The sequence below is a fragment of the Solanum dulcamara genome, chromosome 4, assembly GCF_947179165.1.
Source record: "Solanum dulcamara chromosome 4, daSolDulc1.2, whole genome shotgun sequence".
Classification (NCBI taxonomy): domain Eukaryota; kingdom Viridiplantae; phylum Streptophyta; class Magnoliopsida; order Solanales; family Solanaceae; genus Solanum; species Solanum dulcamara.
Window position 1 is genome coordinate 61,542,206 of NC_077240.1, and position 72,089 is coordinate 61,614,294.

The 72,089-nt window shown below is 34.4% G+C and overlaps 1 protein-coding gene across 4 annotated transcripts; it reads left to right on the plus strand.

Moving 5' to 3' along the window:
• The first annotated feature begins 11,029 nt into the window (after positions 1 to 11,029).
• Positions 11,030 to 48,116, plus strand: LOC129887475 (uncharacterized). Of its 4 annotated transcripts, none has more exons than XR_008766405.1 (10): positions 11,030 to 11,189; positions 24,426 to 24,575; positions 31,945 to 32,121; positions 33,332 to 33,420; positions 33,519 to 33,583; positions 33,927 to 34,029; positions 38,760 to 38,870; positions 38,954 to 39,109; positions 41,953 to 42,017; positions 48,040 to 48,116. XR_008766405.1 is itself a non-coding variant. In XM_055962585.1 (8 exons), the coding sequence occupies exons 1-8, from the start codon at positions 11,096 to 11,098 to the stop codon at positions 39,077 to 39,079; spliced, it is 915 nt and encodes a 304-aa protein (XP_055818560.1). In that variant the 5' UTR covers positions 11,031 to 11,095; the 3' UTR covers positions 39,080 to 39,272. The 4 variants fall into 4 exon arrangements, 2 of the variants coding, with proteins under 2 accessions (XP_055818560.1, XP_055818561.1); XR_008766404.1 differs by lacking the exon at positions 48,040 to 48,116 and adding an exon at positions 44,491 to 44,838; XM_055962585.1 differs by lacking the exons at positions 41,953 to 42,017; positions 48,040 to 48,116 and having other exon boundaries at positions 11,031 to 11,189; positions 38,954 to 39,272.
• The last annotated feature ends 23,973 nt before the right edge of the window (positions 48,117 to 72,089 follow it).

The following is a 72,089-nucleotide window of genomic DNA, read 5'->3' on the forward strand; positions in this document are numbered from 1 at the left end:
AGTAAGTGCAACCAATCATGTAATCACATCAATAATCTCAACTGATAAAATACCAAGAGAATTCACAATTATAACTCATAGTTAAGTCTCAATATCCTCCAAGAGTATCATGAATCACCCGGAATAACCCTCGAGCTCATCAAATAATGGGGCGCCCAAAATCATACTCGAACTCATCAACATCAAAATAATAACCCATAATATGTATCAACGGCCCCCAAAAATTCACACATCGAACTTATCAAATGAAATAAAGTGTAGCCCAAAGTCAATAAAAGGGTCTCCTGGAATCATACCTCGAGCTCATCAACTATGAATCTCCATAAATAAGATATCACTAGTTTTCCTTAAATTCCTCCTATTTATTCATCAATCAAAGTCCTATTATCATCTTTTACTCTTTCTTTTAAACAAGGCTTTTAACGCCGGCGAGGTGAATAAGGCAATTAGTGTGTCAAAAATCATATGATGCTCACTTGAGACTCTGGTGTATTGAAAGCGCGGCCTCGGTCCCAACATCTCAATATCATAAGCAACCAAGGCATAAACATAAGCCAAAAATCATATCAAGTGACCAATCGAAACCATACGAGTCAACCAAGCGGCATCCTAAGTTCAAACCACCTAGAAGCAAGTTCTAAGGACTCTAAACGATGTAAACAAGTCAAGATATCACCTAGACTAAGGATCCAACAACTAAAACCCCAACTAGTCACTAACGATGATCATCGACTCCAAATTTCTCAATAGGATATCAACACGTAAATCACCACCCTAATCATGCATTACTACTCAAAATATACTGATTCTAACCAAGCCAAGTCTAATAAGAATAAACCATAACTTACCTCAAAGCCGGAGCCGCACCCGAAATGCTAAACTTTACTATTTCCTTTCCGAGCCACCTCCAAACGATGCCACTCTATCAAATTATCGAAGAAAACCTCAAAACAAGGCCAACGATACCCATATTGCTATAATTAAAAATGAAACTAAAATTGGGTCAAAATTCGACATTGGGACCTGTGCACAAAATCAAAAAAACAAACTCCATCACAAGGTCCCAAATAACTCAAGGAACTTGTGCTAAAAAAATGGGCACATTCCGAGCACCGGAAGAGCTTAAACAACCCCACCAAATTCAAGCCCTAGAATAGTTCAAAAATGCAAGAATCAACGAAATTTACGCAAAACTTACAAAGTTTTTAAGATTAGAAAGGGTTCCGGAATGTTCCCACAAAAATCCCTAATGCACCGGAATGAGAATGATCAAAAATGGTCAAGATTTACTCCCAAAATATGTTTTGATATGTTGGAAATGAGAAGAAAAGGGCTAGCAACAGGTCTTAAATGACCTCACTGCCAAGCCCTCCATTGGCCTTCGTGAACACGTAGGCAAGCTCCACGAAAATGGAGGTCAGCAAGCTGACTCTCCACGAATGCGGAGAACAACCAATTAAACCTTCATGAACGCAGTCTGAGGCCCGCGAACGCGGAGAACAAAGAGCTTGACCTTCGCGAACGTGGCCAGGAGCCCTCGAATACGGAGAGTAAATTTCATGTGCACCACCAACTGTGCTAATGCATTTTCACTAAGGGAAAACAAGTCCCTCAACGAGGCTCGGAATCCCATTGACACGAACGAACTATGCTACCCAACTGAAAATGACATTTCAAACTCAACGGAATTGATGGATTTCCTAATGGAGGTCGTTTTGAAGGAATGTTGACCCAAGTCAAAGATTTCAAAGAAAACACTTAAAATGCACAAACAGCCAAACACTCATTTCGATCACGTTGACCCAAACCAAAGGTCATTCTAGACCAAATTTGGCATTTTGGAGCTAACCGCGCTGACAAAATTTTCATCCGAGTGTGTTTACTCAAAATGTTTACTGAAGTCAACCATTGGCCAAAAATTAAAGTTAAAATGGTAAAACTACCTAAACTCAAAACAAAGACTCCAAAACCCAAACCAACCTTCTTTCTAGACTAAAACGGACCTTTCGGAGCTGATGGAGCTGTCAGAATTCTCATTCGATTCCCGAATCTTCGGATGTTGACTAAAGTCAACTTCTTCAAACCTTAAGCCTCAAAAATGGCCAAAACACATTAAAAATGAACCAGATATTTTGGGAAGCGTGTCACCCATCTTAACATTACATATGAGTTGTAAAGAAGCTACGGGAAGGAGTAAAATGATAAAAACACGCAAAAGCACAAAAATGACCTCGGAGGTCATTACTTCAAGCCTGTAACTCCACAGTTAATAATGTTAGTCAGAATAATGGTAGTAACAAAAATAAAAGCCTGAAAGTTTTCGAGAAGTCTCTTAACAAAAAGAGAAAGAATATAAATTGTTATCATTGTGGAAAGAAATGCCATAAGATTCAAGATTGTATGTTTAAGAAAGCAGGAATGTCACGACCCAAAATCAGGAGAGATGGCACTTGTCCTTTCCCACATGACAAGTCAGCCTAAACCCACTAAATGTAGAAGATAAAAGTGGAAGACAATTTAGATAAATAAATATAGTTAAAGCAGTAACTTAGTCAACTACAAAATCTCTCACGGACTGGTTGTCACATGTATAAGGCTTCTAATTACAATATATGAGATAAATACAAGTATCAATTTTTGTCTCTCAAATAGAACAAAGTAATAAGTAAATAAGAGTAGGAAGGATGGTTGGCATCAACATCTACCTCTCGAATCACCTCAGAAAGCCTCAGATGAAAATAAGAAAAGCTGGGTCACTGTCCGGTCCCAGAACATACACAAGTGTAGTTAGCTAAGAGTGATTACCAACAACGCGGTACCCAGTAAATAAATAACTAAGACTAAGCAAAGCTAGTAAAATAAATATACTTCTGTCACACCAACCAACCCCATACTACAACCTACACAGAAATCAGTCCAATCTAACAGTTCTAGTAGCAAAGTATTCATATACCTCAACAATAGTACAATTCAATTTGCAAGCAAATTAGCACAATCAATAATACAGATCAAGAAAATATCAGGGTAAAACAGTTCACAATGGCCAAAGATGTATGATAAATGAAATGCAATGCAATGTCATATATCATGATGCATGTCTGCCCTAATAATACACATCCACTGATCACCTCAGACCAGAACCCATGGGGGCCTCACATAGACCATGTATCTACCGGAAGAGACCTCGGTTATAACATCTGCCGGAAATAACCTCGGCCATCGAAAAAATACCTCGGCCACCTAAGAAGAACTCGGCCATAATATCCTCCAAAAAAAACCTCGGCCTCCATAAAAGACCTCGACAAATCACCTCGATCGATAGAAATCTCAGTTCCAATATCCATTATCTCACTCATATCACTTCGTCAGCCATCACAAATAAGTGTATGCACAAGTAATAAGTAAAAATAGAATGGATATTCACATATAATTCCATATAGACCAAAATCACCTAGTTAATGAATATCATATCAACAACATATAAATATATCCAAATATTCACAACAAGCCCAAGGTTCTATCACATCGAACACCACAAGTCATCTCATCTCAATTTTTCTAGTTATTACCCCACTATTTATCATCAATTTCATTTGAATATCAATAGTTATTAAGACCACTTTCTATCAATCCTCAACACATAAGACACGAATACATGATCCTACAATCTTTAAAATAGGTTTAGAAATTCACTTGCCTCGAATCCGATCCCACTAGTCCAAAACATGAGCCTTGCCCTTACATTGTCACTCTGATTTAATATAATCTATTTAAATATGCAATCCCAATAAGAATAGGAGTCTAACGATACCCAAATCAATATTTTTGAAAACCGGGCCGAATCTGACCCGAAATACTCGATTTCGTAAACAAATAGAAAATCCAAAAAAATTACATGAAAATTATCCTGGAAATATTTAAAAACTAATGTTGAAAATCAATTTGAATTTGGAGTTGAAATCAGACCTCAAACACCAATTTTACTAAAATTCATGTTCTTGAGAAAACCCCAATATTCAGATCTGAAACCCCGACTCAACTATGAAATATTTCTTGAAAGGTATCTTACCCAATTTTAGAAAAGTTCAAATACAAAATTTCATAAAAAATGGAGTTAAAATCGACCTTGAAATCCACAATTTAGCAAACTTTACCTTTACCGAGAAAATCCAAATTATACACAGTTAATATGATGAAATTAATTGATGAATCAACAAGTTTATGACAAAATCAATTTACCCATAACACAAGGATCCTAAATATACCTTTTTCATCAAAAACGGAGTCCAAATCAATAAAATCTCAATTTTCCCCATGAAATTTAAAGATAAAGAAAGAAAACCAGATGAAGAAATCATGAGAAAATATCAAATTGAGGATTGGATACTAACTCCCTATATTATATCAAGAAGAAATCCACAAGAATCACTCCATTTCGAGATCTAGAACTCCTGATATACGTAAAATATCAAATGAACACAATCTGAAATTTATATACCTGTACAACTCTATTTGCACCAGAAAATCTGTAGCTTATATTTTTACTAAAAGAGCCGCAAATCCCTCATACGATAGAAAAATGGCCTGATTCATTTTCCTAAATGTCATAAATAATGATACGGACCTGCTCCTTCAATCGAAACTCAATTTTGAATTCATTTGCCTAGTCAAATATCATTTCTATTCGGTAAATAATTATTTCTTAATTTGCGATAAAAGTCTAATCTCGGCTAAGCGAAAATGCACCAAACTTTGGAGATAAGACCCATAATTCATGCTCAAAATTTTAAATTTTTGGAATAATTTTTCAATCTTTAAAACTAATAATGAACTCTTTAATTGCCACAATTTGCTGAAACAACGTCAAACCACCCAAGAAGCTTAAAAACTCACTCAAACTCATCCTGAACTTCCCGAACACAAACCAAATATGCCACTATCTTGGAAATGATCGTTTGGATTCAATGGAACCGGCGGAATTTAAATTCGAGATCTCCTTGACTCGAAACTTGAAAAATCACAACTAAACTAACTTAGGCTTTCAAAATACCAAAACGAGCTCGGGACTTTCAAAAATTACAACGAAGCCCTTTCTAGCATTAGAATCACCTCTAGAAACCATTGGAATCATCATAAGTTCAATCCGAGCACCCAGACCCCAAATGTTGACCAAAGTCAAATTTGGATCAAACTTTAACTCAATTTCCAACTTCGGACCTAAATTCCACATTTCAACTCCAAATCTAATTCCGACAACTTTTCCAAACCAATTTCCACATTTTAGAATTGATGGAATCGATTAAATTTTATTTCGAAACTCCAAATGACTCCTAAACTCAAAATTTGACAACTTAAGCCTTTAAATACATTTTTCTAGCAAAATCTCAACTTTTCGCAAGATTTGTTTTCCAAAAACCAACATTCAAACCCAATTTAAAATGACTCAGGGCAACTGATGTGAGGGGTAAAACAATAATTTTGTTGAAAATGACCTTCAGGGTCATTATAAGGAATAAGTTTTCATTCAAAGGACACTGGAAAATTTGAAAAATCGGAGAAGGTAAATATTGTGGAAAGTTCTTCACAAGGGTTGGTTGCTATGATTTCTGTTAAAGAGTTGAATATGGTTGTTACAACCACAAAGAATCAGGACTGATGGTTGGATTTTGGTGCAACAATTCACGTCTGTCATGAAGGGAATATGTTCAAGACTTATTCAGAAGTGAAAGATTTTGAAAAGGTATTAATAGGCAACCATGTTGCAGCAGAATTTTCAGGAAAAGGAAGAATTGTAATCAATTTCACATCTGGATAGAAGCTGACTCTTTTGAATGTGTTCCATGTTCCAAAAATAATGAAGAACTTAGTTTCTACTAGTTTACTTTCTAAAAGAGGTTTTAAGATTGTAATTAAGTGTGATCATGTAATTGTGTCAAAGAGTGGTCTGTTTGTAGGAAACAGATATCACTATGATGTCATGTTTAAGTTAAGTATTAATGCAATAAATGATGCTTCTGCTTATATCATTGTGTCTGATTCTTGTTTATGGCATGTTAGATTAGGACATTTAATTTTTGGTTCTTTAAATTATATGTCCAAGAAATGTTATATTAATTGTAAATATGAACATGGAGGAAAGTGTGAAATATGTATACAAGCAAAATGACAAAAAATCATTTTCGTAAAGTTGAAAGATTTACAAAAATGTTACGTTTAGTGCATTTGACTTATGTGAATTAAATGGAGAATTAACTAGAGGAGACAAGAATACTTCATTACTTTTATAAATGATTACTCTAGATTTATACATGTTTATCTCCTTAGAACAAAAGATGAAGCCTTTCAAAAGTTTAAGGAATACAAGTCAGTTGTGGAAAATCAAAATAATAAGAAAATAAAAGCTTTTCGAAGTGATAGAAGAGGAGAATACTTTTTTAGTGAGTCTAATAAGTTCTGTGAATATCAATGTATTATACATCAAACTAATGCTCCTTATACACCTCAACAAAATGAGTTGGCTGAAAGGAAAAATAGATCTTTAGTAGATATAGTTAATTCTATGTTATTGAATTCTCATTCACCACATAATTCGTGGGGTGAAGCTCTACAAGTTGTTGTCATATATTAAATAGAGTACGTTCAAAAAGTATGCATGTTTCACCTTATGAACTTTGGAATGGTAGAAAACCAAATGTAAGTTATTTTAAAGTGTGAGGGTATATATCTTTTTATAAGTTCCTGATCATCAGAGGACAAAATTAGATCCTAGAGGGATAAAAAGTATTTTTGTAGGATATGCACAACACTCAAAAGCATATAGATTACTTGATCTAGAATCTAATGTTATTGTAGAATCTGTTCATGTTTAGAAAATAAATTTCTAAATGAAATTGTTGATGAGAAGTTAACTAAAGCAAATCAAAATAGTCTTGATGAACAAACGATGTCACATTTTGAAACTATTTCTAGTAAACGAAAAAATGACAATACTTAGCTAGAGCCAAGAGGAAGTCAAAGAGTTAGGAAAGAAAAAATTCTTGACCATAATTTTATCTCTCCAGAATCTTTAACTTTTCTGGTGGAGGGAGATAAAACTAAAGCCTGTAATTAAATGCCTATTTTGCATAACATAGAAGAAGATCCTAGAACATTTCAAGAAGCTATGTCTTTAAGAGATATTGCTTTTTGAAAAGAGGCGATTAATGATGAAATGAATTCATTAATATTAAAAAATACTTGGACTTTAGTTGATTTGCCTCGTGGATCTAAACCTATAGGTAGTAAGTAGGTATTTAAGAGAAAATATAATACAGACAGTACTATACAAACCTTCAAAGCAAGATTAGTTGCAAAAGGTTTTACTCAAAAAGGAAGGGATGGATACATATACTCCGATAGCAAGAATGACATCCATTCGTGTACTTTTATCCTTGGCGTCTATTTATGATTTGTATGTACAACAAATGAATGTTAAAACTGCTTTCCTAAATGGAGATTTAAGTGAAGAAATCAATATAAACAACCTAAAAGTTTTGTTCTTCCTGCTAATGAACATAAAGTTTGTAAGCTAATAAAGTCTCTCTATGGCTTGAAACAAGCACCAAAATAATGGCATGAAAAGTTTGATGATGTGATATTGTCAAATGGGTTCGTACATAATAATGCTAATAAATGTATCTGCTCTAAATTCTCAAAAGATTATGGAGTTGTCATTTGTCTTTATGTAGATGACATGTCGATTTTTGGTACGCACATGCTTGGCATTTCTCATACTAAGAGGTATCTAACTTTAGTCTTTAAAATGAAAGATTTAAATGAAGTAAATATTATCTTAGGTATCAAAGTCAAAAGAAATAATAAGAGAGTAACTTTATCACAAGCCCACTATATTAATTAGATACTCAACCAGTTCAATCATCTGGGCATAGAGGAGCCTAAAACTCCATATGATTCAAGTATAAAGCTTACTGAAAATACTGAAAGAACATTGGCTCAATTAGAGTATGCAGGTGTAATTGACATCATAATGTATGCAATGCACTGTACTAGGCCTGATATAACATTTGTTGTTGATGAACTTTCAAGGTTTACAAGTAGTCCAAGTAATTTTCATTGCAAAGCTATAATTAGAGTACTTGGATGGTTAAAGAAAGCAAAATTTTTGGGCATTTGTTATAATTGTTTTTCTACCGTATTGGAAGAATATTCTGATGCGAGTTGGATCACAAGTATAAGTGATAATAAGGCTACTTCATGTTGGATATTCACTTTGGGGGATGGTTCCATTAGTTGGACATCCAAGAAACAAACTTATATTTTTCATCACACAATGAAATCTGAATTCATTGCATTATGAGTTGTTGGAAAGAAAGTGGAATGACTAAGAAACATGTTACTGGATATAAAGTTGTAGCCACAATCTATGCCAGCCATTTGGATATTCTGTGATAGTGAAACTACTATGTGCGTACATACGAAGGCGTTGGTCCATAGGTGCTCACTATAAAATATATAATGAAAAATCAAGACATATAAGCTTAAGGCATGCTTATATAAATGAGTTAGTTACCAGCGGGACTATAACTGTAATGTATGTGAGATCAAATAAGAATTTAGCTGGTCCACTTACAAAAGCATTAAATAGAGATATAGTACAACAAACTAGCGAAGGAATGGGGATGAAACTCTTACATTAAACACAAATAACGAAAACTCAAATTTGAGTTAGTATACACTCTAACAATATAAGTTCAATGGGTAATAACAAGTTATTTATGCCGTTTAAGCACGAAACTCCTCGTTTAAACTCTTGTTTCCAATGTACTGTGTACTGTTATGGGGGAAATTTAGAAGTTGTTAAATGCCTGTAATATTAGAGGCATAATAACAAACTTCAAAGTGCATGTTGTTACAAGAAAGAGGGTGGGTGAGTTAATTCTTAATGAAATTAGAAAATGTTTGTAGTAACATGGACATTGAGTCTAATTTCACCTATATGAATATTGAGGTGGTGCCACTTCATACAAAGACTTAAAGAGTTGGTCTTGTTAATAGTCACGAATTTGGATTAACACACAGTCATAAATGTGTTAAAGCATAATACTGAATTGTTTCGGTACTTAATGATATCATGTGTGTGATACTTTTGGTTTGACAAAAGGAGTTTTGGTTCAAATCTTAGGATACCAAAATCTTCATCAAGCTTTAAAATATTTACACTAATGGAAAGTTCAAATCTAGCAAAGATACTTTTCGACATGGGTGATATTATGAGACATATTGCAAACTAGTGGGGTATTATTATGTAGTTTGTAAAATGTGGGAATCCCACATCGGTGGATGAGGTCCAACTTTGTGCCTATTTAAAGCCAAGCCCACTTAGTCTAAATAATTGAGCAAGCATATATATATATATATATATATATATATATATATAAATGACTTGGACTTGGGGCTTGGGCGCGGGCCAGGTCGGATGTTTAATAAAATTAAGATTTTATTTCATAATTTATTTTAACCAATTTGTTTATTTAAAATTTGAATTAATATTTAAATTTTAATTAAACAGAAAGGTTGCATCTATTTAGAAAAGGAGAAACTCTTATGAAAGGTCTCCTTAACAGATTCTATAAATACGATGAATTCCCTATTGTAGCGTAATTCGATTGTATATATTGTTTTAGGCGTTGTTGTATCCTGATAGAGCATTGTTTGTAATTCCTCGAAGTAATACAAATAATAACTCTTGAAAGATAGTGATCTTTTACGCCTCAAAGCTTTAAAATTTCTCAGTATTTCTTCTAACACCAACAAGAAGACATTGGAAAGATGTAGTGTAGTAATTCGATCTGCATAAAGTTTCGTCTCAACTGAGCTATTTATTTATATGTGAAGGCATAACAATATTGTGACGTTTAATGAAGAAAACACTACTAACCACTTCTTCAAATCATGCAGAAATAATAGTTATTCATGGAGCAAGTCGGGAGTGTATTTGGTTGAGATCAATAACTTATCATATTCATGAAGTATGTGATTTTTCCTTGAAAAGAAATATTCTAATCCCCATACGAAGATAATACAACATATATAGCTCAATTGAAGAAGGATACATTAAAGGAGATTGAACAAAGTACAGTTTACCGATTTTTTTTCCATATACGATCTTCAACAAAATGGTGAGATAAAAGTTCAATAGATCCGTTCAAGTGATAATTATGTCGATTTATTCATTAAGGCATTGCCAACATCAACGTTTGAGAAGTTGAGATATAAAATTGGAATGCATCGTCTTCCAAATATCAAGTGAAGCTTTTATCGGGGGAGTGAAATATACGTTGTACTCTTTTTCTTAACCATTGTTCTGTCCCAGTTGGATTTTTCTTGGTAAGGTTTTTAATGAGACAACATTTAAAGCGTATTTATGAGATGTGTGTATTTTTTTCCTTCACTAGGCTTTTTTCCTCTAAATTTTTTCTAGTAATATTTTACCGAGACACATTATTTATGAACATCCAAGGGAGAGTGCTATAAATCATTGAACTAGTGTATTGTCAATTTAGTTTATCCATGAACCACTTACATTCATACATTTTGAATAACAATGTATCTATTTGTTTGAGCATTTAACATAGTGAAGAGATACTTGAATAAAAGAAAAACTTTCTCTTGCATCTACATATCTTATCTTCTTTTCTTTATAATTATATTATTCTGAGCTTAATTTTACAACACCCCTAATTAAATTTCTTGTATTAAATTGCTGATGCTATTATGTTATTTTGCCTGAGAGATTCAATTTATAAAAGTACAAAATTTTTCTTCCAAAAACTTTACCCAAAATATATATTTTTTTATATTTCTGTTTTGAAAAAAAAGAAAAGAATTAGGGTAAAGTGTTTTTGGCTAGAATCCGAATAATATCATTTACTCTGCAAGTGAGACAAAATGAATGAAGCCAAATGAGCTGACAAGAAGCCGAATCAGTTGAAAATGGTTATAAGAGATATGATAAGGTGATCAAGCTTTTCATTTGTATATAACTTCTAAGAGAGAATTGTTGTTCATTTTTCAAGTTTTTTCTTAATTTGTTGGTATGGCAGAAGCTGCACAAGTTATATCAATTTTCATATACCCACTCAAATCATGCCGTGGTATTTCAGTTTCTGAAGCACCCCTTTCTTCTACTGGTATGATTTACTTCAACTTGCATACAATTTTTATGTGGGTCTCCCATTATTACATCAATGAAAGCTGTACCTTTATAAAAAGGAAAAAAAAACCCCATTTTGAATTTGCTCTTGATTTCTTGCAACTCGCAGTGTATTGCTGTTTCTCGTATAATTTCACTGGATTTACTGAAACATCCTTTATGGTTGTACTAACTACTTGGTATACTTCCTGAGTTCTATTTTAGATGAAGTTGTTTGACTGGTCGGCGTAGTTAAGATAGATTAAATCAACTTTAAACATAAAATTCATCCTTTTAATTGAGTGGGGGTGAGTATGTCACATGTTTTTTCATTCTCTTTGTAAAAGACTGAAGTGTGCTGGAAAAACTGTGATGGGGGCGTTGTAACTTTTTGTTCAAGTTGGTACTCTTGGGGCTCGATTGGTACAAGGGACAAGGAATTACTGATTATGTGATTAATTTTAGGATGAGTTTATTCTATGTTTGGTTGGGATAAAATCATAGCATAACTTATCTTAGGATTAGTTATCCCGAGAGTGTAGTGTTATTTTTGTTTCACATTGAGGGTGAGTTAACAATCCGGGATTACTAATTATAGAATAATTAATTCTGGGATAACAAATTTTCCAACCAAACGAGCCTTTAGAGATTCTTAGACCTTTGGGATATGATGCCGGTGAATAATTACTCCTTCTGTCAATAATAAGTGGTGTTTTTACCTTTTCATTTTGGTCCAAAAAAGTGGTGTTTCATGTAATCAAGAAAGTATTAATTGTTCTTTTCCAAATTTACCCTTGTTTAGATAAGTGGGCTTCTACGTAATCAAGCAACCATATTAAATACATACTACTATTTAAGGATAAGTTAGCAAAACACTTCTTACATTCTAGGAGTGAGTACATTTCTTCAGGTGTGTGCCCAATCTAAAAGCTCCATTTAATATGCAACGGAGGGAGTAGAAGAGTTATTTGCTTTTCTATCTAGTTAGTCAACTGAATTCGAGAGCTGATTCCTAACCAATTGATTGCTTTGTGTTAGAATCAACTCTCTAGTTTCACCTTTTACAACGATAAATTTGGTGATAGGATGCTTATTGAGAGCATAAACACTCATCCAACTTGAACCCTCGGCAAAGATGATGACTTACTAGTACTAAACTTTAAATATCTCTTTTTTTGTTCTTCAAAATCAGCCCAAATTTGTAAAACCGCTTTGACGTGCTCAAAGTATGATAGGTTAGCTAGGTGATTGGTATAATTGTGGAAGTGTCTATTGGGTTTAAGCAAGGTGTGAATTGAGAATTGAGAAATGAGAAAATGAGAATTGAGAAATGTGGGGAACCAAATGAAGGAAAGATGAAAAGTCATTTCTCCCTCGTTAGTAGAAGAAAGGAAAAATTTTGTCCTTAGGAAACACTTCCTTTAGCTCTTAAAGGGTTAAATAGAGGATGACCCCTCGCACCGTCGTCGCTCCCTCGGCTTCGGCAAATGATGTAATTGATTGATTGATAATTTAGACAAAATTTATTTATCAATCTCATTAATTAATTTTCTTTTTCTTTAATATTAATTATTAATCACTTGAATTATTTATTAATTAATTCATGAATTAATTAAATCGTGGAATTAATTAACGGAATTAACTAATTAATTCGCGAAACAAAATTAATTTGAAATTCACGAATTTGGGAAGGACCTGTTTATTTATTTGAAATTCACAGAATTAATTTGAAATTCACGGATTTGGAAAGAAGTTGGAGGATGTGGACCATTTATTTATTGCATTGCCCTATAGAAGCAGTTACTCCGCAAACAGTTCCTTACCTCCACGAGGTAGGGGTATGGTCTTCTTATACGCTACTCTCCCTAGACCCTACTTGTGAGATTTCACTGGGTATGTTTTTTTTTTGATGACTGTGGTATCCGGGCCAGCTTTCGCGCACCTCGACTAATTCCACGGGATACCTGCCACCTCCCACCAGCAACAGGCACCAGGTAACTCTGTCTACCAGGGCTAGGACAAATGGGACATTGGGCATGTTGTTGTTGGTTGCCCTATAGCAACAGAAATTTGGAGTATATTTTTGAACGTCGCTTAAGTCAAATGGGTAATGCCTAAGTCCTTGAAGCAATCTTTTTGCAGTCTGTGGAGAAGGGGAATATCAATAGATGAATGGAAAATTTTAACACTATCTCTTTATGCATCATAAGTATTTTATGGAGAGAGGGATCAATCTATATAGTGAAGGATGTAGGAGATCTTTGCATGAGCTAAAGTATGACAACCGTCACTTATTTTCTCTTTGGTACAGGGAGTATTATTTTTCGAAACTGGCAACTTTGTATATTTCTCAGAACAGTAGATAGGTTGTACTAGACCATATTTACAACATGTACTTCAAATCCTACGATGTTTTCCTAAATTGAATCTAGAACATTAATAATGGAGATAGTATCATTTAGTATAATTGATTACACCAAAAACATAGTAGCAAAACACAATTAAGCTTGACCTTTTGCATACTATCCTCTATACTATCAAAATATCTAGAGTTCCTCTCCTTCCATATTGCCCACCATATGCTAGCAGGGACAATTCTCCATCTGTCGATGCTCTTAGCCTGTACTCCTGCTTCTTCCCAGATCTGGATTGCTTCAGTAATCTGGTCAGGCATAGTTCATGCTCTTCCCTTGAGATTTAGGAAGATCCTCCATAGCTGGCCAGTGACCTTGCAGTGAAGAAAGAGATGGTTAACTGTATCAGCAGTTCCCCACAAAAGAAACACCTAAAACATAATTATACCTTTCTCCTCGTTAGATTGTTTTGAGTCAGTACTGCTTCCTTGGCATACAACCAAACAAAACAAGCCACTTCGTGTGGAATTTTGGATATCCAGATACCTTTGCATGACTAGTAACTTGGAATCTGGCTGGGATGGCTCTACCAGTTGTATGCACGACTCACCTTGAAGAGACCCTTCTTATTACCTTTCCACTATAAGGTATTTTGATCCCCCTCCAGGCCATTGAACTAGCCTATGATGATGAAAAAATCTGCCACTCTTTGGATTTCTCGATCATTTAACTGTCTTCTAAAAATGATGGTCCATCCTTGAGGTGTCTAGTGATCTGCAATGGTCTTCTATTGATGAGACACTAATGAGCAGGGGGGGGATCTAGGGAGGCAGGGGGTTCACCCGAACCCCCTCGGTAAAAAATTGCACTCTATATATGGTAAATTTTTTGTATTTATGTATATATATTTAATTTGAACCTCCAGAACAAGCAACAAAGTGTAGTGCAGTGGGAGATCTCCTTTTAAATGAACCCTCACGTTCACGGTTCGAATCTAACTTTGAGTTTTTAGCTTCTCTTATTATTCCTTTTCATTTAATTTTGGCCTTCGGGAACAACCATTCACCCAGCCTAATTTTTCACATTTTTTTAAAAGTACTAAAATAATATTATTTTCACCCTCCAACTTTGCTTTTAAAATCAAACTCCCTCCTCAACTTTGAACAATAATCAAACTCCCCCCTTTATCCTAATTAAAATTTTACAATGCCTATTATATCTTTTCATTATCAATTTTTTTACTTCTTTAGAAATCATGATATTTTTATTTTTTTATTTAATGTAACAATTATTTCATAAAAGCATAAACATTATTTTTTGAACAAAAAAGTGAAAAATTCTAATAAAGTATATAAGTTAATGATGTTCTATAATGAAGTAAATTAGCATAATGAGAAAATTAATTTTATTAATAATAATCAAAACTCTAATATTTATTTATACAAGTGAAAATTGTAGGGAATAATAACTATACAAATATATTTCAATGTAAGAAATACAAATAAGTAATTTAATTAAGGACAAAATTTTAAAGATTGTATTATTTAGATTTTAAATTATTTTATATTATAATTTATGTACTACTCCATCAATGTCAATCAAAACTTGTTTATTTATGTTGAAAAGAATACCCACTGCTATTTATATTACTTGACTCTCATTCTAAAAATAGTTGTTTTAATTTACTTGTCCAATTTATGAAATTTAAGAAATTTTTAATATCTTTTTATTTCTACCCTTAGTATTAAATAACTGCATAAAGTAGTCATAGTCAAATTTAAGATTTTAAAATATTATTAATAATGTTAGTTTAGTAAAATACACTTCTAATTAATTTTTTAAGGGGTGTCATATATATCAAGAAGAGTCAAGTAATATGAAACGTGTGGAGTAAAATAGTGGAAAAAAGAAAAAATATACGTATACATACATATACACTCACTTAATGCATATTATATTGAAATAATGGTCATAAGAATAATATTAAATTTTTTGATAAATTCTTAAAAATATTATTCTGCTTATAATGTTAAAGAACTCAAAGAAAAAGTTATAAATATCTATATTAAAAAGTAAATTATATTTAATATAAAGAAATATTAAATAGATGTGATATAACAATGGTAAAATGGACAATGCATGGGATAAAGGGGGGAATTTGATTATTGTTTAAAGTTGAGGGGAGAGTTTGATTTTAGTGATATAGCAAGGGTAAAATGGACAATGCATGGGATAAAGGGGGAATTTGATTATTGTTTGAAGTTGAGGGGAGAGTTTGATTTTAAGAGCAAAGTTGGGGGCGAAAATGATTTTCACCCATATATTAAACCCAAAAAGATGGAAGGGTCCCAATCCCAAAGGTTGAATCACTTTTCATCTTTCCAAATCCCTAAATCACTTCTTTAGTTCTTCCCCAAAAACTCAAGAGTCAAATATCAAAATCATCTCCCATAATTTTATTATTGTTGATTTGTTTCATACTTGATACTTCATACTTACAATCCGGAACGAAAAAAATCAAAACTCATGCTTAAAAGGTAAAACCCTTTTCCCTTTTTCTTCTTCTTCCAAATTTCAAGAAATTAAAACTAAAAATTTTGTAGCAAAAGTTTTAAAAATAAATGGGTCTTTATTGTTTTTGTCTTCTCTCCATTTTCTTTAAAAGTTTATCTTTCTTGATTTAATTTTGGCTATCTAATTTCTTAGTTGTGAAACTTTTGAGATTGTTTTTTTCTATTTCTTTCCTTGGTAGTTGTAGCTAGATTTATGAACGATTTGAATTTTTAGAAAATTCAGAATAAAAACATTCTTAGCTTCATTAAAGATTCAAAATAAGAGGAACTAAATTGGAATCGATTATGTTTACTTATTGTTTAGTAAGTTGTAATTTTATGAACATCAAAACTTAATTTTTAAATCAGAATGATTTAGAAATTTGGACAAATATATTGCTTTTGATAATAAAGAGTGGTAATTCTAATTTCTAACAATAAGTATACTGTTGATTTTCTTGAGTCATTCATATAAATTTGACTAGTTCTCTAATAAGTATTCTGCCTAACTTTCTTAACTTTGTCAAGACTATCAGCGACTACTAATAGAAGAGTAAAGAAATGTTGGTGGTAACATCTATTGTAATTTGTAAAGAGTTGTCTCTAATGCATTTAACGCTTCAATTATCTTTTACAGATTCAAGAGTCAATGAAGTATTTTTTAAAGTATCAAATTCAAGTTCTATCACTCATAGCCAACTTAATCGGGAACGGGAAGAAAATGCTAATCAATTTGAAGAACCATCATATTCTTCTCAAGAATTTGTTTTGAGTTCTTTAAAGGCCGATCCAAATGAAAGAACTCAAATCTTGGAATTTCATCCAAATCATCGCGATGCAATTAGAAGAGCTTACAACAACAACAACCCAGTGAAATCCCACAACATGGGGTCTGGGGAGGGTAGAATGTACGCAGACCTTACTCCTACCAAGGTAGGACGGCTGTTTCCTGGAGACCCTCGGCTCAGTAAAAGCATAAATGCATAAAAAAGTTAGATAAGAATAGAAAATTAAAAGCTTTATGAGAAAAACAACAAACAAATAACGAATAGATAACAAATAAATACAAATAAATAAATACTAATAACAAATAACGATTAAATAAATAATGAAAGCGTCACAGGTAAAATTGAGTAATCAAAGCATAGAAAGTAATAAATAATAACAGAAATAACAGAAATCAGAGGTCAAAGCGCAAGAGATCGTAATGCACTACTACACCTATGAATAGAGAAGAATAACGAGACTATGAACTAGCCTTCTACCCTAATGTGGGTCCTCCACATCCTCCTATCTAAGGTCATGTCCTCCGTAAGCTGTAACTGCGCCATGTCCTGTCTAATCACCTCTCCCCAATACTTTTTCGGCCTACCCCTACCTCTTCTGTAACCATCCATGGCCAGCCTCTCACACCTCCGCACTGGGGCATCTGTGTCTCTCCTCTTCACATGTCCATACCATCTCAGTCGTATTTCCCGCATCTTGTCTTCCACCGAGGCCACTCCTACCTTGTCCCGAATAGCCTCATTTCTAATCTTGTCGCTCCTGGTGTGCCCACACATCCATCTCAGCATTCTCATCTCAGCAACTTTCATCTTTTGAATGTGAGAAGTCTTAACTGGCCAACACTCCGCCCCATACAGCATAGCCGGTCTAACCACCACTTTGTAGAACTTGCCCTTAAGTTTTGGTGGCACATTCTTGTCACATAGCACTCCGGAAGCGAGCCTCCATTTCATCCACCCTACCCTAATACGATGTGTGACATCATCGTCAATCTCTCCGCTGCCTTGCATGATAGACCCAAGATACTTGCAACTACTTCTCTTTTGGATGGCCTGAGCACCAAGCCTAACTTCAACGTCAACCTCCTGAGGTGTCTCACTGAACTTGCACTCTAAGTACTCTGTATTTGTCCTACTCAACTTAAACCCTTTAGACTCCAAGGTATGTCTCCAATCCTCCAGCTTAGTGTTAACTCCGCGGCGAGTCTCATCGATCAGGACTATGTCATCCGCGAAAAGCATACACCATGGCACCGCACCTTGAATTTGTCGCGTCAATCCATCTATCACCAAGGCAAATAAAAAAGGACTAAGAGCTGATCCTTGATGCAACCCCATCACCACTGGGAAGTGCTCTGAGTCCCCTCCTACTGTCCTTACCCTGGTTTTGGCTCCCTCGTACATGTCCTTGATCACCCTAATGTATGCCATAGGTACACCTTTAGCCTTCAAACATGTCCATAGTATTTCTCTTGGGACTTTATCATAAGCCTTTTCTAGGTCGATGAATACCATATGCAAGTCCCTCTTCCTCTCCCTATGCTGCTCCACCAGTCTCCTCATAAGATGGATGGCTTCTGTAGTTGAGCGTCCCGGCATAAATCCAAACTGGTTCTCTGAAATAGAAGAGCTTATCTTCAGAAAAACCCTTGTCAACCTCAATTAAGAGAGTTTCCTCAAACAAAGATTTCTGGAGATATGCGTCGTTTTAATCGTAAATGGTCTGATGAATTTCCTGATTGGTTAGAGTATAGTGTAAGTAAAGATGCAACCTATTGTTTGTGTTGTTATTTATTCAAGGAAAACAACAATACTCGAAAATACTTCACCTCCACCTTGAAAATACTAAACATAATCGATTCCAATTTAGTTCCTCTTATTTTGAATCTTTAACAAAGCTAAAAAAGTTTTTATTCTGAATTTTCTAAAAATTCAAATGGTTCATAAATCTAGTTACAACTACCAAGGAAAGAAATAGAAAATACAATCTCAAAAATTTCACAACTAAAAATGAAGATAAGCCAAAATTTAATCAAGAAAGGCAAACTTCTGAAGAAAATGGAGAGAAGACAAAAACAATAAAGACCCATTTATTTTTAAAACTTTTACTGCAAAATTTTTAGTTTTAATTTCTTGAAATTTGGAAGAAGAAGAAGAAAAAGGGAAGGGTTTTATCTTTTAAGCATGAGTTTTGATTTTTTCCATTCCGGATTCGATTTGGATTCAAGAATGAAGTATTATGTATGAAACAAATCAACAATAAATTATGGGAGATGATTTTGATATTTGACTCTTGAGTTTTTGGGGAAGAACTAAAGAAGTGATTTAGAGATTTGGAAAGATGAAAAGTGATTCAACCTTTGGGATTGGGACCCTTCCATTTTTTTGGGTTTAAACATATTATTTCAGTATTTTTTTTTTTAAAAAAAGAACGTGAAATATTAGGTTGGGCGAATGGTTGTTCCCAAAGGCCAAAATTAAATGAAAAGGAATAATAAGAGAAGCTAAAAAAGTAATGCTCAAAGTGAGATTCGAACCTTGAACGTGAGGGTTCATTTAAAAGGAGATCTACCGCTGCACTACACTTTGTTTGTTGTTCAGGAGGTTCAAATTAAACAGAAATACATAAACTTTACCTTACATATCCAGTGTAATTTCTTACCGATGAACCCCCTCCCGCCTCCCTAGATCCGCCCCTGGTTCCTTTTATGGTTTAATGATGTTTCAACTGATGATATTATTTTGTCAATTCAAGCAATGAAACCTCGCTGAATAGTTTTGTAAATGTGCTTGAGAAATATTAGTAGTGATCCCCTTTTGGAGTTTGCACTCAACACCCTAGTTCTAGAGTGATACATTGTGAAGGGGCTAATTTTTTTGCTCTACTTATCATCCTAGTTTTAGATTGACACATTGTAAAGGGGTAACTTTTGTTTTATTGTAATTATTCCTGTTAGTTTCAGGTCTTTGTGATGGAACTAACTTTTTGTACGTATTAGACTATATATTACTACTTCCTTTGAAATTGTATTTTGTTGGCTTATTCGTACGTTTATACTTTTATTTTTTGAACCTCCTGAGTGAAAATCCTGGATCCGTCACTGCTAATGAGTATATGTTTGGGAAAAGAGCTTCTAGCTTGCCAGCCTCATGCCGTTCATCCTTCCAGAAATCAGTTTTACCATATTAGACACTTTGATCTTTGTATATTCATACCATAGGGATCTAATAGATCTCCATAAACTTACTCCATAATGTGTAACTACCTCTTTGGTCATCCAATTATCTTTTTCATACTTTGCACCGATGACTTCCTTCCAAAAAGCCGTATTTTCATTGTTGAATTTCCAAAGCCATTTCATTGTGAGGGCCTTACTTTGATTTTTCAAGAATCCTATTCCTAGTCCCCCTTTCTCTTTCCCTCTATTAAAACATTCCAGTTAACCAGGTTATATCCCTTTCTTTAACTATTTCCTTGTCAGAGAAACTTTCTTTTGATTTTGTCCAACATATTGATGACCCCTTTTGGGATAGAGAATACAGACATCATGTAGGTTGGGATGGAGTTGAGAGTTGATCAAAGTCGGTCTGCCTTCACTGGATAGATATTGGGACTTCCACCTTGCCAGCTTTATTTCACATTTCTCAACAACATTGTTCCAGATTTCATATGACTGTGACTTGGCTCCCAAAAGCATCCCTAGGTAGATTGTTGGCAGAGCACCTATTGCACCCTCCAGAATTGCATTCAGTGTCTCCATGTTCTGCACTTCATTTTATAGGATATAAATAACTTTTTGCTCCAATTTATGTGTAAACAAAAGAACTTCAAAAAGCACTAGAATCACCCTTAAAATCTTGAGTTGATCTTCATTAGCGTCATACATAATAAGAGTGTCATTAGCATATTGAAGGGGAGTTACTTCCACACTGTCACCTCTAGGTCTTCCAGCCTGAAAGCCACTGACCATTTCATCACCTTAGCTGTTTTGATCATGTTATTTCAGCCCCTCAATAGCTATTAGTAATAAGAAAGGTGACAGAGGGTCCCCCCCTGTCTGAGCCCACTCTGTGCACTGAAAAATCCCAGCAGGAGAACCATTTATGAACACAGTAAATCTCACTGTAGAAATGCAGTATCTGATCCAATGAATCCATTTTAATCCTAATCCCATTTTCTCCATTGTAGTCAGAAGGTATTCCCAATTTACATGATGATAAGCCTTCTCCATATCTAGCTTACGCAGAATTCCAAGCTTCTTTTGCTGCTGTCTTGAGTCCACAGCCTCATTAGCAATAAGCACTGCATCCGTCACCCCTTTCAATTTCTTTGTAAGAACTTTGGCAAAAAGTCTATATATGCTTCCAATCAAGCTAATAGGCTTGAAATCCCTCAGCTCTTTGGCTTCTTTCTTCTTTGGATTGAGGGTTATGAATGTAGCATTCAGACTTCTTTCAAATACTTCCTTCTCATAGAAATTCTTGAAGGCTTTCATGATGTCCTCCTTCACAACCTCCCAACATTTCAGGAAAAAACCTATAGTAAACCCATCTGGTTCAGGAGCCTCATCTATATCACACATCTTCAGACACCTCGGTAGGCAGGAGGTATAGACTGAATATTATAAATGATTAGCAATTTTAATATTCTTATTAGCTCCCTACATGCATAGCTGATAAGGAAAATACGTTTGCACTTTCTTCGTATGTAACTCATACTTTTTTGGTGCTAAATGTAAACTAGCGCAACCTGACACCCCAACTCTTGGCATTCTTTCTCTTTGGCTGCAAAATAGCCGTTTTCTCTCTCCAGAAATTTCAATTTGCAGAATCTTCTATGTTTGGTTGTTGCTAGTAGAACTAGTGCTATAAGCTCTATTAGCATGCTGAAATATCATATTTTTTATGCTTTGCAGTGGTATCTCCCATGTGAAATGCTGGAAATTTTAGCTGTCCTATTGTTGCTTAATACTTTGGATATCGATCCTCTGCCTAGGTTAATTTGAATCCCATAGAAACTGTGCTTTACACACCAATAGAATAAAGGGAAAAAGGGTCAAAAATGCCCTTAAACTATTTGAAATGAATAAAAATGCCCTTGCCGTCAATACTTTGGTCCAGAAATGCCCTTATTGTTATTTAATGGGTCAAAAATTCCCCTTTTCAAATAAATATATTATTTATTTTCTTTTTTTTGACCCATTAAATAATAATAAGAGCATTTCTGGACCAAAGTATTGACGGCAAAGACATTTTTGGATTAAACTATAAACGGAGGACATTTCTGTTCATTTCAAATAGTTTAAGGGCATTTTGACCCTTTTTCCTAGAATAAATATAGTATACCACCTAAACTTAAAGGTAGGTTTTACAGAGTGATGGTTAGACCGTCCTTATTTTTTGGGGTGGAGTGCTGGCCAGTCAAGAACTCACATGTTTAGAACATGCATGTTGCAGAGATGAGGATGTTGAGATGGATAGGAGCGACAATTAAAAATGAGGTTATTCGGGAGAAGGTAGGAGTGACTTCTGTGACGGACAAGATGAGGGAATCGAGGCTGAAATGGTTGGGCATGTGCAAAGGAGGCGCGCTAACGTCCTAGTGAGGGAGGTGCGAGAGGCTGATTGTAGGCAGGGGTGGACCTACATTGGGTCAAAGGGGTTCACCTGAACCCACTTTGTCGAATGTTTTCTTTTACATGTATAAATTCACTATTAAATTGTATATGTAATAAAATGAACCCACGAGACACAAAATGAAGCATAGCTTAGTGGTTCTAGCGAGGTCAATTTCATTGGAAGGACTTGAGATCGAATCTCATTTTGTACAAAAATCTCTACATGTTTTAGTTTTTAGTTTTTTAAGTCAATATTGGTGGGTCCCAGGTGTTAATTAATTAATAGATCTACACCATTATAGTGCTAGATTCATTTTCCATTTAAGTTTAAGTATTTGAAATTGGTTTATAGCTTTTAAAAAATACAATTGTATTGTACTTAGTTTAAATTCTTTTGTAAAATACCAAGTTGTGTAATTTTTTTCTTCTTCCTTGGTATACACGAAGGTCGGGTATTTATTTCCTTTTTTATTATGTTACTAAATTATTTTCATGTTTTATTTATGATTTTTCAAAATTGCTACATTCTATTGTTATTAATAAGATTAATTCTCAACATTTTAAATTGAAGATATGTGAAAAATTTCAATCTTATTATTAGTAGTTAAACACATGATAATTTTTTTGTTAGGAAATGATATTGTTTTGTCTGATTACTTTTCTCTTTTAAAATTGAACTCCTACTCACACCCAAGACTGTGGCCTAGTGGTCAATGAAGTGGTTGACAACTCTGAGGTCTCAGGTTCAAAACTCAATGGAATCTGTTGCTGGTGGGAGTATCCCGTGGAATTAGTTGACGTACGCGAAAGTTGGCCCGGAAGTAGGCTGGAGAAGTATTGGAGAGAGGTGATTAGAAAGGACATAACATAACTTTATATTATCGAGGACATGACTCTAGATAAAAAGGAGTGGAGGTCACGTATTAGAGTAGAAGATTAGTGTAGTCTTGTCGTGTGTAGGTTTAGGCTTGTTAGTGCCTATCGTAGTACTAGTATCACACTATTTTACTGTTATTGTTCTCTTCTTTCTTGTAGACTTTGCACTGTTTTTCTTATTAATGATTATGCTTTCTTCATTGTTTTTTTTTCTTTTACTTGGGTTTGATGCTCTTGCGCCGAGGGTCTTTTGAAAACATTCTCTCTACCTCCTCGAGGTAATGATAAGGTCTGCGTACACTTTACCTTCCCAAGGTCCCACTTAGTGGGATTTCATTGGGTATGTTGTAGTTGTTGGCTCCACAAAAAATATTCTAATATTGTAGTCAGTTGTCTTCCAACCAGATATGGGTATGTAAGTTATTGAAGACAAATCCATACTACGGTATCCCTGTTAGCTATTAATATTAAAATGTTCAAAAAAATAAAAATAAAAGCTACATTAAGAAGTCAAACCCCATTGACAAATATTTTGATACTTAATGGGTAACTGCAAACTTTGGACAAAAAGAAGCGACTGTAAACCACTTGAAGGTCTCTAATGGAGGCTTCCTTAATTTTCTGTAAATCGTTCATTTCCACTTGAGCATATCCAGGTTTGAATTCTCAATTCGGCCAAACTGTCTCATAATTTGGTTTGACTCACCAATGCCTAGTAATCTTCAAATTGATTGACCATTTAGTTAAACTATTTTCATGGCCTGTAGTTACCAACAGAAGAAAACTAAAAGTATTGTCATGTAGAGACTGCATCGTTTTGTATTATAACATTTTCCATTAGCATAGAGGCGTATGATGCAAAATCATAGATGCTATTGCCTGGTATGTAATGAGTTACTTCATATGTTTAGTAGCATGTCTGTATTATAACAAATTTTGCAAAAAAATGAACTTTAAAAGAAAGTCTAGTGAGATATTATAACCCAATGCTTAAAATAAATAGTACATAAAAATTTCATATTAATTTCTTGAACCTTTGTTTTACACAGGATTTCGATGGGATCGGCAATGGGTTATTGTGAACTCCAAAGGCAGAGCATGTACTCAAAGAGTAGAGCCATCGCTAGCTCTAGTTGAGGTTGAACTACCAAATGAGGCATTATCTGAGGGCTGGGAACCAAATCCAAGCTCATTTTTAGGTTAGTGAGAATATATTTTATGATTCTTGTTTTCTCTTCCACTTTCTCAGTTCTCTATGTGATTATGAGGAAATTCACTGCCAAGTTGGAAATTATTAGTTACTAGAAAGTATCATTTTCTTCCTTTGAAATATCAATACCATTAGTAGGAGCAAGCCAAAATATTGTCCAGTAGGAGAGCAGTGAAAAAGGTATGAAGGAAGAATCCAGAAATGCTTTAGTAAAAGCAGAATCAGAGGTGCCCCTATTCCTCAACTTTCGTTGTTTCATGCCAATTTATTGTGTTAGCCATTCATACAATATCCTTTTTGGTCTAGTTTTTTGAATGGAAAGAATGTCAATTGAGTATTGGACAAGTCATTTTTCCAATGATATCATAGTTAGTTCTTACTTTCTTGCCCTTTCTTACGTATTAATGAAATGGGTTCTGGCTGATAATATCTTGATTCAACCATGCATTACACTTATTTACTCAGTCTCTCATGAGTTCTGAAAGTCTTCTATTGTACTAGAAGTTGTGGACACAGGAAATAGAAAGTTACCACGCTAAATCCCCTCTAATGAAAATAATATGTTCTAAATGCAGGAAGTGAAATGACAAGGGGTGTTTCTTATACTGTTTGCATCTTTTGTGCTGAACCCCATTAACTGGTTACTTCGATTACTTTTGCATTTCTTGATACTTATCAGAAAAAAAGAAATGCAACATATCTTTTGAGGCATTCTATAAACTCCAAGATTAAGGTAATTATAATCACAAATCAGTTGTTTTTTAAAATGGTGCAGCAAAGGGTTGAAAATATTGATTGAAAATGTCTCTCAATATTTTCTTAAGCATTTAAATAGCCAACTTGCAATATAAAATCTGCATACTTCAAAATTCAAAAACCTAAAATATCTCAACAAAGACAACCTAATAGAAATTTAAAATTCGAAGATTAAGTGGAATTTTAAAAAGGAGGATTCCGGAGGCGCACGTTAAGCACCACACGTCTATCTCTCAGAGCATAATAGCAAGGCAGCGATTGTGCTTGAGAACTGAAGATGGACAGGCTCCGACTAACGACGCCCAACTGCTCTATTGTCACTCAGGCAACAGGAATTCCACAACGGCTCCCGATGATTACTTTTGGAAGCTGTTTACCACCAGGGTTTCGAGCGATACACGAGGAAGAGGAAACTAGCAGTATAGAAGAGGAGATAAAGTTATAGTCAATCAAAGCGGGAAGCAAGGAACCAGCGATGAGGAGAGTGCAATTTTCAGATGCTGAAACATCCAGCCATCCAACACCCAATGCAGAATCTACGCGAGATAATCGCAGTGATGGTAAGAAACTCACTTGTTCCTCCTTGTATGAAGAATGGACGCATAACTATCATGATTGAGGAAGATGGTATTAAAGCTCAAGTGAAGAATTGGGAAACAGCTCTAATAGGATATGTATTAGGTGATACACCATAGGGGAAACAGATGGAGAACTATGTAGAGAAGAACTGGAGTTTTGTTCCTATGCCCAAGGTACTATTGCATGATGAAGGATACTGCATATTCAGGTTTAAATCGGTTAAGGACAGGAAAGGGTCCTTAATTCTGGACCATATTATTACAATAATAAATCAGTCATTCTTAAACTCTGGGAGCTGGAGTTTGAGTTTGACAAGGAAATTCTCGGCTTGATACCTGTATGGGTGAAATTCCCAGGGCTACCTGTAGGATATTAGTCTGTTGAGGCCTTGAGCAAAGTTGCTAGTGCAGTGGGTAGACCATTGCATATTGACCAATACACTGCAAGCTCAGATAAGATATCCTATGCCAGAATTTTGATTGAATTGGATGTCTCACAGCCATTGAATGACAACAACAACAACAACATACCCTACCTCGAGGAGGTAGAGAGGCTGTTTCCGAAAGACCTTAGGCTCAAGTGCCTCAAACCCAAGTAAAAAAGAATAAGAAACAATAAAGACAACATAGCAATGAATAAGAAAGTCTACAATGAAGAAACAACACTAACATCAAAATAGTGTGATAATAGAGACACGATACACAACACAATGCGCTATCCTTCACTAATCCCTCACCCCTACTAACCTTATACCCTTAATACGCATCCTTCACTCCTTCTTATCTAGGGTCATGTCCTCGGTAATATGGAGTTGTGTCAAATCTTATCTAATCACCTTTCTCCAATACTTCTTCGGCCTATCTCGACCCAGAGGCGTATCTAGGATTTCAACAATATATGGGCACCATTGCACTTATTAGTTATATTAATTAAAAATATTAATGTGGAAAAAGGGATTCGAACCCCAAAACTACAGGTCGTGCACCCCTTTATTTGTACATACTTACCAATACACTAAAGTGCTCACCTGTTCATGGGTTCACCTATACAAATTTAAGAACTTAATTAGAAAAATAGCAGTGCTATACATGTGTTAAGGAGGAGAGGATGGGTGCATGTGAATCATCTCCCCTCCATGTGCATATGCCCCTGTCTCTACTCCTCTGATTCCCCCTTATAACCATCCTCTCGCACCTCCTCACTGGGGCATCAATGCACCTCCTTCGCACATGTCCAAACCATCTCAGTCTCGCTTCCCTCATCTTATCTGCCACAGGGGTCACTCCTACCTTCTCCCGAATAACCTTATTATTAATCCTATCGCTCCTGATATGATCACACATTCATCTCAATATCCTCATCTCTGCAATATGCATCTTCTGAACATGAGAGTTCTTGACTGACCAGCACTCTAACTTTGCTCAAGGCCTCACAACCATTGAATGAGGTATTTCAAATTGAGACCCCTACAGGACCTTGGGAGCAACAAGTAGAATATCAATGGAAGCCAAAGTACTGCAATGAATGTTTGAGGTATGCACATGATGATTCAGAGTGCTGATACCAAAAGCAAGACAAGGGGGATGGTAATATAGGGGAGCATAGGCAACGACAACAACAACGACAACATACCTAGTGGAATCCCATTAAGTGGGGTCTGGGGAGGGTAGAGTGTACGCAGACCTTACCACTACCTTGAGGAGGTAGAGAGGCTGATTCCGAAAGACCCTCTGCTCTAGTGCATCAAATCCTGGTAAAAAAAGAAGAAAACAATGAAAAGAACTATAGTCGATAATAAGGAAAGCAGTGTAAGGTCTACAAGAAAGAAACAATAACAGCAAAATAGGGGAGCATTGGCAAGAAATCGCTAAACCAGTACCTAAAAGTAAGACAAAGAAAACCAAGAAACCACACGCCCCAAAAAGGGTGTGGCAGGTTGCAGCTAAAAAGGGGAACCCTCCAATTGAGGGAGAAGGATCCCAGATACAGCGGGTAGTGGTGTAGATGGTTTAAAGGAGGTGAGGGACTGATAATCAACTGAAGGTACCTGGAAGCAATGATGAGACCGATAATTTCATTCAGAGAGATGGCAAACAGACTGAATGATGAAGCTGGGGGTTTACAGTGTACTACTAGTGCTGGAAACTCCATGCCAGTTTCACCACCATTATCATTGCTACCTGGAATGTACCAGACCCATAAGCAAAAAGAGGTTAAACTCTTTCTTGCCAAGAATAAGGTTGAAGTGTTTGGATTTTTTGAAACAAAAATTAAAGCACCAAAAGTTCAGCAGATCATACGGAAAATAGCTAAAGGTTGGCAAGCTTGTCACAATTACACTGAAACACCAAATGGGAGAATTTGACTACTGTGGCGAAGTCAATTAAAGGTAAATATTGTTGAGATCAGAGACCAATATAGTCACGACATTGTTGAGGACCCTAGAACTTAGAGGACTATCTATTTCATAGTAGTATTTTCTATGAATGGTAACCAACATTAGGATATGTTGATAGGCAGAACCAACATCCCTGGCTGCTGCGTGGGGACTTTAACAGCGTGCTAAGCTCAGGGGATAGAATAGGTTCACCTATTACTCAGGCTGAGACACTTGGCTTTCAGGGTCTGATTGATACAATGCAGCTTATACCCCTTAGGAGTAAAGGGTGGTATTACACTTGGTGTAACAAGCAGGGCACAGGGAGCAAGGTATATAGTAAGATAGACTAGGCACCAGGGGATTTTTAGGGGATGAAGCAGTATGGCCAGGTGGAAGCTGATTTCCTCCATCCCTCAATATCAAATCACTCTCCCATACTTGTTAAGTATTGTCAACAGCACAACCTTCATCCTAGACCATATTTAGATTCTTTTTTAATGTCATGGAGCATTCTGAATTCAGCAGCATACTGCAACAAGTGTGGGCTAAGGTGGAATCAGACCAGTCAATGGAGAATGTGTGGTGCAAACTGAAGAAGCTTAAGATACAACTCAAAGACATCAATGGGTATATGGCATCCTACCAGCAGAAACTGTGCCTAGAAGAGAGAAGTTAGATATAGTACAGGGTCAACTTCAGAGCCACATGCTTTGTCAAGACTTGTTAACCAGGAAAAGGACTTACAACAACAGCAACATACCCAGTAAAATCCCACAAGTGGGGTCTGGGTAAGATGTATGAAGACCTTTCCACTACTTCATGGAGATAATGGAGATAGAGAGGCTATTTCCGAAAGACCCTCGGCAACCAGGAAAAGGAGTTGCTACTGGAAATTGCAAAATGGAGCAACATAGAGGAACAATCTATTGGCACAAAGAAAGAGCTACTTGGGTGGAGAGTGGTGATGGGAACACTAAGTATTTCCATGCTCAATGTAAGATGAGGAGTAGTCACAATGCAACTTCCATTTACACTGAAGATAATGTCAAACTAATTGATCCAAAGGTTATTGAGACTGAATTCACATCTGTGTTCTCAGGATTGATGGGGGACAGTGCTAGTGAGCTTCCTTACTTGGACTCTATGGTGATTAGAGATGGGGTATGTTTGACAGTGCAACAGCAAAGAGAGCTCATAAGGGAGGTGACAAATGAGGAGATAACTGATGCAATCAAGGCTATGCCTAAGGAGAAGGCTCCAGGGATAGATGGATTTCCTATTGAGGTTTTCACTAAAAATCCGGAGCTGATGGAAGGTGAGATAGTACAAGCTGTGCAGCAGTTCTTCAACACTGGTATACTCTATTCTGCTATAAATACTACTTCTATAACTCTAATTCCCAAAGTTCCATTTCCTACAAAGGTTAAGGACTTTAGACCTATAGCCTGTTGTACTACCCTGTACAAAATCACATTTCAAAAGTTTTAATCATGAGACTCAAGCAGGTGATTGGTGGTCTAGTGGGATGCTCCCAATCTGCATTTGTTGAAGGAAGAAGCATTATTGATAACGTATTGTTTAGCCATGAGATTTTCCCAAGGTGTGTTCTCTAGCTGGACCACACTTTAGAATGGGGCTTTTTGAGGAAATTGTTAATAGATATGGGGTTTCCTGCCAAAGCCAAATTTATATACTGGATCATGACATGTGTGTCTACAGTATCCTATTCTTTGATGCTAAATGGAGGGTTGGCTCCTCTTTTTACTGCCAAAAGAGGTATAGACAAGGGGATCCTATATCCCCTTATCTCTTTGTCTTAGCTTTGGAGTACTTTGGTAGAGAGCTGAATCAGTTAGCTAGGAATCGGAACTTCAACTTTCACCCAAGGTGCAAGAAACTGGGCTGTGTACATATCTGTTTGGCAGATGATCTATTGATGTATTGCAGGGATGACATAACATCTGTTAGGTTGTTATATGAAGCTTTTATGAAGTTTCCCAAGGCTTTTGGGCTACAGGCTAATGTAGATTAAAGTGCATTATATATTGCTGGGGTTGCCAACCAAACAAAAGAAGAGATTCTTGAGGAGCTGGGATATGTTGAAGTTGTACTTCCATTCTGATATTTAGGAGTGCCTATTTGATCTAAAAAGCTCAGTGTCAATCAGTTCTTGCCACTGATTGAGAAAATTACTGCAAAGATCACTTGTTGGTCTGCTAAATTATTATCCTATGCTGGGAGAATACAATTTTGATCAAGTCAGTATTGTTTGATCCCTAAGAAGGTGATGAAGAGTATTGAACAGATTTGTAGAACTTTCTTGTGAACTAGAAATGTGACCATATCAAAGAAAGCTTTGGTACTTGGGAGAATATATGCAACCTCTTGCAGCTGGGGGCCTGAACATTATAAACTTATGTATATGGAATAGAGCTGCAATATTGAAACATCTGTAGAATATAGCAAGAAACAAAGAGTGCTTGTGGATCTAGTGAGCACACAGTTATTTTATAAGAAGGAATGAGGTTGAAACAACCAAATACCTAAGAGTTCTTCTTGGGTTGTGAGGAAGATCTTGGAAGCAAGGGAATGGATTGTACAGGGACAAACAAGTGATCTGATTTCAGCTTTTTGGTGCAGTGCAACCCAATCAAGTGACAAATTCTCCACACATAAGATGTTCAAAAAACTGATGCCTCAATTCCCTAAAGCTGACTGGAAGGCCGTAGCACTACACCCAGAATTCATCCAAGATTTAAATTCTTGGTATGACTAGCTGTCAAGAAGAGATTACTAAACTGATTGTGCTTACTGTGGACTGACACTAGAAATATTTAGCCATCTTTCCTTTGAATGCAAGGTGACAATGGCATGTGGAGCAGATTGTGCATGTGGCTGGGTTTTCCAAGAGCTATTTGAAGACTGTGAAACATAAGTGAAATGGGTATGTCTGATGGCAAAGCAGAAGGCTGGACTAGCTGAAATTGCAAGCAGTTTTTTTTGGTATGATAGTGTATGTCATCTCGAGAGAAAGGAATAGGATCAGATTCCAGAGTGGGAGCATGAAAACTGATGAGTGTTGAAGGAGATAGTGATGCATATGCACGTCAAGAGTCAGACCAGGGCAAAATGGCAGATCGCACTACAACAACTCAATGTTTATCCTTAGTTTCTGTCTAGATATAGATAGCAATGGATCACTGATCTATATAGAGATGATTGTATAGAAGGCTATAATTAGTAGATTATGTTTGTTTTGATGAGTGAGCAGTTAGTCCATTATTGCGCTGCTTTGTAACTATGCGTTTCTGGTTATGAATGACAATCTGCAGTTAACCGGGAAAAAAAATGTAAATTCAAATTCATCCTAAAGCAAAGCAACTTATTATGCTTAATATTAATGTAGTAACTAAAAGTAAATTTCAACAACTTTACTATGGTGAGAAGGCCCCTGTTTTGGCTGTACTTAAGTCTCACTGGTTAAACCATCTCTTGCTAATTATGAAACAAAAAAATGCATTTCCTAAGCTTCATCTTATCTTTTAAGGGCCTCAAATTGAGGCATTACGTGAACTCCAAAATAAGGCAATTATGTTCACAAAAAATGTGACCTCACAGTATCGAACTTCACCTTTTCTGACAGTGATAAGAGCCCCTGGTATGGATGTGCTTAAAGTCCCACTGGTTGAACCATCTGAAGTAGCAAATAGTGTCTCAGTGTGGGAATGGTCTGGCTCTGCTTTGGATGAAGGAGATGAAGCATCAAAGTGGTTCTCCAAATATCTAGGGAAACCTAGTCGTCTCGTACGTTTCAATGAAGGTATACTCCTATGTCCCCTTTGTAATCCACCAAAATTGTCAGATAGTTTGTAACTTTATTATATTGCATTTAACTTTGAACTGCTTTAGAATAACACTGTTCCTTTGGCACGTTAATGACTTGTATTATCTCTATCTATGTATTTTCACTTTCTAGATGCCTGTAGCACTGTAATCAGAGAGTTAATGGTGACTAAATGAGTAATTAACAAATCTGCATATAAAGAACTTTCTCTGTCAACTTGGTCATGCAACTGCATTTCATTGCTGAGTTTGTTTATGAAGATTAGCTAGTTTTAATGAGCTAATCTGCTTCACTAAAACTTAGCATCATGTACAGTTTCTGTATCAAGTTGGACAATTTGACTTATAACGAGTGAAAGATTGAAAATATCAAAAGATCAATGAAATAATTTCAATAATATCTCCTTGATTAAACACTGGAAAGCTTTCTCTTCTAATACGTCAATTCTACCCGGCTGCAACTACCTATACTTCCCTTCTTCCCAGGTACAGAGGGGGAAGGGGGTTTAGCAGAAAGCCGGCTAAAGGAATCCCAAAAAGGAGAATCATACAGTTTAGAGGTTGATGTCTTGGGAAGCCTAGTCTTGAAATATAACAATCTCAGAAATACTAATGATCTCTGGACGACTCTACTGTCATCGACTCCGTAGTCTAGTCATCTTATTTAAAGTTTGTTCTTGAACAGTCAATTATATTCTCTCTCCATCACATTTTATGTATTCTTGTTAGTCCGTCCACAAAATGATGACACTTTCTATATTTGAAAATAGTATAACTTTAAGCTTCCCAGTTTACTCTTAATGACATGCTTTTACAGGCTCAAAAATCTCATGGCATATATAAGACCACCATAGGTAGAGCTAGAGTTTTTAGTTTATGAAGTCTTAACTAGAATCTCTTTTGTTTGGTGGGCTCTGAATAAATTTCTTGTACATATTAAATGAATTTTCTAACATAAATATAGGGTTTGAGCTAAAGCTACTGGGTTCTGTCAAATCCGTCGCCACTACTGTGGCTCCTCCCCTAAGACCACAAGTAGCAAAAGTTTTTGTTTCTTTGTTATATTCTGTACTCAATCAAACTATGCCATATAAATTGAAATGGGGGAAGTAGTTAAAGATGTGTGCATCTAGAAAGTAAGGGATGTGCTCAGCCGTAGTCATTTCACTCATTTTTTGCTCATGCAGCATCACAGTCTAGACCAACCGACCCTTATTATGCTCCTGGGTACAAAATAAAATTTAATGATGCATATCCCTTCCTCCTTATATCCCAGGTTAGCATTAAATTATCATTCCTTTCTAGAGATGAAATTTTATTTATCATTTTTTTTTAAAACCAAATTTCTAAAGTTGTTTCCTTTTCCTTTGGCAGAAGTCACTGGATGTATTAAATGAACAACTCAAGGAACCTGTGTCAATTAACCGCTTCAGACCGAAGTATTTTCTCTCTCTTATTCAATCTTTTAGAGGGAGAAATTAAATCCTTTATATAGTGATTATATATACAAAAGGAACTTCCTTAGAGTTGCTGAACCTGCATCCATCAAGAACTATAATTGCTTCAACATGACCCCTCTACAGTGCTGTGCTTGTCAAGATGATGACGTTGACTTCTTTGTGCCAAATACTCCTCTGATTATATGAGTTTTTTCGAATTGAACCTGCGTCTTTTGCTCAAAATCCCATAATTGATCATTATTGCTTTCTTGGTTGTTAAACATAAATGATATTCTGTCTTTGCATCAATAGTAATGTTCAATTGTTGGAAACATGCGTACAGTATCCTCATTGACGGATCCGATCCATTTTGTGAAGATTTATGGAAGGATATCAAAATAGGTGAAAACACATTCCATAGCACAGAGCTATGCTATCGTTGCAAGGTAAAGGTTATCCTTTCTCTAAGCTTGATAATTGCCATTATTTTAGGGATTTTTAATTGTTGAAGATTCAAGGAATGCCGTGTAGCAATTTGTGTCCAAGTGTATGAACACACACACACAACAACAACATACCCAGTGAAATCCCACTAGTGGGGTCTGGGGAGGGTAAGATATACGCAGACCTTACCACTACCTCATGGAGATAGAGAGGTTGTTTCCAAAAGACCCTCGACTCAAAAGTCACAGTCCCAAAGTAAGAGAGAAAAACAATATATATAACATAATGGCAAAACAAATAATGCAAATTTTACAAGATAAGAACAATAACGATAGCAAAGTAATGTGATAATCAAAGGCAATAACAACACAATTATAAAGGCACGCCTAGACTTACGACCCCCCTAAACCGACACACGGCAAGACACCATTCTATCCCAACTAGCCTTCTACCCTAATCTGTGACCTCCACTCATTTCTATCTAAGGTCATGCCTGTCTAATCACCTCTCTCCAATACTTTTTCGGTCTACCCCTACCCCTTCGCTTAACCCCCAACTCCAATTGCTCGCACCTCCTAACTGAGGCGTCGACACCCCTCTTCTGCACATCCCCAAACCATCTCAGTCTCGCTTCTCTCATCTTGTCTACCACAGATGCCACACCCACCTTCTCTCGAATAACCTTATTCCTAATCTTATCACTCTTAGTGTATCCATACATCCATCTCAGCATTCTCATCTCCGCAACATGCATCTTCTAAGCATAAGAGTTATTTACTAGCCAGCACTTCACTCTATATAACAACGCTAGTCTAACCATCATTTTATAAAACTTACCTTTAAGCTTAGGTGGTACTTTCTTATCACAGAGGACTCCAGAGGCAAGCCTTCATTTCATCTACGCTGCCCCAATGCGGTGCGTGGCATCATCATCGATGTCCCCACTACTTTGGATGATGGATCCAAGATATTTAAAGCTTTCTGTCTTGAGGATAGGTTGAGTGGCAAGCCTCACTTCCGTGCCCTCTTCATCCATCACAATACTAAATTTGCATTCCAAGTAGTCTGTTTTGGTCCTTCTCAATCTGAACCCTTTGGATTCCAGCGTTTGTCTCCAAACCTCCAGCCTATCATTAACTCTATCCCGAGTCTCATCAATCAAAACTGTCATCCGCAAATAGCATACACCATGGAATCTTCTCATGAATAAACCGTGTCAGCTCATCCATCACTAGGCAAAAAGAAAAGGACTCAGCACAGATCCCTGATGTAGTCCCATCTCAATAGAAAAATGCTCCGAGAGTCACCTCCCACCGTCCCAACCTGAGTCTTGGCTCCAGCATACATGTCCTTTATCCCCCTTGTATACACCATCGGAACACCTTTAGCTTTCAGACACCTCCAAAGAACATCCCTCAGAACTTTGTCATAAGACTTTTCAAGGTCAATGAACACTATATGGAGATCCCTTTTTCTTTCTCTAAATTTCTTCACCAGTCTCCGCATAAGATGAATTGCTTCAGTAGTCGACCGCCTCGTCATGAATCCAAACTGGTTTTCTGAGATTAACACTCCTCTCCTCACCCTCATCTCCATCACCCTCTCCCAAATCTTCGTAGTGTGTCTTAACAATTTGATACCACTGTAATTATTACAGTTTTGGATATCACCCTTGTACTTATACAATAGAACCATAGTACTCCACTTCCATTCATCGGGCATCTTAGAAGTCATCAAAATAACATTAAACTACTTAGTCAACCACTCCAAACCTGCTTTGTCAATGCTCTTCCAAAAGTCCACTGGAATCTCATAGGCCCCAATCGCTGTCCCCCTCCTCATCCTGCTAATAGCACGTCTAACCTCCTCAACCTTAAAATACCTACAGTACCCAAAGTCTCGAAGACTACGAGAGTACGCCAAATCACCCAGTACAATGTCCCTGTCTCTTTTTTCATTTAAGAGTCTGTGGAAGTAAGTTTGCCACCTTTGCTTGATAGAGGTCTCATCCACTAACACTTCACCTTCCTCATTCTTGATGTACTTTACTAGATTCAGGTCGCGGGCTTTTCTCTCTCTCGCTTTGGCGAGTCTATACAATCTCTTATCCCTACCTTTTTCTCCTAACTCGACATATAGGCATTCAAAAGTTGTCGTCTTACCACTGGTGACCGCCGACTTCTCTTCCATTTTCGCCTTCTTATAGATATCTTTAATCCTACTCTTCTCCTCCTCGTCCACACACTTCAACCACTCTGTGTAGGCAACCTTCTTGGCTTTCACTTTGACTTGTACTTCTCCATTCCACCACCAATCTCCTTGACGACCACCAAAGATTCCTCTCGATACCCCTAGAACCTTAGTAACTGTTTTTCTAATGCAACCAGCTGTCATGTCCCACACATTATTCACATCTTTGCTACTACTCCAGGCCCCTAAATCAGTTAACTTCTCGCCCATCTCCCGAGAAAGGGCGGGAGTTAGGCCCCCCTTATCTAATCCTTGGTCGGTCATAAAGGGACTTCTTTTTCCTATCCCTCTTAATCTCCAAGTCCATCACCAAAAGCTTATGTTGGGTAGTAATATTTTCACTCTGAATAACCTTGCAATTCTTATAAAGGCCTCTATCACCCTTCCGAAGGAGTAAGTAGTCAATCTGAGTCCTAGCTACCGTGCTACTAAAGGTGACCAATTGATTATCCCTCTTCAGAAAACATGAGTTAGCAATGACCAACTCAAAAGCTTTAGCAAACTCCAAGAGAGATAGCCCGCCACCATTCCTTTCCCCAAAACCAAAGCCTCTATGGACATCATCAAAACCATTAGAAGTTGCACCGATATGACCATTGAAATCTCCATCAATGAAAATCTTTTTGGTACTCGGTATACTTCTTACTAACTCATCAAAATCCTCCCAAAAGAGCCTTTTGACTTCTTCTTCCAGGCCCACATGGGGTGCATATGCACTACAACGTTCACAATACGCCTCCCTATATTTAGCTTAATAGACATCATCCTATCCTTGGAGTAACTGGTAAAGTTGCTATCCTGTGACCAGGAGGTCACGGGTTCAAGTCTTGAAAATAGCCTCTGGCAGAAATGGAAGGTAAGGCTGCGTACAATAGACCCTTGTGGTCGGGCCCTTTCCGGACCCTGCGCATAGCGGGAGCTTTAGTGCACTGAGCTGTCCTTAAACATCATCCTATCACTGATCTTCTTCACGTCCACCACACACTCTCTAAGATCCACGTCGACTAGAATACCTACTCCATTCCCATCTCTTGAGCCTCTTGAGTACCATAATTTAAATTCGTTCACATCCTGAGCTTTGGAACCTACCCATCTAATCTCCTGAACACAGGCTATATTAATATTTCTCCTCTTAAGACTCTTCACTAGCTTTATGCACTTTCCTGTAAGTGACCATATGTTCCACGATCCTGTTCTCAACTTAAGAAAACCCGTTTCCCTCTTACCACTATTTCCCCTCGCCTTCAACTCCAATTGAGGACATGACCCTAGTCCACCATCAGTAATCAAAGCCACTAAAACGATATGAACTACAAAGTGAAAAACTGATAATAAACAAGAAAACAGGCTATAATAACTAGAGTATACTGAACTAATGCTAAACCGGCCTAGAACAACAAGAATTAAAAATCAACAATATCAACTCTAGAATCTACAAAGCCACTACTAAGCTTCAAACAAATCTACAAGCTACTAGAATATCAAGAAAATGGCAAGTAGCAGTGAGTATGCAAATAGATGCCCAATAGATCAAGACACAAAACAAATAAAGCAGAAATCTGTAATGAAAAGTTATCAACAAGAAATCTGGAGTAAATAAAGGAGAATAAGTCTGAAAAATAGTACCTGGAATGTGGTCGGTGATATCAATCTCACAAAAATCAACAATCTGAATCTTTAGATAAGAAATTTGAAACCCCTGAATTAGGTCTATATTCAGATCTACAAGATCTGGTCCAAGAGTTAGGAATTGTCCAATACCCTTTTTGAATTTTCACCCAAATCTTGATTGAATGTATTGCCGCCAACGATTTGTAACGCATGAAAGTAAAAACTTTCTCAAAACCGCCGCCGGTATACCGATTTCCTCCCTTATCCACCAATCACCGCCGTAACCTACAAAACGCAAAGAGACGAGAGAGAGTTGTCTTCTCTACAAATCTAGAAACAAATATACAAATCTCTAAAGCAAATATGGAAGCTAATATACAAATCTCTAAAGCAAATGTGGAAGCGAATATACAAATTTAGAAGCCACACACACACATAATATATTAATTATGCATATGAATAAGAAACTTCGGAACCCCACTTGTGGGATTACATTGGGTATGTTGATGTTGTTGCATGGGAATAAGAAAAATATGCAGACACATTCTTCGAAAGACATACCAACAAAGAAAAAACGGTGAAGGAAAAAAGGAGCTGCAAACTTATAGCTGGATCAAAAGTAAGGCCTTTGTTGTCTCAAACATCTTGAGGTTGAAATTTCTCAGTAATGAAATCTAGGCTCTATGTGTAGGAAGCATGAAGTTCCACTTCATTTGCCACTTTTGCAGGTTTTTATGTTATGCAACTCTTGGTTCTTATGAATTAAGCTCCAATGAATTAAACAACTTGCCTTTTGAAAAGAAAAAGAATAAGTAAATCATCTAATGTGAACTCTCATTTTCTTTGTTAACTTTTCACACGTGGCTTTCAGGTACCGGCAATCAATCAAGAAACTGCAGAAGCAGGTTCCGAGCCAAGTGAAACACTCATGAAGTTCCGCTCAGATAAAGTCCTAAAGACAAATAAGAAACCGCAAGGACGAGTAAGCAAATAAGTTGTTGTGAACTCATCATCCACTTAGCATGATACATATTCAGTTATTTGCTAATTTTTTATTGGATGCAGATTTACTTTGGTCAGAATTTAGTGTGGGAGGATTCCGTTGCACAAGAGAAGAGAAAGACCATCAAAGTGGGTGATCCTGTTTATGTCCTCAAGATGGTTTCGTCCTACGATGATGTATCTGTGTGAGACTATGTACGTACGTACTTTATCTGTCAGGTACGTCGTATATAATTGTTGTTATTAGCGTTGAAGGCACTTGAGAGTGGACAAAACATGAGATAGTAACAAGCAATAGGAAAGAGGAGCTGGACTATACAACAAAAGGATTCATGGAACTATAAACTTGTGTCTCTAATAAATAATTGTGTGGTTGCATTTATTCACCTCTACTAGTTCTGGCTACGTGTTTCGCACATTTATCCCAAAATATTTCAACAATTTTGCAATTAACATATTTTATCCCCTTCAAATCTATTGGTATTTACTAAAAAATATCCATCATTTTTATGATACAAAGTACATATATCTTCTTAATAAAAAATACATCCTTAAATACAAAATGGACTAAAAGTGCATAAAGTAAAAATAACTAACTATTGTACAAATATAATTTTCAAATGAGGTTACAAAAATACAACATGCTAGGCTAATCTATACAAAGCAACATACCACGGTAAATACTCAATAATAATAACAACAAAACAATAGAAAATTGTACAATACCAACAAACAAGAAACATAAACACTAAACAAAACAAATTAACAGAGACAAGAGAAGAGAGCATAGAGATTTTTCTCATTTTTTTTCAATTGATATTATGTCAAATATCACTATTTATAGAATAAAATTGAGGAACACAAAGAGTTATCATGAATTTGTCATTAATCCATTTGAGATCATGGATGAGGATGAGATGGGTGATTAAAAATCATAATGAATATAAATAGTGAGAGTTACATATATTCACATAATGGAGAGTTAGTGGTAATAAAACTTATATAATATACTTCACATTAATATATATATATATATATATATGTATAGGTTTGTATGATTTTTTCTTTTTGTGAAGGGCAAACATAACAATTCATATTTCCAATTGGAAGATGAATAAAAATTCATGAATTTACTCAAACATGAAATTAATACAAAGAATACATATTCAAGAGATTTTATGGTGGTTGATTTATGTACTAATATGATGATTTATTATTTAATATTTAATTATTAAATAATTTATAAAATTTAAATTTAATGTAGGAGTAAAATCGTAATCTAACTTTTGCCTAAAATTCTTTTCACTTTTAATATAATATGAGATATGATATGATGATATTATATGTGGTGCATTTTTTCTAGTGAGCTAACTATCTGACTTCTTGTGGGTGGTGCATAGGGCTGTTCACAGTTTTGGTTAAAACCAAAATCAAATCGAAAATTTAATCAAATCGAATAAAAAAACCGACATTTGATTTGGTTTGGTTTGGTTTTAAATTTAAAAAACAGATAATATTTGGTTTGGTTATGGTTATAGTAAAAAATAACCGAATAAATAACCGAACCAAATCGATAATTATATACATAAAATTTATAATTATTTATATGTATAATATTAGCTTTTCATAAATAATTAAAGATATTTTGTACCTTCTAATTATTAATTTAATTTTGATCTACTTATTTTTAAGGCCCATGTCTTAAAAGAATATGTCCAAGTCCAACAATCTAAGCCCAACTCTAAATTCTAATAAGTCGTAAGCACTAAGCAGCATATGTCCAAGTCCAACAATCCAAGCCCAACTTTTGATTATATTATGGATTTTCTAGTTAGTTTAGTTTAAATATGTAATTTTTTCATTTTAATTGACAAAGTTGTTTGTATTTTGGAACTTCTGTTTGACTTGTTCTTTTAAATCTAAACTGCGTTGCAAGTTTGGTCCACCTGATTTGCCATCAGCATGTCTTTTCCTCAATATGCAGCAACGTTCGCCCTTGTGGATCGTGAGGAAAAAAGAGATTCATAAAAAATTTGAAGAATGTAGGGAGAGAATATTTGAATTGTCCCGACTAGTCATAAACCGAATAATCGAACCAAACCGACAATAATCAAACCGATGGTTAATATTTTACTTGGTCTGGTTATGGTTTTAGACATTTAAAAACCAATTAAATTGGTTTGGTTATGGTTTTAATCAATAACCGATCCAAACCGAACCATGAACACCCCTAGTGGTGCATGTATAGGGTGAACTTGCTGACTCCTTAACTACTTCATAATTCATATCATTAATTTCCAGATCTTCCTCTCAAGTTGATGCATATAAATTTTACGTATTGAATACACCAAGCTTGTTTAATTTCCAGATCTTCCTCAAAGTGAAATATAGTATTAATTTTCGGCCACTCCCATAATTTTTTTTAAAATGAGGAAAATAACTTTCTAGTCGGAGTAGGGAAAATAAATTTCATTATAGTGGCATTTCACATTCTTTTTCTTTTAGTAGTTATAGACTGAACAACGTTATTTTGCCTTTTTACTTTTCCATAAAATAAGATTACGAAAAAAAAAAGACGTGATTCTCAGAGTTAGATCTCTGATCAATTGGAGAACTAGCTCAATTTGCATCAGAGTATGCTATAGTATGATGTTCCATAGTTTTAAGGTGTGTTTGACACGAAGGAAAATGTTTTTCACAAAAATTATTTTTGGAAAATCTTATTTTCTTGTGTTTCATATATAAGCAGAAAACATCATCTCAAATACTGAGCAAAATTTAGGTAAATACTTTTAGGAGTGGAAGTGGGGTAAGGTGCGGTATGGGGGAGGTGAGTGCTAAAGGGGCGGCAAGGAAACCATCAATGTGGGATGTTATTTATGATACTTGTTTTTTATACTTTTATTGGGAATGCTAATTTTTATATTTTTAAGCAATGTAATTTTCTAAAGAAGATCTTTTTCGCTGATTTTGATCAATGAGGCATGTAAAAAAGAAAAAAATAACTGGTTTGATAACAGTGAGGTAGTTTAATTTTGTAATCAACCTTTGGTATCTTTCAGGATCTAAATATGGCTCTCCCTAATATTGAGCAATTTATTGTTTGGATTCACATGACCACGAAAAGGTTAGTAGTCCATTCACAAATTTCTTTAAGAATATCATACGCATAAACAACAGTTAGTTTTTATGCTGCAATTTAAGTAATATCTATTTATTTTTTTCCAAATTTATCTAATATTGATAAACTTCATATAAAAGTGTTCCTCCTCTCCAAAACTTCCTATTGGGAGCACCAATAGAAATAAAGAACTAAATACTATGTTTCAGTTTGAGGTGGAAACATAATTTTTTAAATTTTAAAAAAGCTCACAATTCATCCTCCGTCTAATTATGTTTCAACAAGAAATTCAATCACATTGCGAGAAAACATTGTGAAATTAATTGCATTCATATCAGAGAAAATATGAATGAAATGGCCGGTTCACTTGAAGAATACTCTATTTAATCCATACAAGTGAATTGATAGGGTTTTGTATCTCTTATATATTTAAGACATAAATTAAATGCTACTTTTTATTATTTTAAAATTATTCTCGTAGAAAATGTAAAGTAGTTGAGACTATGGGTGTGTTTGGTATGAAGAAAAATGTATTCCATGGAAAATGTGTTTTTTGGAAAACGAGTTGATTTCCAACTTATTTTCTCATGTTTGGTTGGTGAGTGACAAATATTTTCTATTGTTTGGTTAGTAAATGAAAATATCTTTTATTTTTGGCTTGAGAGTAGAAAATATTTTTAGGAAAATAGTTTCTGAAATGAAAATCAATCCTAGTAATTTGTAACAACCCCTAAAATGTTGTATGTCGGTATTTCAATTCTCGACGAAAATAATAAAGTCTCTGTATTTTGGGCATAACTTTTCATAGGTTGGTCCAAATTAGGTGATTCAAATTTCTGGATAATCACAATATCCTTACCTACAACTTTCATGAAGAACATAACTACAAATTCGGAGTATAAGTAGGTCAAATAAATTAATCTTTGCAAGATATAGTGTTGTGACGGAATTGAGTGTTGATAGAAGAAAATTCATATCTCACTGTAGGTTGCTCCAAATTGGTTGATTCTTGAATGATATGAAACTAGACTTCCATATCTACAATTCTTATGAAGACACCAAATCCTAATAAGGAATTTATCTTATTCAAATGCAGCTTCGAAAACGAGTATTCTGTTAAAAAGAACTCATCTTACCTACCATGGAAACATCTAGATGCATTTGACATCATGCATGACATAAATTGTCCTCCATTTAACATCATCCATGACATCAACATATTCCATTAAATTTTCAGATTTTTCTTTATAATTATTTTATTTATTGTTAGGTCCCTCTTTCCCACCTATAAATACCCACCTTATTTCCTCATTTTATTCATCAAGCTTTCTTAAGCATTTCTTCTCTCTATATACTTCTTCTCAAATATAGTTTTAGTTTTAGTAGTATAAAAATACTACTCCGGTGATTCTTATACTCCGGGTAGTACACAAAACGCTCCGGCGAGAAGAAAAGGCTAGGGGTCCAAGAGTGTTCCAATTCGGAGTAAACCTTCGGATTTAAGGTATGTAAGGCTTTCATAGCATTGGATTGAGTTCGTCCATGCGCCCAATATTTAAATTCATTATAATTGAGTTATAGTTGAGTTTTATCCAAATCTTGAATTCTAAATGAATTAATTCTTCTTCTATTGAGTTTGATATATTTATGAATTAATATTATTATTATTGTTATCTGTCATATTATTGGAATTATTGTTCATGGCTACTTTCCCATGAATTCTAATTAGTTTGACGTTCATGAATATTTTTACACATGTTTTGAGTAAAGATGTTGGCTTTTTATTATTTTCATTGATAAAAAGAAAGTTATATGAATTAATACTATATATGTATTTTATTGAGTTTTGAAAGAGTAAGAGAGTTGAGTTTGAATGAATTTGAGCAAATGATATTTTGAGCAAAATGTTTTGATGAGATGTAAATGATATTTTTGGAAGTATAATGATTGATGAACATTAAATGAGATGAGTTTGATGATTTAAATTAAAGTCCAATGAGACTAGATGATGAGTTTAATATGAGCACATATTTTGGGAGTAGTATTGAGCACTGAGTTGGGTAAGAGTTTAATTGACTCAAACCCCAGAACTACGTAGCCAGCGTAGGATAGAGGCTATGCCTCTTAAGTCCCAAAAAGAGGACTTTGATGAGTGGATCCAAGATGGTGATGTCCTTTACCCTGGCAAGGTATTGGATGGATGTGGCAACGACATCGCTTCGTTGTATCATCGCTAGCTCATAAGTGATGGTTGTCTGTTAGAGAAACTCCCAACTGAGTAAGCATTGCTTATTACTATTATTTTTTATTATTATATTTTAAACTTGCATTACATATTCATGTTGAGATGATGTTGAGTTCTGAGCTGAGTTTTCTTGAGAGGAGTTTTTTTGATATCTGTCCTTACCTTCCTGCCATTTTACATACTCGTACATTCCACGTACTGACGTCATTCGATCTGCATCGTTTTATGATGCAGATACAAGTGTTAGAGATCCTCAACAGGCGCATCGTTGAAGATCATTTCTTTTCAGCTATTTGGTGAGTCCTTCTTGTATTCGAAGGAACTCCTTATCCTTTTATTATTGTTGAGTGTGATGTTTCTTTTGAGGTAGCCATGGACATGTCATTGGCACCATCTAAGAGTATTAGAGGCTTCATAGACAGAGTCTGATGATGTAATCGGAGTAGTTCTCCTTAGAAACTACTTCTTATAAAAGTTATCTATTTTTCCTTTGATTATGACTAGACCACATTAGTATTCTTAAGTCTTCCGCTGATGAATAAATAAGAAATGAGACCAAGTGGTTCTCTCAGAAGCCAAAAATGGTTTCTGAGTGCCGGCCACGCCTAGGGTACCCTCTTGGGGCGTGACATAATTGATTCGAGATCCGATCACGACCCTAGATTTGACACCCAACTCGACTTTCAAATTTAGATTCAATCTCAACTTTCGAATCGAAATTTAATCACAATTAACTTCTCCTGACCTAACTTTCAAATAATTTGATTTTTTTTAGAAAAAAAAATTAATTTTTTTGGGAGTGAGGCCCGGGGGGGGGGGGGGGGGACGCGACGGGGAGGGGATGGCATGGGGATCGGGGTTAGGGGTGGGATGAAAATTGAAAATTTCAAAACTTGAAATATTTTTCAAAAACAAAATTTTAATTGTTTTTGTGTGTGCGTGGGTGGGTGGGGGTGGGGTAAAAAAATAAAAGTTAAAATATTTTCAAAAATAAAATTTTAATTTTTTTTGTGTGTGTGGAGGGGGGGGGGGGCGGGAATGGTGGGGTGGGGGGCTGATAGGGGGTGGGGTAAAAAAATAAAATTTTGAAATTTTGAAATATTTTTTTAAATTAAATTTTTTATTTTTTTGTGGGGCGAGAGAGGGACAGTGAGGGTGGGGTGGGGGTGGGGTAAAAAATTAATATTTTTCAAAAAAACTAAATTTTTAAAACTTTTTTGGGGTAAGATGGTGGGGGTAGGAATGGGGTAAAAAAAATAAAATTTTCAAAATGTGTTTTTTTTTTTAAAAAATAAACTTTTAATTTTTTCTTAAAAAAGAAATTTATTTTTTTTTGGGGGGGGGGGGAAGGGGGTCGTTGTAGGGTTGGGGTAAGAAAAATATATTATAATTTGAAGTTGGAAGAGAGTTTTGAAAAATGTTTTCCTTACTTTTTGGAAGGAAGTCATTTTCCTCAAATTTAAGAAAAATAAGTTTATTTGGAAAACCTTTTCCAAAACACTTAAGCCAATCAAACATGAGAAAATTGAAAAATATTTTCATATTATAAAGTAAATTAACTTAGAAAAATAATGTGTGAATAAGAGAGAGAGAAGAGCAAAAGAATTGAGAAAGCCGTGTCTTTTTATTTCTATGTTGCCAAAACTTGGCAATTTATACCAAAGAAAAGGGAGCAAGTTGGACAACTTGCCTAGTGGGCCCTGCTTTATCAATTTGCTAGTGGGTCCCACTAAAATGATACCCACTTCTCTATAACACTCACCCTTGGATGTCCACGTGAAATGTGTCTCATTAAAATTTTTACAAGAAATAATATGCATAGTTATCGTGAACATCCATAAATATTGTGCTTTGCTAAAATCTTACTAGGCTAAACTTAGTGGGAAAAAGCCTAATGAAGAAAAAAGAGTACACAACTTCTGGTAATACGCTTTGAGTGTTGCCTCATTAAAAATCTTATCAGGAAAAACTCAGTGGGACAAAACCTTGGTTAAGGAAAAAAGAGTACAACGTGTATTTTACTCCCCTTGATGAAAACTTCATTTGATATTTTGGAGACGACGCATTCCAATTTTGTATCTCATTTTCTCAAAGGTTGAAGTCGTCAATGTCTTGGTAAATATATCTGCTAAATTGCCACTTGAACGAACTTGTTGGACATCTATTTCACCCTTTTTTTGAAGATCATGACTAAATTTTTTTTTGGGTGAAATATGTTTTGTTTTGTCTCCTTTGATGTATCCTCTCTTCAGTTGAGTTATACATGCAACATTGTCTTCATACAATATTGTTGGAACGTCTCTTTTCAATTAAAGGCCACATGTTTCTTGAATGTGTTGAGTTATTGATCTTAACCAAACGCATTCTCGACTTGCTTCATGGATGGCTATTATCTCTGCATGATTTGAGGAAGTGGCAATCATAGTTTGCCTTGTTGAACGCCATGATATAGCTGTACCACCAAATGTAAATAAATAGCCTGTCTGCGATCGATTTTTATGGGGATCAGACAAATATCCTACATCTGTGTAACCAATCAATTGTGACGTGAATTCATTTGAGTAAAACAATTCCATATCAATGATCCCTCGGAGGTATCTGAATATATGTTTAATTCCATTCCAGTGTCTTCATGTTGGAGAAGAACTAAATCTTGATAACAAGCTTACAAATAAAGCTATATCTGATCTAGAATTGTTGGCAAGATACATTAATGCACCAATTGCACTAAGATATGGTATTTCACCATCAATAAGTTTGTCATCATTTTTATGAGGTCGAAACGGATCTGTATTAATATCAAGAGATCTCACAACCATTGGGGTACCCAATGGATGTATTTTATCCATATAAAATCTCTTTAAAATATTTTCAGTATATGTTGACTGATGTACAAATATCCTATTTGCAAAATGTTCAATTTGTAGACCAAGATAATTTTTTGTCTTTCCAAGGTCTTTCATTTCAAACTCCTTTTTCAGTATTTTACTGCCTTTGAAAGTTCTTCCGGAGTTTTAATAATATTCAAATCATCAACATATACTGCTATTATGACAAATTCAGATTTAGACCTATTCATAAAGACACAAGGGCAAATTGGATCATTTTTATATCCTTCTTTTAGTAAATATTCGTTAAGACGATTGTACCACATGCGCCCTGATTGTTTCAACCCGTATAAGGATTTCTGGAGCTTTATTAAGCAAGTTTCTCGAGAATCCTTGTATACTTCAGGCATTTTGAACCCTTAAGGAATTTTCATAAAAATATCGTGGTCCAATGAGCCATATAAATAGGTAGTGACTACGTCCATTAGGTGCATTTCAAGCTATCCATGAACTGCTAAATTCATTAGATACCTAAAGGTAATTGCATCCACCACAGGGGAATATGTTTCCATATAGTCAATATCAGGCCTTTGCGAAAAATCTTGAGCTACAAGTCGTGCTTTATATCTTACGACTTCACCTTTTTCATTTTGTTTACGCACAAAAACCCATTTGTCCCTACTAGCTTGACACCTTCAGGTGTTCGGATTATTGATTCAAAAACTTTACGTTTTTCAAGTGAAGTTAACTCTGCTTGAATTACATCCTTCCATTTTGGCCAATCATTTTTGTCTACATTCATCGACAGATTTTGATTTAAGATCCTTATCTTGTTGCATTATTTCAAAGGCAACATTATAAGCAAAAATATTATCAACCACAATATCATTTCGGTTCCACCATTTTTTTGTTGAGACATAACTTATTGAGATTTCTTCATTCTCATTATTTTCAGGTACTTGGACCTCCTCGGTGGTATCACCATTTGTCGTGTCTCTGGGCTCTTCTTGAGTAATTGCCCCCAAATTATGATTATCTTGATTATTTATTCCTTTCCTTTTTCGAGGATTTTTATCTTTGAAACCAATTGGTCTTCCACGTTTTAAGCGTGGCTAGACTCATTTGCCTAAACAAGTTATCCTACCGGGACATCAACTCGAACTTGAGTATTAGCAGTTGGGATATGCGATTTAGTAACCCGTGGAAGGTTAGTAAATGCATCCGACAGTTGATTTGCAATATTCTGCAAATAAATCATCTTTTGAACTTCTTGCTCACATTAATTTGTTCGAGGATCTAAATGAGATAGTGATAATGAATTCCAATCTATCTCATTTTCCAATTGGTTATGTTCTCCCCCTAATGTTGGGTATACTGATTCATCAAAATGACAATCAGTGAATCTTTTCGTAAATAAATCTCCACTCATAGGTTCCAAATATTTTATAATATAAGGAGATTCATACCCAACATATATTTTCAACCTTCTTTGGGGACCCATCTTTATGCTGTGCGGTGGAGCAATTGGGACATATACTGCACACACAAATATTTTAAGATGAAATATATTTGGCTCCCTTCCAAAAGGCAACTGTAATGGAAAACATTTATGAAAATTTGTTGGTCTTAGGTGTACAAGTGTTGCTGCATGCAAAATAGCATGCCCCCATATCGAAAGAGAAAATTGTGTCCTCATTAGCAATGGTCTAGCTATCAATTAGAGGCGTTTAATCAACGATTCTTCTAGACCATTTTGAGTATGAATATGAGTGATCGGATGCTCAACTTTTATTCCAACTGACATATAATAATCATTAAAGGATTGAGATGTAAATTTACCAGCATTATCAAGACGAATTGTCTTTATTGCATTATTTGAAAATTGTGCTCTTAACCTTATAATTTGAGTTAACAATCTTGCAAAAGTCATGTTGCAAGTTGATAATAAGCACACATGTGACCATCTTGTAGATGCATCTATCAAGACCATATAATATTTAAATGGTCCACATGAAGGGTGAATTGAACCATATATATCACCTTGTATACTTTCAAAAACGTAGGGGATTCAATCTCAACCATAGTTGCTGATGGTTTAATAATCAGTTTTCTTTGGGAACAAGCAACATAAGAGAATTCTTTAGATTGAAGAATTTTTTGATTCTTCAAAATGTGCCCATGTGAATTCTGCCCATCATATTATAATCGGGATGGCCCAACCGGTCATGCCAAATGATAAAATTATTAGAATTAGTAAACCTTTTGTTTACTATGGCATGTGATTCAACAATACCAATATTTGTATGGTACAATCCAGAAGAAAGTGCAGATAATTTTTTGTGCACAATTTTCTTCTCCGTATTTATTATAGTAATATAAAGGTATTCAACCTTTCCTTCATTCGCAGTCTTAATGTGATAGCCATTTTGGCGAATAACCATGAAACTTAATAAGTTTCTTTGATACTTACTACAATACAATGCATTATCAATTATCAATGTCGTTCCTCTAGATAGTAATAAGGCCGCTCTTTCAAAGTCTTCAATCAATTTTGTACTACCGGATATTGTATTGACATAGACCTTTTTCATAATCAAATGACAGAAATATTTCTTTTCTTTTAATATCGTATGAGTTGTGGCACTATCCAAAATGCACATATCTCCATTACTCATCTTGGATCCAATTGAAGACTAAGAAATTTATTTATCTTCATAAAATAAAAATACATTATAAGAGATAAAATAAGTAACAATATTGCTAGAAAAACATAACTCTTTTTTTCCTTTTCTTTTAAATAGATAAATGTAAAAACATGATAATCAAAAATAAATAAAAACGACAACATATTATAAATCATATAATGAAATTAAACATCAATTATAATCTCTAAAAAAGTCTTCAACCTCCAAATGAGTAATAACATTGAGGTCATCAAAATCATCATCCTTCAAAGCCAGATTTGCTTCAATATTATCATTATGCGAAGGTTTTGCCTCAACATTATTTTCAAATGTCAAGTGTGACTCTATCCGAGCATTAGAAGAACAGGCCCCACCTCTATTTGCCTTTCTTTTGAATTTTTTTGATAAAGCCTTATAAAATGCTCAGGCGTCCAACATTCATTTTTTCAGTGACCGTTTATGCCACAACGATGACAGTTACTTCTTGAAGGGCCACTTTAAGAACTCATATTGTTCTCTCTTTTATGTTGACTACCACTACGACGATTATTATATCGTCTTCTGCCATTGTCACGTTCACGCATATTATTGTGGTCTTGATTTTTATTTTATCTTCTTTCAGACTGGCATGTGCTTCTACCACATTTGCTTCCGATAACAGAGTAGTTTCAATGGGACGGGCTTCGTGATTTTTTTATTAAAAGAGCATTATGTTGATCAGCCATCAGAAGGCATGAGATTAATTCAGAGTATTTTTGAAAACTTTTTTCACGGTATAGCTACTGTAATATCACATTAGAGGCATGAAACGTAGTTAGTGTCTTTTTCAACATGTCCTCATCATTTATAGTTTTCCCATATAATTTTAATTGGGAAATTATTCTAAATACAATAGAATTATACTCAATTACAGTTTTAAAATATTGAAACCGTAAGTGCATCCAATCATAACGAGCCCTTGGCTATACCATTACCCTAAGGTGGTCATACCTCCCTTTTAAATCTTTTCACAATTCAAGTGGATTTTTCAATGTCAAGTATTCAATCTTTAGGCTTTCGTCTAGATGATAACGAAGGAAAATCATAGCATTTGCTTTATCCTGACTTGATGCTTTATTTCCTTCGATTATAGCATCACCAAGACCCTTAGCGGTAAGATAAATTTTAGCATCAAGTACCCATGACAAATAATTTTTGCCAGAAATATCAAGTGTCACAAATTTCAATTTCGACAAGTTTGACATGATAAAAATTAATTTAAAAATAACAAAGACAACTAAAATTAAATTTCTTCAGTAGATATACCTGATATAGAAGTTAATTTTCTAAAAAAAAAATAGAGTTTCGTGCTGATAACGTGTTATAAAGTAAATTAACTTAGCAAAATAAGGTGAGAATAAGAGAGAGGAGTAGAAGAATTGAGAAAGCCGTATCTGTGTATTTTTTATGTTGCCAAAACTTCATCAATTTGCTAGTGAATCCCACTAAAATGACATTCACTTCTCCACTAAAATAACTAAAATGACATCCACCTTTTTATTACATTTCCTCATACCAAACACACTCTATGTACCAGAAGAATATCAATTCTCCATCCTAGAAGTAGAACATGGCAATAAGGATAGAAGTATGGTTTTGTCAAATTTCAACATGGTCTCACATGCAAACAAATGGAAAAAAAAAAACACGGGCAGTTTTTCCTTTGTCTTACATTACAGCTAGTCTAACTTACTACTTTTTTACATACTAGTCAAGTCAAGTCAAGTGTAAGTGCTTTACACGCGTTTATCGCGTTAATTAATAATAAATATATAAAAATAAATTATTATATCTATATTATATTATTAAATACAAAATTTTATAGGCGTTTGTTATGAGTATTTCGATCTAAAAAATATGAGATGTCAATATTTTTGATGTTGATGAATGAGCAGGTCGACGTCTAAGCAAAATTGTAGCCACTATAACAACTTAGAAGCACATATAATATTTTCAACAACAACAATAACATACGTATATGTAGGACTATCCCTAATTTACTATTAGTATTTTGTGGAATAGGAGGTTGTTTTTGATAGATAATAATCAAATAAAAGGATAACCTAATTTTTTTTTAATCAAAATCCATACTTGTTTGAGCTAACAATATACTGCAAAAACAAAAGCAATAAATTAGATTTGGTCTACACAAAAACAGAAACTCTTGATTATTATATCATGAAATCAGGAGAAAAATAATAATTTTACAATTGCAGTTTAAGAGATTTACATGAAATTTTATAAGTAAGTTTGATATGGGCTGAAACTAAATCTACCTCAATTTTACTACCCTAACCCAGTCAAGATTCCTAAACAAAGAAGAAGTTGAAGAAATCTAAATCTAAATGACAATCAAAGACGATATAGATACAAATTAAAAATTCTTATATTTTCTAAATAAAAAAATAGATTTAAATGTTAGGACTTTTAATATAAGTTTAAAAAGATTTAAGAAGTATAATTTTAATCAACTTTTAAGTACTAAATATTAGGAGTAGAAAATTTTTGCCATTTAGAATTTTTTTTGGCCATATTTGTTTTGAACGTTGTTCTTCTTTTCTTCTTCTTTTTTTTTTAAAAAAAATCTTTTGCTGGCCTATTTTTTTACCCTTTGGTGGAACTTTTTTTAAAAAACCTTTTTTTGCCTATTATTATGAAAGACTTTTGACTATTTTTTTAGATCAAGTTTATTTTAGTTGAAAAAGAATTTTTTGTGTAGGAATTTAATCGTGATAAGTAAATCTTTTTTATTTAATTTTTTTACTATATTTATTATAATCAATAATTAATATCATTAAAATAATGGTATATTAATTGAAGAAAAATTGTGAAAAGACAATTTTGTCTAAAGCAAAGTTTTTTAATAAATGACAAAAAATTTAATCAATATTTTAAGGGCCTTCATTCTTTTAATATACTATAGATTACTTGTTTACATTATTAAAAATAATTTATTTTAAATTATTATTAATTTATAAAATTGTTAATTAGTTTTTCTATTTTGCTTTTAAATTATTATTTTTTTAAAATTCAAATCTTGTAAATTTTCTAAAAAGAAAATTCTTCATTGTTAATTTTATATTGATGAATAAAGCAAATAAATAGAATATAATTAATAAACTTAAGGGCGTAAATTAATAAAGATACTTTTTTTAATTTTTTTATTTCTTAAGAATGTGTAAAAATAAAAATAGATAATTAATATGAAATGGAAGAAGGAATAGTTAGTGAGTGTAAAACCCGTAAGTCGAAAAGTCAAAACGGAGGAAAAACTTGAAAAAATGAACTGGTAACAGTGTCTACGACTCCACCTACGAGTCGTAGGAGTGACTCATAGGTTTGATTATGAGGTTGGAAATTTTGGCTAAGCGAAGAAGTGAGTCTACGAGTCAAGTTATGACTCGTAGAAGCTAAGTTTAGACGAGTCTAGAAATGGGTCATCAAGAAACTTCAGAGACATTGATTTGTAGGTTTTTCAAATCCCGCAGGATGATTCGAGTCTACAACTCGTCATCAAGTCTACGACGAGTCATAGAGAAACTTTTGAGGGTCAATCCTCAGGGTCTTTCTCAGACCTTGCAGGGCGAGTCCCTTCTACGACCCGTATAAGAGTCTACGACTCATAGAGACGAGTCCTAGGGGAGGTCTTGAGGGTCAATCCTCAGGGTGTTCTCAGACCCTGCAAGACGAGTCATTCCTACGACTCGTCGACCCTTCACGATTCCTAATGAGGGGTCGTAGTGTCAGTTCCGACCAACTTTTAAAGGGGCCTTTTAGTCCTTTTTCACATTTTAACATTTAAGTGTGATCGTTTTGGGAACTAAATTGACCCTATCTAAGAAACCTAAGCTATCCCAAACCCCTCATTCTCATACTTAGTCCCAAATTCACAAAACCCTTCCTCTTCTCAAAGTCTCCTCCATCTCAAGCAAAGTCTAGGGTTTCATTTCAAGATCTTCAATTCTCCATTTTCAAAGCTGCGTTAGGGCCTTATTCTCTAAGGTATGTGGGTCTCATTCATGGGTTCTTCCACTTATGGAGCTAAGTATTTTCTAAACTTAGCAACTCAATTTCAAATGGTGAATTTTATGGGTTTTCATATTATGACTTCAAATGTATAGATTATTGAATATTTGAAGTTTATTTATCTATCTTAGATTATATTGACTCTAAATTTATGGAATGGTTGATTTATTAAAGGTCTTTACATGAAGGCATGAAAGGAGTTTTAAAGTGTATTGGTGGATTATTTTAAAGATGTCTTAAGTGATGCATTTCGTTACTCTCATGCATGCTAACATTGATTTTAAATGATTTAAAAGTTGATTGAATAGAACCCACCTAGTTTCACTATGTTTCAATGAAGTTTGACCTTGAAAGCTTTGACTCCAAAATTAATGTCTATGAAAGCAAATGTCTACGAGCAAAAGAATTGTAGTGCTTCCATTTTCTTTGACAATCTTTACAAAATGTCAAAGTTTAATTCATAGAGACATTCATTGTAGACACAAAAGTATTAATTTTATGTCACTGATTCCCCCCCCCCCTTTCTATCACAATTAGACAAACTACTTAGTATTTAAAATACCAGTAATAAAGACTGCATTTTTATATAACTTGTTTCTAGTTTACGATAAAATTTTTATATTCTTCAAATCATTAACCGAATGAACTTTGAATGTTGAAGAAATTTTTAAGACTTCAAATCAATTTCAAATCTAGATGATGCATTTGTTTTTCATGAAACAGTTTCATCTCCTACCACCACAAACAACACTTCATGGGACTCTTTCCTAATATAGCTAGTAGGTAGATTACTAATAAAGTAAAATGGTGCCACAACATCATTTCACTCTTTTCCCCAATAATTGTGTGGCAACCAATCCTTGGACGTAGGCAACTTTAAATAGGTGAAATATAAAGACATTGTCTTTCCTTTGTTGGTACTATATGTGACAAATTTCACCGTTTTACACAAAATACGCCCTTTCACACCAAATGGTGTCTTTAGGGTTACAAATATTAGTATAATCAGTTGGAAAAATAATGTCTAAATTTTTTTAGAATTGCTATCTTCCCTATCAAACAACTTTGCCACATTCTCCGTTTGCAATTTTCTAATAAGAAATTCTCATGATTTCGTCAAAAAATCATATCTTGATTTCTTGTTTCTCTCTGTATCAGAATGTTACTTCAAATTCTTAAATTTAATAGACGGCGAAGTTTTATATCTTCAAACGATGTACCAGACCACCGGATGCACCATTTCACCAAATCAATGCCTTTTGGATTTCAAGTTTTTCTGGAATCATCATCCGATAAATTAAATCTCTTTATCGTTTTGCTTTAACAAAGCAGAACACACAAAGTAATAACAGTGAATTTAAATTTCTAAAAATTGTTATTCCTGTATCAAAGTTATCGAACCAGAAACAATAAAGATGAAAATAAAAAATAGTATTCGAATCCATAGAATTCATTGTGTGTCCTTAAGAAATTTAAGATCCTCACTATAACCGAGGTTATGGATTATTTCCTCCCAAGATAAAACAGATAAACTATTAAAGAAGTAGCAGTACCTCAAACTTCAATAATTTCAACGAACTCAAAAGCCAGTAACAAAACCACAAAGACTCAGCTTTGTTGGTGAGAAAATATATGCAGAAGAGGGAGAAATTTGATTTTTTTAAAAATGAGAGGAAAATTCTCTATTTATAGACAACAAATGATAGCGTGAACGGGTACTTATTGTGGCTTATCGAAAAAGTCACAACTCTTCGCAGAAGTCACAACCTTTTAGAAAAGTCGCAATCTTTCGGAATGGTCACAACCCTTTTGAAAAGGCACAATCTTTTGTAAAGGTCACAATCTTTAATTTTTCATTCACACTTTTAAAACTCAACACTTATTTCTATTCCGTTGATGGTGAGCTAGGGACATGTCTTAGCCCCTGCCAAGTCTTTAAGTAGAGGTATGTTTGGACATAAATGTATGATGTTCTAAGTATGACATTTGACTCTTATTCTCTAGTGTTTTCTTTAGTCTCGTTTCCCTTTTTATTTCCGCTTATTGTTTATTGCCATTTCTTATGGAAAGCTAAATGAATGCTAAGAGGCTTGGGTGAGGTACCTTCGGGTGTCTCATTCGTCGTGTCACGTATAAGCCCTAACCTTGGGCGTGACAGTGAGATACCTGAAAATCATGTCATATCAAATTGTGGAATCAAAGAATTAAATTATTTTTATTTGTCAAATGGAAGGAGGAATAGTTAGTGAGGTACCTGAAAATCATGTCATATCAAAATTTAAATTGTGGAATCAAAGAATTAAATTATTTTTATTTGTCAAAGTTGTTATACGGATGGAAGGTCACAAATAAAAGTGAAATAATCAAATCTAGGAAGGCAAGAAAAAACAAAAACAGGAAGCACATAAATCATAGAACAATGCAAGTGCAACCCGAAAAAGTAATAACGAAAAGTTGTCATAGGCTAGAAATTTTTATTTGCTTTTGAAATTTTTGATTCTATATATAAAAAAGTTTATCGTCTATAAATATATTAAAAAAAGATCTGTTTCCTATTTTATTTTGAATTTCTTTAACATGTTTTTTTTTTTCCAGTTTTTCATGTGAAGTTGGGACGTGAGTGGGACTAGGGGTATACATGGATCGGGTTGGTTCAGATTTTTTACAAACCAAATCAAACAATTTGTGTCGGGTTATTAAATCTATAAATCAAACCAAATCAATAGAAGTCGGGTTTTTCGATATCAATTTTTCTCGGGTTTTTTGGATTTCTCGGGTTTTTCATAGTATCTAATAAAAAGCACAGAGCAGTGCTTCTTAAAAAAAGTTCTAGTATAAAATATCAACATATAAGATGGAGGCAGAACACTGTTTGAAGTTTTAACTTTATAATATAACTTTATAAGATGACTTTTTTTGTATATTATTTAGATGGGCTTCTCAAGTCCAAATCTAAATGTAAGAAAGAAAACAAAAATTATGAATTTTTTTTTAAAAATATTTATAAATTATATTTTAATAAATATTTTTATGTATAACATAATTTAAAAGTAATATATCTATAATTGGGTCGGTTTGGGTTCGGTTTGACTTTTTTTTTAGTTAAAATCAAACCAACCCTATAATGGTTGGGTTTTTTTTTCAAACACCAAACCAAGTCAAACCAAACTATTAGTCGGTTTTTTTTCCGGTTTGATTCGATTTATCAATTTGGTGTGATTTATCGATTTGCCCTGTACAGGCCTAAGTGGGACTATGGGATACAGAAACAATTCAAACAAATGATAATATATGCACTTTGCATGAAACAAAAGTGGTATTTTGAGCAGTAAATGATAATTGAGTTTTTGGATAGGAAATTTGATTCAATGAATATTTTGCCTAATATTTTTTTATTGGATTTTAACTAGTGTGAATGAGAAATGATATATTATTTTTTCCAAAAAGACACTAAGAGAAACAATGCAATTTGAATAACACTTTTTTTATATCGAAAGATTGTGACTTTTTCGATGAGTTGTGACTTTTTCGAAGGGTTGTGACTTTTTCAAAGGATTGTGATTCTTTTGAAGGGTTATGACTTTTCTGATAAGACAAAATAAGCACATGTTCATACTACTCTTTGTTGGATATAAATAGAATTCCCTCTCATTTTTCAACTACAATTTTTTGATATTTTTCTTTTCTTTTCTTAAAAACCCAAGTATGGTTTGCAGTGTTGAGTGAGTTCGTAGTTTAGGAGAATTTGAGGTATCACTATTCTGCTGAAGTAAATCGTTCTATCCTGTGAAGATATATTTCATAACCTTGGATGCTTGAGAAAATAATTTCCTTAAGGACACACTGTAATTTCGTTAGGCTCAATTTTCTTATTATTTAATCTTATTTTTTTTATTTATTATTATTATTTTGTTTAAATAGTGTTTAGTGTTCATATTTTATTAAATACAGATTTAAGCCAACATTTTTTTTTGGTTATAACTCATAGTTGCCGAGGATTTTAGCAATAAATTAGCACCATAAAATAAATAAATCTATCCAATTTCTTTATTGAGTTAGACGATAAATCCTATCGTGAGTGCTGCTGTCAAGTCTTATATATCATTTGAAATAAAAAATCACTCCGTTTAAAAGAGTTATTACATAATTTCACAAGATGTAGATATTGAAACATGTGTAATTTGAAGAAAGAAAGAACTTGTAACAAAGTAGTATAAGGGATACTTTTTTAAATATGTTTATGGATGAGATATTATTTTAGCTACAATTATGGATTGCCTTTGAGAGTAAACAAAAAGAAATATTTTATTTTAATCGTGATTAGGACCTTTGGATAATTAACATTCAACATTTAATTCTTAACTATGACGTGGTATGGAGTAATGGGGAGGAGCCTCATTCATATTTGCATGGGCAGAGACAAGGATGGCTAAAAGGTTAAAGAAATCTCCTTTAGCGTATATATAATAAATATTGAATTCTCTTTAATTTCTTCGTATACTTATTTTTTCATATTTTAAACCTTCCTGTTGAAAGGGTGTAATCTAGCTAACAGGAGGAATTTGAAACAGAGCAGAAGAAGAGAAGAATGAAACAGAAGAAGAAGAGAAGAAGAAGAAGAGAAGAGAAGAGCTTAACGGTAGTAAAATGTATTGATCAACCTCAATGTTGACATACAGTGTATCCCTATTTATACAAGTATTTGATAACTAACTAATGATAATTAGACTAACAAATCATAACAAACTCTTAACTAACTTCTAACAAACAGTAACTAACATCTAACAACTAGTGAGTGGCACTAACTATGTTGCCAACTGTACAGTGCAGTGTGTATTTCAATACTCCCCCTCAAGTTGGGTGATGGAATATGTCCAGCAGTCCCAGCTTGCATAACATATCACTGTGTAGTTGTTTCCCTAACGCCTTGGTGAAAATATCTGCCATTTGCTCCTTACTTGCTATGTATGCAGTCTTGATCATGCCTTCTTGTAATCTTTCCCTAATGAAATGACAATCTATTTCTATATGTTTTGTGCGTTCATGATACATTGGGTTAGAGGCTATTTGCATTGCTGCTTTGTTATCGCAGTGTAATTCCATAGGCAATTCAACATGAGCCCCAATTTCCTGTAACAAACCTTGCAGCCAAACTAGTTCTGCAACAGTGGTAGCCATACTCCTATATTCAGCTTCTGCTAAACTTCTGGAAACAGTGCTTTGTTTTTTCGATTTCCATGACACCAAGGAATCTCCAAACTTTATTCCAAAACCTGTTACAGATTTCCTGGATAGCAAGCATGATGCCCAATCAGCATCACAAAAGGCATTTATCTTCCCTGACTTTCTGCTGCTCATCAGTAGTCCTAATCCAGGCTGCCTTTTAATGTACCTTACAACATGTAATGCTGCATCATAATGTGATTTCTTAGGTGCATGCATAAACTGACTTAGATGTTGAACAGCAAAAGAGATATCGGGTCTCGTCATAGCCAAGTACAGCAGTCTCCCAATCAGCCTTTGATATGTTCTTCTATCCTCTAGTTCAGCATCATCTGTGATATTGAATTTATTATCATACTCTATACTTGTAAGCTTCTGGTTCTGCTCAAGCGGTGTCGCATTTGTTTTCCCTCCAGCTAATCCACATTCAGATATTAGCTCTAAGGCATATTTCCTTTGATTCATTAGTATTCCTTTTTTTGATCTTGCGAATTCAATTCCGAGGAAGTATCTCAACTCCCCTAGGTCTTTCATTTTGAAGTTGTGATGCAGGATGTTCTTAGCCTGCTGAATCAATATGTCACTATTTCCATTGATTAGAAGATCATCTACATATACAAGTATGATCACAATACCACCAGTGGTGTCTGTTTTGGTGAATAATGAGTAATCCAGCTTGCTTTGAGCAAAGCCTGATTGTGTGAGAGCAGCAGTTAGCTTCAAATTCCACTGTCTGCTGGCTTGTTTCAATCCATACAGTGATTTGAGTAGTCTACAAACCTTTGTCTCCCCCTGACTACCAAATCCAGGTGGTAGGGTCATGTAAACTTCTTCAAGTAAATCACCTTGAAGGAAAGCATTATACACATCCATTTGAAAGAGAGGCCAACAGGATTGAGCAGCTAAAGCAATAACACATCTCACAGTAACCATTTTAACCACAGGGGAAAAAGTATCATGATAGTCCAAGCCTTCTTGTTGAGTAAACCCCTTAGCCACAAGTCGAGCTTTGTACCTTTCAACACTGCCATCAGCCTTGTATTTAACTTTGTACACCCATTTACACCCAATGGGAGTCTTACCTGAAGGTAAATCAACAATTTCCCAGGTATGATTGTCACTTAATGCCTGAATCTCTTGGGCCATAGCTTGGATCCAACTACTATCCTCAGAAGCTTGTTCAAAAGAAGAGGGTTCAGGTATAGTGGATGAGAAGGTGGAGAGGTAAGCTTTATAAGAAGAAGTAACATGAGCATAAGTCATGCAGTTGGAGATAGGATAGGGTAGTCTAGAAGTGGTAATATAATCAGTGTGCCAAATGGGAGGCCTAATGGTCCTGGTAGATTTTCTCTGAGACACAGGAGGAACAAATGGAACAGGACATGAGGGAGAAGCAGGAGGGGAATCTGGAGTAGGAAGATGTGGGGAAGGAGAATGTGAAATAAGGGAGGGTGAAGAGATAGTAGTGTAGGGAGGGTGAGGGAAAGGATCTTCAGTGGGATGAGGGAAAGCAGGTGGTATAATAGGAAAAGAAGAGGTATGTGATGGAGGAATAGAGTCTAGAAAAGTATGTTTAGGGTGTGAAAAAGGAAATATAGATTCTCGAAAAGAAACATCCCTACTCACAAAGAAAGTGCCAGTAGCAATGTTGTATAGTTTATAACCTTTCTGAGTATCAAAATAACCCATAAAAATAGAAGGGGTGGCTCTAGGTGCAAGTTTATCAGTGAGAGATGTGTTAGTTGCATAACACAGACAACCAAACACTCTTAGAAAACTGAGATCAGGAGAATGCTGATGAAAAACCTTATAAGGAGACTGACCCTGTAAGACAGAAGAAGGTAGTCTGTTTATGAGAAATGTGGCTGTAAGAACACATTCACCCCAAAACTTTAAGGGAATATGCGCCTGAAATCGAAGAGCCCGTGCCATTTCAAGAAGATGCCTGTGTTTTCTTTCAGCAATGCCATTTTGCTGAGGTGTATGTACACATGTGCTTTGATGAATGATTCCAAGTTAGGAAAAAAGATTGTCACATTGGTTGTTGAAGAATTCGAGACCATTATCTGATCTAACTATTTTAACAACAGCTGAAAATTGAGTTTTAACAAGAGTAAAGAAAGCTGAGATAAAGTTGACTACTTCACTTTTATATCTCATCAAAAAAATCCAGGTCATTTTGGAATAGTCATCAACAATGGTAAGAAAGTATCTATGACCATTATAAGTGCACTGTTTATAAGGTCCCCATACATCCATGTGTAGAAGTTCAAAAGGAGTTACAGATTGTGTGACACTAGTTGGAAAAGGCAACCTAGTTTGTCTAGCAAGGGGACAAACAGGACATGAAAGAAAAGTTTTATTCTGCAAATGTAACAAAGACTTTAATGAGGCAATCTGTTGAATAACAGCAGCAGGAGCATGACCAAGTCTGAGATTCCAAATGGAAGAATCAGTATGACAGAATGTCTTTGGTGTAGGAGAGATTGTTGAATGAAGTGCACTGACAGGTGATGGCTTCTTGAAAGATGGAAGAACATAAAGACCTCCTTCTTCTTTACCAATCCCCCTCACCTTGCCATTGCAGAGGTCCTGAAAGAGGCAGAAATGGGGATAGAAGGAAGCACAACAGTTTAGCTCTTTAGTAAGTTTGGAAATGGATAAGAGGTTATAAGTAAAATCAGGAATATAGAGAACATGATGGATGTCATTGTAGTCAAAAAGTGAAATAGAACCAGTATGAGTAACAGCAGTGGTTTGTCCATTTGGTAAATGTACATTGCTAGAATTGAGAGAAACAGGAGTTGGATTTATTAATGTATCCAAGCTAGACACCATATGATCAGTAGCACCAGTGTCCACAATCTAAGGATGTGTATTTTTACCTGCAGATAGACAAGCATTAAGTGTGTTCTGAGTGGAAGAAAAGTTATGTATACCTGTCATGTTGACACTAGCTTCCTGAGGTGCAGTAGTCTCCTTATCTATCAATTTTAGGAGGTGATTATACTGATCAGGAGTAAAAGTTGGCACAGGTTGAAATGATGATATGTCAGGAACATTGGCTTTTCCTGCTTCAAATCCTTCAACATGATTCACATGATTGACTTGAGTTCTTCTATTTCCTCCAAAGTTTTGTGACCTGTCATTTCCATAATGCTGTCCCTTATTGCTCCTATCATCAGTATCTCTTTTCTTTGTAAACTTATAGTGTTGAGGATATCCAGTCAACCTATAACAATTAGCCCTTGTGTGATTTCTCAGATGACAGTGATCACAGTATAAATCTGTGCTATTTGAGTTCTGCTTGAATTTTGTTTTTTGAACTGAGGCCAACACAGTAGGATCAATAAGGTCAGGAGTTTGAAAAGATAATACACAATTAGATATGACACTAGACTGCATCCTCTGGCTTTCATCTTGCATTATCATATTGTATGCCTGATTTAAACTTGGACCTGGCACTGTCATGAGGATTTGACTCCTCGATTGGGTAAAGTTATCATTGAGTCCCATTAAAAATTGCATGAGCTTTTGTTTCTCCATGTGTTCAGCGTACACTCTGTATTTGTCACATTCACAGGCAGGCAAAGGAACTAGCGATGCATATTCATCCCAGAGGTTTCTCAATTTTGAATAATACTCAGACACAGTAAGAGTACTCTGGCTCATTGTACTGATTTCTCGATGAACTTGATATATCCTAGTGTAATTTCTTTTGTCAAATCGCTCATTTAAATCCTTCCATACATTATGTGCATTTGAAGAAAACATTAATCCATTTGCCAGTTCTTTTGAAACTGAATTAGTAATCCATGACAACACAAAAGCATTGCACCTCTCCCACTCATGTTCTAGATCTCCTCTGTAATGTTCCTTACGGCATTGCCCATCAATAAAACCAATTTTATTCTTTGCTAACAACGCTACTCTCATAGAATTGCTCCATCCAGTATAGTTTTCAATTCCAGTAAGTTGCTGAGAGATTAGAACACTACTTGGAGTGTCCGATGGATGCAAATGTAGGGGATTTCTAGGATGAATGTCTGTGAATCTGTCGATTGGATCTTGAGCTGGAGTTTGTTGTTCCTGATTCGAAGTTGCAGATGTGTTAGCTGCGTTCTCCATCTTCCGAGCTTTTCTGGAAAAAAAACACTCGAGGCTGATACTCTACTGTTGTTGATTTTGAGCTTTGTAATTCTGTGGAAGTATAATCCTCTCAAGCAGCTAGATCTCCATTGTTGCCTGATGCTCTGATACCATGTTGAAAGGGTGTAATCTAGCTAACAGGAGGAATTTGAAACAGAGCAGAAGAAGAGAAGAAGAAGAAGAGAAAAGAAGAGCTTAACAGTAGTAAAATGTATTGATCAACCTCAATGTTGACATACAGTGTATCCCTATTTATACAAGTATTTGATAACTAACTAATGATAATTAGACTAACAAATCATAACAAACTCTTAACTAACTTCTAACAAACAGTAACTAACTTCTAACAACTAGTGAGTGGCACTAATTATGTTGCCAACTGTACAGTGCAGTGTGTATTTCAATACTTCCATAATAAAAAACTTGATCTACCACTGCGTATTTGCGGATACAAGAAGAAAGTAGACAGCTCAGTTGAAGAAAATATAGACTGTGAAGGAAGCTTTTATTCCAGGGGAGAGAACATGATCAGACACAGTAAACTGCATGTGTTCGATGGAGCCATTAATTAGCTAGCTATGGCCTATGGATAGGGTGGATGACTTCTGGACCTAACAATTTTCCCATGATATTTAAGTTGCAGTACATGCACGATGTTAGAAAATATTTCCTCTCTTTTAGAGTTACTATCTCTGTCTCATATTAGATAGACATCTTACTAAAAATATTTGTCACATATTACTTGATCACTTACTAAATCAAGATATATTTAATTAAATTTTTTTCTATTTTACCCCTATAATTAATATGACCTTTTGAATGTAAACAATTCTCAATACTAGCTATTTCTATATTCGATGGATATTGCATTGATATAAACAAAGGAAAAAATGGTAAAATCTTTTAATGTATTAATGATTTCTCAATCATCGTGTAAAGTTGGAAGTGCCCATCTAATATGGGACGGAGGTAGTATTTGGCATTGTTTGGCTTGATATAAATAATTTTGAAACTAGTGCTCAAAAATAAATTCTAGATATTTATATGAGTATAAATTATTTTATTAAGGCTAAATATAAAATTTTAAAATTAAGTTATTTTTAATTATAAAAATATAACTTTTTTTATAGACTAAAAATGATAGGAGCCAGAGTACTCAACGGAGACAAGCTAGCCCTTCATTGACAAATGGCTGGCCGCACATTGTTTTAGTCGGAGAAATCTTCACCAGGTTTTCCTCCCATCAAGTTTATTCAACTCTAAATTTTGTATTTTCTTTGTTAAAAGTCCAACCTTGAGCACTCCACAAAGAAATCGATCACCAAAAGAGGTTCTTTAATTTTTTAAACCAAACTAATGAGTTTTTTTTTCCCTTCAAAGCATGAAACTTATTATGGTGCCTTAACCTCTTAAAATTTTTTTTTAGTCCCATTGCTCTACATCCTGTATTTGTTATAGTGACTTAGCCACCATTTTGAATTTAATTACTATTATTTTGGATTATATTGAGTTGTATCAAATTTATTTTAAAGCAAACACTTAAAAAACTAGAAAATATTTTTTTAGTATAATTTAAGTTTAACTCTTTAGGTTTACTAATATATTAATTAATTAGTTCACATAAGTTTTGGGTCACTGGGTACCAGAACCGGCCGGGTCAGACCGAACCCTTATTGGGCTGGGTCAGCCCGGTCTCAACAGTGAAAAAAGTGTTTAAAATCTAGTCCATGACCCATTACGGATATAAGGTTCAGGATTAATGGGTCGGGCCGGGTTGGGTCCGTTGAGCTTGATTTTTTATTGCGGCATTTATGTATTCGAAAATTTGAGTCAATCATTAATATAATGTATCGTTATCTAGTTAATTTAGAAGTAATTATAACAATTTATATACTCACAATATACTATCTATCATAGTGATATACTTAATTATATATTATATATATATTTACAATCTATGTCTAATATACTAACATTATACTATATATTATAGTGATATAATTAATTATATATTATATATATACTTACAAAGTATATCAAATATACTCACAATATACTATATATTAATATGTATATACTTATATTATAATATATATACTTACAATATATATCTAATATACTCACAATATTTTATCTATTATAGTGATATACTTACATTATATATACTTACAATGTAAATCTAATATAATCACAATACACCATCTATTATAATAATATACTTACATTATATATTATATATACTTACAATGTATATCTAATGTACTCACAATATACTATCTATTATAATAATATACTCACTATATACTCACAATATATTATCTATTATTATGTATATACTTATATTATACTATATATACGTACTATGTATATCAAGTATACTAACATTATACTATCTATTATAGTGATATACTTGTTTTCCTCTCTTGAGCCGAGGGTCTTTCGGAAACAACCTCCCTACCTTTCAAGGTGGGGGTTAGGTCTGCGTACACTCTACCCTCCCCAAACCCCACATGGTGGGATTATACTGGGTTTGTTGTTGTTGTTGTTGTATAGTGATATAATTACATTATATATACTTACAATGTATATCTAATATACTCATAATATACTAACTATTATAATAATATACTTATGTTATATATTATATATACTTACAATGTATATCTAATATACTCACAATATACTATCTATTACTTACATTATATATTACATATACTTACGATGTAAAACAAATATACTCATAATATACTATTTAATATAATAATATTTTTTCAATTATTGAAATCTTATAGTGACTACAAATTTAATTTTCCTTAGATGATTATGTAAAATAAAAATAATTATTTAATTAAATCATACATAATTTGTAGGAAAAAAATTGACTTTATTAATATATTGATAAAATTTAAAGCATACAAGTTACATACTTACAATTAGTTGTATATAATAAATTGTAACTTCTACATATTTCGAATCATTTTCTCCAATTAATATGTATTAACATTAATAAGAATTGTCACATAATTTTCAAAATCAATAAATCCGTAATTTAGACTAGCTTGTGCCGAATGATCTCCAATTGACATTATTTCTTCAAGTTCTTTGTCTTCTTCCATATCTTCTGCTCTTTCTTTATTCCTACCCTAGACGTGGCCGGCACTCAGAAACCATTACTGGCTCCCAAGCGAACCACTTGGCCTGATCACACATCCGTTCATTCATTCAATCAGCGGAAGACTTAAAATAAAGAGATAATTAGGTGGACAATCTCAATCAACAATCTAATTCAAGGAAGAAAGGCCATGGGCCAACAAATTGAACTCAAATCTATGTCATTAAAATAATCTGACAAGAACAATTCAAGAAAATAAAATACTCAATCGACCCATCACTATCTAGTCTATGAAGCCTCTATCACTACTATCTAATTGGTGCCAATGACAGGTTCATGGCTACCTCAAATCAGAATGAAAAGACTAAACCTAATGCAAGAATAACATAAGTGGTATCCTCCGAATGTAGGGGAGGACTCACCAATAAGTTGAGTGTGAATAGATCCTCAACAGTGCGCCTATTGATAATCTCTTAAACCTGTCTCTACATCATAAAACGATGCAGGTCCAAATGGACGTCAGTACATGAAATGTACGAGTATGTAATATGACAGAATGAAACATACATCAAGGTAGAATAATATCGGTTCAAATATCTCAAGTCAGAAAGATAAGAGAGAATCAATCAAGGTGTCATAAGTCTAAAGTAAGAATATAGTTTAGACATAGACCAGTCATATACAATCCAATCCAATCATGTACAATCCAATTCAATCCAATCCAATCATATACAATCCGATCCAATCCAATCATATACAATCCGATCCAATCCAATCATATACAATCCGATCACATACCATCCAATCCAATCATGTACAATCCAATTCAATTCAATCATTTACAATTTGATCCAATCCAATCATATACAATTCGATCCAATCCAATCATATACAATCTGATCCAATCCAATCCAATTGTATACAATCAACTCAACAATAAAGTCAAAGGACTCAACTCAATAGATATGCAAATTAGAATTTAGCAATATTTTATAATTCGACTCAATTATCTATAATCTCAATCAAACCAATCATATCATGCACAATCCACTCAATTTGGGAGTTTCTCTAACCGACAAACATCACCTATGAGCTAGTGATGTACAACAAGCAGACGTTATTTCCACGTTCGTTCATACCTTTCCAGGGTATGAACGAACCAACCAATCATGGATCCATCAATCAATTAAGTTCTATCATTCAGGACAATGAAATGGAAAACATCCGACTTTAACGGTCCAATCCCTTCCTACGTTGGCTACGTAGTTCATGGAATTCGAGTATGAACCATACTCTTATCCAATTCGGTGCTCAATACTCCTCCCAAGACTCAATATGCTCATATCTATCAAGTGAGTAAAATACTCAAAATACTCATTTAGTCTCTTTGTACTTAGTTTCAAATCAACTCATTCAGTCTCATTGAACTCTTTTCAAACTCAATCAATCTGGTCTCATGGGACCTTCTTTCAAAATCAACTCATCTCAATCATCAAACTCTTCTTTTTAAATTTGATACAATCTCAACTCAATGAATGCATTTAAAACATAGTTTTTAACTCCTAAACTCAATCTCAAAATAGATGTTTTAATGTAATAATGCTCAACTCATTTATACTCAAAATAATAATTAAAAAGACTTCTCAAACTCAACTCATGCTTAAACTCTTTTCTAAATCAAAGATGAAATTATTTATTCTTTAAAACTCAAAATAGTGCATAAATAATTTATACAAAAACGTTCACAAATTATTTCTAAAACTCCTTCTCAAACGATCATTTACATTCAAGATCCTCATATGACTCCAACCAAATCTAATTATGCAAATCATATCATGTAGTCACATTAGACTCTGATCCATTACATCTCAAAACATCATCATCACCATTACATCTTCATCAACCATTTCACTTTTTAAAGATGAACATCATTTTCATCATCATCAAAAATCTGCTACAAAATCCTTATTTAATTCTATGTTCAATTTACAAATACACAAAAGACATTCTAGCGTCACCACGGTTTCGTTCCTATTTGTGCCATTCATATTCATAGTTATTCCAATTCATTTTTTTATTCCAATCAATACATATACATAATCATTTGCAGTCAATATGTAACTACGGTTTATGAAATAAAATATGAAAAGTAATTATTCAAGAATTCAAGTCATGAAAATCATCAATCAATTAATAGTATGTAAAAATATTCTAGAGTTTAGAAAAATTCAAGAAAACATTCATAGAAGCTTCAAGTCTTTCACAATTTTCATCCAACAATCTATATATGGGGCATATGGAAGAACTCAATCCATATTTTTGGTTAACCTTACATACCTGGAAATGAAGATCATCTCACCGAAAATCAAAGACATGACTTGAAGATCTTGAATCATAGCTCTTCTTCTCCTTTATAATCTTTTCTCTCAAATCTCCTAAGGTGAAGAAGAGGAAAACCTCCTTGAATATTATGTGAGAACTGATTTGCAGTCCCAAAACGGCTAGGGTTGTACTTGGAATATGTGGGAAAAAGTCCAAAATGCCCTTTCTCAAGAAAAATTTGAAAAACAAGTTCAAAAACCTGCATGCGATATAGTGGCGCGCCGCGCCAAAGGCCAAACTACTGTAGCATGTTTCGGGCTCTATAGTGGTGTCGGGCGCCACTGCAGCGCCAGGCATGAAATTTCTGCAGTGATAGTCTATAGTAAAATGGTTATAACTTTTGACTCCGAACTACAAAAATGCAATTTTGATAGCGTTGAAAAGAAGACTCAAAGACTTTTAATTTGATATGTCATGGGACACTTATATTAATATTCTGGCCAAACCCATCGGTGGCCCCCTAAAGTTGGCACCAACTTTTACTTAGACACCTAAATCAGAAGATGTTCATTTTAGACACCTTATGTAAGGGTTGAATGTGTTATTTTGACACTTTTTTGACAATCACAAAAATATATTAAGTGTGTGTAATGCACTCGCCTGACATGTCAAAAACAGCAAATTAAATAAAGGCACGTGGCATATATATATATATTATATATATATAAAAAATAATTATCAAATAATGACTTTTATGACCAATAATTTGATGACACGTGGCATTTTTAAATCCAAATAATAATTTTTTAAAAAATAAAAATTAACAACTATTAATCCACCCACCCCGCCGTCATCTTCTCCAACCCCAGCCACCCCAACCCCAACCCCTCCCCCACCCAGCCGTCTTCTTCTCCTGCTCTGTTTCTCTCTCAAAAACCATAATGAAACACAACAAGAAACACAGCAAGCATAACAAACACTACGTTTTGCTTCATAATCCCTTTAAAGATGAAATTGAAGTAGCAAAAATTCTACTAGATCTCAAAAATCTAGTGAGAGGAAATTAATTTTGTTCGTTAATTTGGGGTTCTAAAAAAAGAAGATCTAATCAAGGAATAGATTTTTCTTCTTCTCGTACGCCTAATCGACAAACTAATCTTCTGAATTGGAACTAAATCGTATGGATACTTCCTAGAGGCATATATGGTATCCAGGAAAATGGGGTTAGTAAAAGGACTAATTAATAATGTGAATCAACAAAAGAAAATCATTGTTAATGAGGAAGCGAAATATGCCTCTCGTGTCGTTAAATTGGTTTTGCAGAATGAAGAAGAAGAACAACAAATAAAGAAGAAGAACAACAACAAAAAAAGAAAAAAAAGAAAAAACGCTCTTTACGCGCTTAAAATGGGTGCAGCACATGCAATGTGCCAAGTCAGCACAAAGTGTCAAAATGACACATTCGACCCTTACATAAGATGTCTAAAATGAACATCTTCTGATTTAGGTGTCTAAGTGAAAGTTGGTGCCAACTTTAGGAGGCCACCGATGGGTTTGGCCTAATATTCTGAAAGTTATGGTTGTTTGAAGTTGATCCTTATACGGACTTATCCAAAAACTTAGCCGATAAAAATTCTTTGGATTTGGCTTGGTGTTAGAGATCCCCCATTAACCTAAATCACATCTAATACTTTTCAAATACTTAGGAATTGATCCTAGCTCATATATAAAATTACAAGTCATTTGGTTCGAGTCTACACACATATGAAGAACGGTTCGAGTCTTGGTGAAAAAAAATTTGGGGTGTTACAGAGCCAATCTAATCTCTGAGATAAACTAAAATATTAATGGCATTGCTCTCCAAAGAGTGTCGATTGTCTCTGATCTGCTGCCTTCCTTGACTAAATGCGCTCTCCGATGCAACAGTTGACATTGGAACATTTAGCACATCCCTAACCATGGTTGATAATACTGGATATTATTTTTGATTGTTCTTTCACCAATCTAGTGTAGTGACTCTATTTTCATCATAGGTCTCTGGAGTCTATTTCAAATAATAATTAAGCTCGTCTCGATTTATGCTCCGTTGTGATGTAAGTTGTATACTATTCCAAATAGATAAATTAGAAAAATCACGGACAGGCATACCACGTGTCTTCCTTTTAGAAAATGATGGCTCGTCAGAAGGATGCGATAGATGAACAGTATGACTAGGGGTAACATTATCAAGTAAATCGATATAATGATTATATAATATTTGAATATAATCATTTGTATTATTTATCACCTTAAACATACTAGGATCTTCATTTTTTTCAATTTCTATAGAAGTATATATAAGGCGAACACATTCAGACATAATATTAAATTTCATATACGAATTTAACATAGTACCAATTAAATAAATAGGCAGAATAGAAAAAAATATTTTTTAAAATTTTCTATCATTTCAGCAACAGCATCTTTGTAACCAACTTTTTTTTATATTTCATAAGCAATACAAAAATTTTGGCTAAATAAGCTAAAATATTAGAAACAGTAGGATAATAAGCATCGGAAAATTTAAGAGTATCCAAATAAAAGTTTTCTAAAAATATAACATCATTAATTTTAGTCCAATCAGATTCTTCCAACATGACTTTAGAAAATTTATATGCAGATTGATTAAAAGTTATAGTTATAGGGGTTTTATAGATATTACAAGTCTTTAAAAAATCATAAGTCGAATTTCACTTAATCTCAATTTCTTCGGGCATTAATCTAGGTCTAAGATTATTTTTCTCGCATTTTCTTTCATATTCTTTAAGTCTAGGTTTTCTATTATTTCCTTGAATAAAACCAACATCATACTTAATTTTTCAATTGTTGGCTCAAAAAAATAAAGTTCATCTTTTACAATTAAATTGTATATATGACAAACACATCTAATATAAAAAATGTCATCTAAAGAGGGGAGGGGGGGGGGGGGGGAACTCAGTTTTCAAAGAATTAATAGCAGCGATGTTGTTAGATGCATTATCAAAAGAAATACATAAAACTTTGTGTTCAAGACCATAATATTTAGCAACCATTGATATAGAATCAGAAATAAATTGTGCATTATGTTTTCGGTCTTCATCATATTAAAATGCTGTAATACATTTTTGCATAATAAAATCATTATCTCTCCAATGACAAGTAACAGTTAAATAATCATTTTTATTTATAGCACAACCAAGATCAGCAGTAAGTGAAACTCTATATGAAAGATTTGTTAATAACCAATGTAAATATTATGCATATTGTCCATGGAGTCTAAAAATATCTGATGTACAAGTACTTCTAGTAATACCGTTAAACATGAATTATAAATTGATTGTATATAATGAATAAAAGCATCAGAAGAAGAAAATGAAAAAGGTAGACAACCCACAACTATCATTTTCACTATCTCTTCATGGTCCCTCATTT

Coding starts and splice junctions, on each gene's coding strand:
- LOC129887475 (XM_055962585.1), top strand. CDS start 11,096: ATGGCAGAAGCTGCACAAGTTATATCAATTTTCATATACCCACTCAAA. Junction 11,190..24,425: donor AGCACCCCTTTCTTCTACTG/GTATGATTTACT, acceptor TGTTTTACACAG/GATTTCGATGGGATCGGCAA. Junction 32,122..33,331: donor TCTCGTACGTTTCAATGAAG/GTATACTCCTAT, acceptor TTGCTCATGCAG/CATCACAGTCTAGACCAACC.